The following is a 72,089-nucleotide window of genomic DNA, read 5'->3' as shown; positions in this document are numbered from 1 at the left end:
TGTGTAGGGGTCATGTCCCACTATGGTTACACCGCCCATCCTTGTCACTTGCACCATTCCTGTTGAGTCCATGGGTTATGACGAGTTGTCCTGTAACTGTGTCAGTTGTGCTGTTGGTAACTGTTGGGGCAACTGTGCTGTGATTTGTTGTGTTGTTTGTTGGGGTACCGGCATTTGTGGTGACATTGGCATTATCTGTTGTTGGGTCTGTGCTGGATGCATGGTTTGGTGTGGCATAGTTTGTTGTTGCCGTTTCTGAAGGTTCTGAGTGTAGTAGCCTGTCTGCCCACCCTGGTAGCTCTGTTGCCCTTGTTCACCCCACCCTTGTTGCATACCTCTGGTCCTACATGTGCGGGAAATGTGGCCTAGCTGCCCGCAGATCCAGCGCTGGGGTGGCTCACATGCTTGCCATGGGAATCCTGCTCCTTCCTCACCCTGTCCTGGTTGCATCTGCTGTGAGAATCCCCTAAATCCACTTCCTGGATGATTTCATTGGGGTCCGAAGCCCTGCTCTCTTTGGAACCCTCCCCTTCCTCTACTGTTATTCTGGTAACCACCCATTCCCATATACCCTCCTCCCATTTGTGGTTCGTAATGCTGCATAGTGTTGTATTGCTGCGGTGGTTGGAGTTGAGGGTGGGTTTGTGATACTGCCATCTGTGCTTGTGGGGCTGGGCTTGTTATAAGCACGCCTTCTAGTGCATATTTGGATAATTTCTTTTGGACCAATTTTGCTTCCTCTGCCTTCCTGTCCTCTGCCTTTTGCTTCATCTTTTCTTGCCATAGTCTACAATGGTGTACTACAGTGAGTTGTATTTCTGACCACGCCTTAGTCTCCATCCCTACCAATTTTTTTATTTTTAAATGTCTCTCTACTGGCTCTGGTAACCCTTGTAGCAAGATGTGATAAAAGATAACGGTATTTTTATCCCACAGCTCTCTAGTTTTGAGGCACCAAAGCTCTTGAATCTCTTGGATGTAATTAACAGGATCTTCATTGTCACGCATCTTGCGTGACTTAATCGCTCCAATATCTGATATGTCAGGGTATTGTGTCCGCAATGCCTGCCATAATGCGTGTCTGCAATTTACAAAGAGTGATCTATCATGTGCTGTGTTTTGGGTGGTCCCTGCTGGGAACCCCGCCCTCTTCCAAATGTCATCTGCTGTGTCACCCAATATGGAGACCAGGAGACCATTGACATCACCTATTGCCAATCTGTATCCCGCCGTTAACTTCTCCAGCTCGTAAATCCATTTCCCTGCTCTGCCACTCAAGAATGGCAATCTGCATTTAATGTTTTCTTTGTCTGTGTGCTTCCAAGGCACATACTGTGGTCTTGCCCCTCCTCTTTCTAATAAGGGCAACTGCAAGTACGCTGCCCTGTCTTCGAGTGTCCGTCTATACAGTTGTATCTGAATAGGCCCCCTTTTATCCTCAAATTCTGCACATATGTGTGTTATTCCTATTGCGTGGGACGGATGTGGTGTGCCCTGTGCCCCGGTTAACCCTCTCCTCGGGCATGAGTGTCCTCTGTTTTGTATGATCGCTGCGCCATCCCTCCTACACGCTGGGAGGTCTCGGAGCCTGTTGTTGTAAGGTGTTCGGGGGCCACCCCTTCTGTTATGCCTTGAGTTTTGTTGTCAATGTCATGTCCCCCACACCTCTCTTTTTGTGTTCTGCACTCCCATGACATCCTGCCATCCGTTCGTGTTATATACAGTTTACCAGGCCCCTCCCTTTATTCGACACTGATTTAACTGTCCCCATCTATCTGCTCCTCCGCATCGCTACAGAATCCGTTAGAGAAGGTCAATTTGTGTGGAAGGGGATAGCGTACTGTTACTGTGTCAAGATCAATGTTCGTGAATCCACATGTATCCTCCACCCCCTCTGCCTCCGAGTGTGTGACCTCACTCCCTGCCCTATGCACCTTAGGCGTACTCGCGCTGCTCACTGTGCATCCGTTAGGGGTGTTTCCATTCTGTTTTCCTCTCCGTTGCGTCTTTTACTGTCTAGCTCTTCCTTTATTGCTTCGCTCACCCTTTTGAGTGCCCGCTCGTCCTCATCCCTCTGAACACGTTCTCTTACCTTCTTTGCCAACCTTACCTCCTTCAACCTCCCCTCTTCATACTTGCGCGTTTGTTGCAATAGTATTTTCTTTCTCCAAAATGCCATTTCCCTCTCTGTCTCTTCCTCTCCCTTTTTCACTATTTCCTTCCTTCTTTCTCCATCTCCGCAGCTTGCTTTGCTCCCTTTGTGTTTCTCTATATTACGTCTCTCTGCTCCCTTTCAGATAATGCCAAACGTTCCTTCCGTTCCTGCTCCTGCAGCTCCAGTTCCCTTGCTAACTCTCTCTTCCTCTCCCTGACCTACTCTTCCAATTTCGCTTCTTCATCTCCCAGAAGTTGCTCTTCCCTTGCTACATACATAGCCCTTCCGCTACACTCCTGTCCCAGCTCTAACTCCTCTATTGCCTTCGTCCCACCTTCTGTCTTCCCTGTTGTGACCCCTTCTAATTTTAAAGGTACCTGTGCCGTTACCCATTCGTCTAGACCAATCACTGCAAACTCATTTTTTGCATGCCGCAGCCCTTCCTCATCGAGGCCTGGGCTGTCAGCCTCCTTCCCCATCCCTTGTTGTTGGACGGTTGGGGCATAAACCTTTGGGGCGTATGGTGGCGTTTTATATGTGGGGTTTGAATATCTTACTGCGGCTTTTAATTCTCATGATTCCCCTGATTACTTTAGCTCCTGTAATGGGTATAAACCCTGCTCCTCCTCCTCCTCTACGTCAACGGAGGTGACACTGGGTGGTGCAGGAGGCAGAGTGCAGGAGTCCGCTCCCTCCTCCTTCACCCCCTGCAGACTCATCATCCATGGCCTATCCTCCTGGAACATACGCCACAGTTCAAATAGCTCCATACAATTGACTAATTCCTTCCCTTTGTATGTGCTCTGCAAGTGGGTCAGTGGTGATTGCAGCACATCTTTGGAGAAACTGCCATTAGGCAGCCATGGTCTTGCTATCTTTCCTTCTGTACTTCTGGACCATTGTATGCTATATTGTACGATTTTGTCTTTATAGGGAGGCAATGTTTTGCAGAGGTGCTGGATGGGAGTTACTACTCTTGTACCTCCCTGCCTTCACCAGAGCTGCCATAGTCTGGCACACCACCTCAATCATGCGCAGGTGCAGTCCATGCACAGCCGCTCATTCACCTATCTAGCAATCTCAATGCCGTACTACTAATCCTTCACCATTTACAACACAATGTCCTATGCAATGGCCTATGGGTGATGTCACTAAACTAAAGTTCACATGAAAGTAACACTTTTTGAGCGCACAGAACAACAACGTGTTATTTTGACCCCACACCAAAAACCCACAATGCCCCACAGCAGTCTTCCCATCTCCCAGGAGTGGAGTATGCTCATCAACTCTATATCAACTCTATGTGATTAAACTGAACTGCACCCGTTGCGTCGCCTGACGTGTGATAAGCTTCTCGCAGAGGAAACTTAACCAGTTAATGCACCTTACGCAATCTAAGATAATGCCATCTAAGTCTTACAGGAATATGTTATCTATTCATCGAAATAGAACGTCCGACTTATAGGAATCCACCACATCTACATCTACATTTACAATCCAGGCCTATCGAGCGACCAATCCTTAACACAGGAGCCTGTTGCCTCGCAACCTAAACACTCACTAAACATAAAAAAGGACTTCTACCTCCGCTCCGATCCCTACCACCATACACGTGCTACCAACACTCCAATGCCAAAAAAGATCACAAATTACATTCACCTCCTTCTATTTACACATTCCCCCACCCACACAAGAATGAGTTGCTTATTGCGTGGACCACACTTACTTTTGTTCCACCTCTGCCAGCGCTGCTCGGCCACTGAATACCCGCTCTGTTCGTCTTGCCCCCTCTGGCCTACGTGTACACCTCGCAGACCGCGGGTGGGATCATTTTGAAGTCAGCTCCCGAAGATCAATCTCTGGTTGCGCTGTCTGGTTGTCTCGCAATTCCTGCGAGGTTCCTGCAGTCCTCTGAAGTCCGACGGCCGAGGAGGCAGCACCTGGCTGGGCTGACGTCACAAATGATCTCGCTGGGGCCTCCAACTGGTTAGGGGAATTTCTGGGCATGCAAAGCCGTGCCAAGGGTCTGCGGACTCCCAGCTCATGGAAGGCCCTAACTCCTTCCTTTGTTGCAAAGAAGTCGAGGTCCACGCAAAGGTTACTGTGGTTTTATTATAGACAACAAAACACACAGGGGTCATATGCACAGAGGGAAGTCCAGGCACATCTCACTGCATTCTGGCTCGCAGGCCAGTTTTGTAGACATGTGACATCATAGTATGCATCACCCAGCAGATTCCCTCCGCAAACCTAACAGCACTCAGGATTGGCCACTGAGTGGTAGTTCCAGTATAGGAACCTATAGGGAAAGGAAATTATTGGATGCAGCTGTGTCATGGGGTGTACTTGGATCATCCCCAAAATTGCTACTATAAAAAGTGTTACATTGGGTAAGCCCTGTGATTGGTCGCTAGCCCCCGCCATCTGCCCCAGACCCCAGTGTCCTGATTGGTCAGGCCGCGGGCCCTCAAGCCTGCCGAAAAGGAAGAGCTAGCTCATTAAGAAATTAGATGCTTGAGTGCCGATTGATTATGCATGCTCATATTTGTTGTTTTAAAGGCATTGAAAACATTGTGATTTAAGCAAAAGCATAAAGGTTCTTTCATACGTCTGGTAAGTATTGACAGTCAATTGAGACTTGTCATTATGGGAGATACTCCTCTAATGCACTTATGTAAAACGTTAACAAAGCATATGCCCAAGCTCCAACAGTATAGTGCAGAATGGGTGAAAGGAACAGCAGATAAAATGTTCATGTCATGGCCACAAGGGGGATCGTTAACAGAGCGGTATTTCAACACATGACTACATACTTGCATGCTGCGTACACTGGGAAGAAATTAGAGAAAAGATTAGTGATTTTAGAGCTCTGGGAAATGTACCAGAAAGAAAGGGACGATCCACCACCTGAGGAGTGGATGCTTAGTCAGCGTAAGGAGGGAGGTGGTGAGCCCTCCGCTCCCCTTACCTCACACAAAGTAAAAGGTGCTAGTATGGAAGAAATAGGGTAATACCCTTTAAAGGAGTTGAAAGTGGCAAAGGGGTGTATTAATGTTTTTTTTTAAAAAAAATGTATTGATATAGTTGAATTAAGTGTCAACTTTTCAATTTCTTTATACAATGAAAGGTAAACATAAGCCAAAAAGATCTATTAAGATGACATACATGATCAGGAATCAAGCAAAAACAAAAAGGAAGAACAAACAAAATCATTCTCTCCAACAAAACAATTTTAACACAGTTATATTAATTCATATAATAAAGAAAAAAGCAGTTTAAAATACATCAATTCAAACGTGCTGGTTAATATTCGGTGAAATTAAAAATTTAACAATTGCAATTCTAATTGAAGTTCGAGTTGCACAGAACATGCGCTGCCATAATACATCTATACCGGTAACTCTAAAATGTTTAAAAAATGTTTCAAATACATATTGCAAGCAGTTACTAGACTAGAACAGTCACTTAACAGATGCCTTAGATTTCAGATTGATCATTCTCATGACAGACAAAAATGACAAATATTGGCAGCTTGATCAATTACTTTTTTGTCTAGCTAGTACCTAATTGTTCAGCCATAGGTTCAGTCTGAACCGCAGAAAGGCATGTCTGGAGCTGGAAATATAATAATATAAGATTCCGGAGTCTGAAATCTTTTGTGCAAAAACAGATAATTTTTTAAGTCTACATACGCAAGGCATGCCTGCAGAGTATTAATCCAATCCTACTGCCAAATCTTTTGTTTAGATCTCACAGAATTACACAATAAAAGTTCTATAGAGATGCCAGCTGCCTCTGATCTATTTGTGATTTAATTTTTCCAGGTGGTAAGGAATTGTGACTTGTTGACTGCACGTACTGAGATAAAATGTATAGCACTGAATCTTTTTTTATTAGGCAATACAAATTTCCTGTATAGGGAGCAAAGCTTCCAGACATAGGCTCCATAAAGTGATAAATACCCTAATTCATGCCTGATAATGGCCATAGGTTGACTAGCTTGTAATGATAGAACCCGCTTCCAAAATCGACCCTCTCTCTATCTTGAGCCAAAAAGCCTCTGGCATCCAAAATGTAGTCTCCACTTCATATAATATTATAGGAACAACTTTTTGCCTATAAAATTAAGTATTGGGGTAGTCAAAAACTTGCTGTATTTTGCATTTATAATGCGCGCTTCAGGTTTTGTATTGTTCCGGAACCAATGGATTAGACTTCGATCCTTCTTGGGTATCCCACATCGTAAAATCTTGGTTTTATTGGGATTTATTGCTAGCTGGTTATGTTGAACATATTCATTTACTGCTTTTAGCTGGTTTTGCAGGCCTTTAGGTGTCTTTGTAAATAAAACCATATCATCCACTTATAGGAGCAGGAGAACAGTATTGGAGCCCAATTTTGGAGAATCTGATGTAACTTTGCTAAGTTTGGGCCTCATTACACGGTAGGCGGTAAATCCTTACCGCCTTACTACGAAGTCCTTTTGCGGGTTGGGGAATTTAACGCCTGCTTTTTGCAGGCGTTAAAAACCAACCTGCAAAGGGACCAGTGGAGCTAATTACGGTACCGCAATTTGTGGTACCGTAATTAGCGCCTTCCCCATTCCCATAGAGCCCTATGGGGCAAAAACGGGAATGGGGAAGGGCAATGGTGGAAGGGAGAATTACCGCCCCGCCAACCTTGGAATGGGGCGGTAACTCCCCTTTCCACCAAGGCGTTGGCGGTATTTTACCGGCATGAACCATGGCGCTAATAGCGCCATGATTCTCTGCCTACCGTGTAATGAGGCCCTTTGTCTTTTACGTCTGAAATAAAAAAGTTGAACCGGTCTGAAGCTAATATACAGTCCTGTTTCAGGCTTCTGTGTGTATGAATTGAAGAGGACAAGTCTCCACCTATTGATAGGCGAATCTGAATAGACATGTTAGTGTGAAGGAGACCAATTAGAGCAACCATAGAAACTGAGAAACTGGGTAAACTGGGTACTTTGCTTTGTACAGTTTCTGCAATAACAAGCTTTGCAAGACTGAGTCGAACGCCGCTCTGAAGTCAATAAACGCCATGTACACTTGATGATTCATAAGCTGTAAGTGTGCTTTGATGGTGCTTATCGATAAAAGATTGTCAGTTGTACCCATCCCCGGAAGAAAACCAGTTTGGTATGGATCTCAGTGATTGCATTCAGTGGCCCAGGTGTTAAAGTCTTGTAGAATTAAGCATGCAAATAGGTTTCCCTGGGCATCAAGTAGGGCGACCGGCCTATAGTTGGTTGGAGGTTGCCGATTGCCCTTCTTGAAGATTGGACTAATGATTGAATGGAGCCAGGAAGATGGTAACACTTTTATTTCTAGAACTTTGTCTAAAGATGGTAAAAATTATTTTGGCCCATAGCTCTGGATGTTGCTTGAACATAAAGTTATGTAAGCCGTCAGGACTGCATGCTCTAGAGGAGCACAGCTGGTGGATACAGTATATTATATTCATTCAGTAAGAGATATATGCAAGGTATTTGTCATGGAGATGGATGTTATGGAAAGATGATTCTTGGGTGTCGCATATAATGCAGTAAAATGTTTTAACTATTGATGTTCCATCACAGCATTAATTTGTAGGGAGACCTGAGATGAGCAATGGGCATGGTTAAGCAGCTTCCATATTTGTGCCGAGTTTTTATTGGCAATCTGGAGTAACATTTGTTCTCCATCGTGTTGACACATTAGAGCCTGACGAGCTTTGAGCCAGTTTTTAGACTGGGTGTTCAGATGTTTAATTGCCAGAGCCATATCTGCCAAAGGGAGATTAGCAGTTGCACACTTTTCTCTATGAAAGGCTGACTTTTTAATTTGCAGAGCCGAATCAGAAACATGTTTATGTTTGAAGATTCTTTTGTTAGTCATAGAGTGTTGTTCGTTAAAAATATGCACAGCAACCACATAGTTGTGTCGCCTGAGGTGTTAATGTATTCATTTAATTGTGTTAGTTTTATCAGACCACTTAAAGCGATTGTGTCCACCAGAGATTACAAGATGGTTATGGTGGCGATGTTGAGCAATTTGAGTAGCATGACTTGACCATGTCCATGAAAGAGAGAGCAGTTCATGGTCGCTGTGAAGCTGGGAGTTGATTGAAAATGAGACAGTGAGTACAAAAAGACTATGGTCTACACAAATGTAATCAATAACGGCTTGATGCTGTCCTCGTCGCCACATACTCTGAGGCGGAACGTCACCATGTAGGGCTCCATTAGCCATCATGAGCAGTCTCCGCCATTATTGTGTGTCACTGACCTTTCAGTGCGCGCTCGTTATTTTTATCATTGAAAAGATTAAGATTTACATCACGACCAAGGTTGTGTGGGCTATAGATGGATCAGTTGCCACTAAATCTAAGACCATCATGAGATCATCAAAGAACTGGTTGGAGGAAATGCCCTTAGTGGTTCCAGTAGATTTTAATAATTGCGACAGTTTTTATTATCACCTTGAGTTTAACTAGTTGGATGTATAAATTGGGCACTGCGCATTGTTGGAGGGTGAGTCCAGATGATGTTTAAATGGCAACTAACAGACCCGATGTTGGTCTACCTGTGAATGGTGACTTAGCTGGGACATCTAGTACTAAATACCCAACCCATGAGGGGGATTCAGTTAGCCATGTCTCCTGAAGGGGGACTATATCGTAAGCTTCTAGTTCAGTGAAAGTGGGATCTAAAAGGTGCATGAAACCACACGTATTCCAACAAGCGAGAGACCAGGAGGACTCAATGGAAGTATTTTGCTGTCATGCTCCAGATATTTGTCGCCTTTGATGTTGGGAGGAAGGAGGCTGGGAATTAAAAGACACCTCACAATCTGACATTGAGCAAGCGATTTGCAGCGAGGGTGCTAACTGCTTGCTATTAATACTCATGGGCGTATTAATGGTTGTGCTTTCGGTGATTGTATCTTGCAAGGTGTCTTGATATAAAGAAAATCTAAGAGTGAAAAGCTCAGCTCTAGCTTCCCATATTGTGTTTAACACGACACATGAGCTAATCCATAGTTTTACAACAGACAAGTCAGTGTCTTTAAGAAACATGATTTGATTGATGTCAGTTGACGTGATATCTTCCAAGCTCGGGATATCGTTAAACAGATTCAGAAGGCTTGACCTATTGGAGTTTGGACCCAAGTGATTGACTGATGAAGATGTCAGAAAATACATAGAGGCCAGCATCGTAGCACCTAGAGGAGCGAAGTTCCTGTATCCAAAGAATCATAAGATGTATGTGGCACGATAGGTCTATTGTAATCCGAATGGACAGTGTAACTACATGGCCTGGAATGTAGATCAGCATGTGAAACCAGCCGGCACCCTGAGGGGGGTGATGAAGATCTAGACTCCAAAGAAGCACTTCTTCAAAAGAAGATATCAAGATGTGGAGACAATTGAGGTGGTGGTCGAGGACTCGGCCAAAGGAAGGAATGTAGAGTAGCAGCTGCATGCATCTGCAGGAAATCCTGCCCCCTACCTCCGATATGTTGGAAGCCTGAGATTGTGCCATGCTTAACACCAGAAGTTGTGACCATACCACAACGAGTATTCGAAAGAACGTATCCTCCTTGAAAACCCTATCAAATGTATCCCAGAAGAGACGATAATATGAGGAACTCCCTGAAGAAATATGAAAAGGAGCAAAAGGAGGAGCTAGTGATGTCTCGAAAGAAGAGCATGACACCCTAAGGATACTGGCTGAAGAGAATCCATCAATCTCACAGAAACTGATGACAAAGTTAGGAATCGAATGAACTTTCATATGCGAAGAGAAGAGTCATTCAATAACTGTACAAATACTGTAACGCAAGTAGATTAAGTAATATCAGAAGCTGGCGATATGTAGTGAATAGACTGCAGATGAAGCCGCCATTCTATAGAAACTAGACATCAGTGTCATGAATTTAGTAAGCCAGGTCCCATGGAGAGAAAAGGCGAGAACTGTGTCGCAGCAAGAATACGCTGAGATCGTGGAAATGAATGTCGAGGCTGTCTGGCCTGGTACCAAAGTTAAAGCAGCCAAGGTTGGTTATCTGTTCTTGAAGGCAGTGAATGTTAGAAGCTGAATCATCCCTTTTTAAGGTGCAAAGAAAGAACACCAAGCATGGCAAGTTTTATTCATTTAAGACATTTCATTGCTGCAAAATGGACCAAATCATGGTCTCCTCTCACGTGAGCCAAGAATGGAAAATAGAGTTGAGCGTGGAGTACTAGAACAATGATAGTGAGTGCTTGCACGCCCATATATTCCCATAGGCAAGAATACTTTGCAAGGCCAAGTTCCTAGACAATCTTCATAGTCAAAGGCATGGGTGATGAGAGATGATGGGCTAATTGGGTGGGGAGGTAAAGTCAAATCCACCTCCTGGCACCTGGGTCTGAGCTGACGTGCTGCTAAGTGAACCGAATGTTCCAGACATGGCACCAGCGAGCCAACCAATTATAGAGGGCTGTATAATGAAGAGCCTTATAGTTTGAGAGCCAATGATATACCGTGTACTTAATAGTGTTAAAGATTACATGTTTTAGAGGTAGGCATATGTTGTCCACCTGACAGTAGACGTCCAATCAAATCCCAGTCTGTATAGAAAGTATACTTAGATGTTCCCCTTGAATGTATCACAATCCCTCATAGGTTTTTCTTATTTGCCACATAGTATGACATCACTGCAGACGTATCTTTTGCATATAAGGATGTTTTTAAGAGAAATGCACTGAGAGCTCGAATGAATGTCTGTTGATGTCCATTGTGACTCCCTGTTTTAGGCAATTGTTAATGAAACAGCACCTTTGCCATATTCCTGAGTTGTTTCAATTATTTGGTGTCAGAGTTATTCTGCATCCCCATCCATTGCATGCTCAATACCCAAAGGGCCATATGCTCAAACTGATCTCCATTTCTCTTCCCAATAGTTATAAAAGGCAGGGCACGAAAGCACAACGTAAGCAGGGTGAGACAAATGAGAAAGGTGAGAAAGGCAAACAGAATTGTATGCAGAGCAGCAGGAGAACTGAGTGGAACTGAAGCAACCCTGGAAGCAGAACAGGAGGGGCCAAGAGGCAAGGGAAAGGATGTGGTCCTACCAGCTGCAGAATGAAGGTTTTTGCAGATTTGAAAGGAAAACCTTCTCACTAATGCACAAGGTTAAGGCGGGCCCTCTTTCGGCTGAAACAACGGAAAAGGAAAGAGGCGAGCCATGCTGTGCCAATAGCCTTGACTTCAAAGGAACTTTTGATAAACTGTATCAAACGCTACCGGTGAGTGGGCTGAGAAACCGGTTTGCATTAATGTGTGAAAGAAACAATAGTGTTTGAAAGGTGAGAAAGGCGAACAGAACCATATGCAGAGCACCAGGAGAGCTGATCCCGTGGAACTGAAGTGACCCTGGAAGCAGAGCAGGAGGAGCCAAGAGGTGAGGGAAAGGCTATGGTCCTACTAGCTGCTGAGTGAAGGTCGCAAGAGACTTTGAAAGGGAAACCTCCTCGCTAATGCACATGGTTAGGGCAGCACCTCTTTCGGGTGAAACAACGGAGTTGGAAGGAGGCGAGCCGTGCTGTGCCGATAACCTTGACTTCAAAGGAACTCTTGATAAACTGTATCGAGCGCTACCAGTGAGTGAGCTGAGAAACCGGTTTGCGTTAACAAGTGAAAGAACCACTAGTGTTTGAAAGGCTTGCTGGGTTTCGTGAAGCCACGAGAGAAAATACATTCTAACTAGAGTGAGAAATGCAGAGGCTGCGCGTGAGATCAAAAGCAGCAAGAGAAGCCTGAAACATTGTGATTGTAATAGCAGAGGGGTCATGTAATTGGGAATTACCTTATCAAAAGGCTCCACACCCAAAGTCAAATTGGTCAAATTGGAAGCAAGATAACTGAAAAAATTACAAATCCCAGAAGGCTTTAAAGGGGCCATTGAAAGTGAAAGAAAGTCAAAGTGGTCATACGAAGGTGTAAGCAAAGTCCTCATACAATCAAAACTCTTTGACAAGTAACAAATCCAGTGAACAACCAAGTTGATAGGCAAATGTGAACCCAGCGGAGGGAGGCCAAAAGAAAACTAAGGGGAATGAATCCCGTATTGTGATAAAGCTGATAGGCAAGTGGGAACCCGACAGAGGGATGCCAAGAGAAATCTTATGCTTAGAAAGCTGCTGAGAGTTTTAACAAGACAGGGTGAGAGAGACATTGATGTGAGAGGCCCTACCTTGTGGAAAGAGACTGTTTTCTGGGGCCTAGAGAATCAAGTGTGCTCCAAGCCGTACATGTGTTCCGCCTTGACCCATGATGTAACATGGGGAAGGGAGCACTCCAGTTCTGCAGTCCTGAACTACCAGAACCCTTTGGACATTTCATGTTGCTATGCACCATTTCTGTTATTCATGTCATTTTCCCACACCTTTTTGTTATTTAGAAGTAGGGATTGGCAATAGATTTATTAGTATAGGCCATCTTTATTTTGACATGACACGACTAGGACAGCATTTTCTTTCTTTTGATGGTTGTAGCTTGCTCGCTTTGTTAGAAGGTAGGTTAGAAAGCCATTATTCCAACCCATGCAAAGTTCAATAAACACCCTTGAAGTGTGGTCAGTTGTGTTTGTCTTAATGTTGACACCATGCCTTCCTTACACTTCTTCTGGAATAGCTTGGGTACTGGAAATTTCCTCCATAATTTTCCACCTGGAATCTCCCTTTTCCTGGGTTTAGGGATCTATTTTCATGGAATTGGGGAGGGAGAGGAGGATTATTTTGGAGGTTCTGAAGAAGGGGCCTTTGATTTTCTCCTGCAAATGCGAAGTAAAGGCTGCTTTTCAGTTCAACCTTTCCCATTGTAATGAAAGATAGGCCTTTTGATTTTCACTGCTTGGCCATCCACATATCCTTTCCATTATATCACAGCTCTTTACTTGCAGAAAAAAGCAGAGTCTGAATTAATATGCCTGTTTTTCATGTGGAAGATTTTGAAGGGTAGAAAGTCATTTTTCCAGTGGGCCTTCCAGTTATATTTGTTTGGGCTGTGATTAAACCCCACAGTGCTGGCCAACAAGAGTGAAATAACAGCATTTGCAGAGCCAAACGATAACACTTGCCGATGCCTGCCACTGAAAAAGTGAGCAGCAGTGAAGAGACAGTGAGGCCTCCACATTGCAAGGAGTGCTGGATCCCCGAACCACCAGCAGTAAGCCTGGAGGAACCAGGGGTGCACCTCTCTTAAGAACCCCAACTGCTGGAACTAAGCCACAAGAGGAGAGTTCCATTGAGATAGAGGAGGGGTGACAAAACTGTCCTAAGTTAAGACCTTAGCCTCTGCACATCAGATGGAGAGAAGCATCACATCTGGTCAAGAATGAGAGACGTAGAGAGGGAATTCCCATGCCAGACAGAGAAAGCAGGTGGTGAATGAAAGGACCGACAAGAAACTGAATTCTGAGCTATTACACCAATGAGAGAAAGATGAAGAAAGCTAGATTAGACACAAATCACTATCTGTTTAGATTGTCAATATCAGAAACTGTGTTGACAAAGTGTTGATTGATACCGTGAAATTAATCACAATATACTGGGAGTTGAATTCCAATTCCCTCACCAACTGAAGAAAGTCCAGGCTTTGGAAACTAAGATCCAAGTTCCCAATTAACAGGCATCAAGGCATTACAGTGGCCGGGCTAGTTAACAAGGCTCACATCACAAAACCTTGTATTAACTAAACCTTTAAATTGTGTGATTGGTCTAATGCCATAATTTGAAATAATTACCACCTTATGGATGGAACAGAAAGAGAGATGTTGCTAATTAGTGGGCAATCTAATTTCTCTTTACCTTTTGACTAGCCTCACCTAAAGGATGCAGCTTTTTTCCCAGTGCAGTAAGTCTAAATAAATTGGTGTTCAGTTGGATGCACAGATGTCATCCTTCCACAGATAAATGCGCCTTGAAACATTTGTGTATAGGCGCATAATAAATAACAAATCAATCAATCAATCAATCAATATATGCGGTGGCGAAAGAACAAGCTTCTTACTTATCATGCCATGGATGATTTAGTGGCAGTTGGTAAGTATTGTTTTACACAACTCAAGTAAAGTAACCAAGGACATGCCCAATAGCCACACTGGCAATCTGAGTGGAGGCCAATGGACAGAATGCATGATTTTAGATGCAATCTTCTCTTCGCATATGAAAGTTTACTCAATTCTTAACTTTGTCATCAGATTTCTGTAAAATCCATGCATTCTCTTCAGCCAGTATCCTTAGGGCGTCACGCTCTTCTTTCGAGAAGTCACCAGCTCCTCCTTTTGCTAGTTTTCATATTCCATCAGATTATCGTTTCTTCGGGGATACATTCGATATGGTTTTCTCAGAGGATACCTTCTTTCGAATACTCGCTGTGGCATGGTCACAACTGCTGGTGTTAAGCATAGCACAATCTCAGGCTTCCTAAATATAGGAGGTAGGGGGCAGGATTTCCTGCAGAGGCATGCAGCTGCTCCTCTACATTCCTCCCTCTGCCCGGGTCCTCAGCCACCTGCTCAATTGTCTCTACATCTTGATATTTTCTTTTGAAGATGTGCTTCTTTGGAAACTAGATCTTCATCAACCTCCTCAGGGTGCCGGCTGATTTTACATGCTCATCTACACTCCAGGTCAGGTAGCTCCACTGTCGATTCGGATTACAATAGACCCATCGTCCCACATACATCTTATGATTCTTTGGAGACAGGAACTTGGCTCTTCAGGTGCTCCGATGCTGGCCTCTATGTATTTATTTTCAGACATCTTCACCAGTCAATTCCTTGGGTCCAAACTCAGATTCAACATCGATCATGATCTTCATTCTTACTGCTTTCCTTGCTGTCCTCTTGCATTGGGCGATCACTATCATGATTACACATAATCCAAACATCACCATCACCAATATTGCTCCAAAGAACTTAAAGATGTTTGCCATCCATTGCGGAATCCATGAGAATATGGAAGCAACCAAACTGTCATTCGTAATGTCCTCTGTCTCGTCCTCCATCTTGTTATGCAGGTTCGTTAGCAACGTTATGGCCTCTGTCAAGGTCCCATTCTGGAGCATTGTGAGAAGGTATGAACGTCCAACATGATGATATGATTTTGGTGCAAACGCCACCTTCCATTGCTCTGATCATATTAAGGACATATATGTTCTGCAGGGTCATTAGTCGTATGCCTATAGCTCTTTCTTGATAGCATTGAATCCCTTTATGATGGTGTTGATTATCTGCAGAAGCTCCCATCTCGTAATCTGAAACCACTTGGCATTGGCCATCATCTGGATCCCAGGCATGAACATAGTCGTAAATATTGAAGCAGTCTTGCTGAACAACCTGTGTTCATAAGGAATGTTTCTATTGACTTGGCTGAGAAGTCATTCTCTCTTCTGGTTTGATTGAGAAATTCAAGCGATCCTCTTTTTCTCAAATGGGCATCTACTTTTGGAAATTCTCCAATGTTCAGGTCACTCTGAGGAATCACTAATGCTGGAACATGAATAAGCACCAATGACCATGTTCCTCCCCAATCCTTGGGCAGCTTCATGTAGGCCCTAGGCCCACAAGGCCAATATCGATCCATGAGGACGGCTGTCCCTGCTCCCATCCTAGAAACGTCAACTGTAGTTTTGCAGCCTTTGTTATTTCCCACATGCTTCTTTCCATCTCTTCGGAAGCACAATGTCACATTCGCCAATGGGATCACAATCATTGGACCTGACTCATCTTCTAACCATGTCAGTAGTTTGGCATGTTTATCCCATGACTTCAAACACCCATTGTTCACTCTCTGCACCTCTTGTACATATCCTGGCTTCAGTAGAGGAGCTGCACAGGACATCAATCCTCCTTCCCATCCCTTCTTGGACTTCCCACGTCCATAGACCAAGACTTGTGTTTTTTCCCAACATCCAGGCGATCCAGCTATTTCTGTTATATCAGGGCAATCCATTCTCTTCATGCCTTCAATTACTTCCTCTTACTGTCCTGCTGCAGGATGCACAATCATCTTGCTCTCCCATCCAGATTACTTTTCCATATGTGTAGTCTTGATATAATCATCCTGGAATGGAAACAACCATTTCGATATCTCCATCGTAAAGTGGCCCAACTTCCCTGAAATTGTCCTCTGGTCATACATGCTGCAAGATGAATGAGGCACCTGGCATCGTGTTCTGGGACTTCTCTGGAGATAAAAATGTGCACTGTATTCATAGCAAAGGGGATGCGATCGCAGACGTAACAACTCTCTTAAGATGTTTTTTCCCCTACTTCTCTCATGTGCTGGTACCACATGTTATTACCCAAGTGTGCTGCATTATCTAGGTAGGTATCCATCCCCTCATAATCTTCTTCTGCATCTCCCCAGTGTATTTTAGAAGCCTTGTACCATTCATGAATTATATCAAAGGATGCTCCCATAGTGGGAAGAATCATAGGGACCTCTACCTCAGTGGACGTACTAACATGACAGAGACTGTGAAAAATGAGAAACAGAAAAGCAAAGAGAATGATCGTACAGGCATATATTATGCACAAAAACATAGGCATCCATTTCTCGCTCCATCCCGGTACTTGTTGCACTTGTTCATTCTCTAGAACAGTGCCAGCTTCTACATTTCTCATCTTTAATACAATCATCAAATTTCTTTACACTTGCAACTGTAAAATCTGCGATGACCATCCTCTTATCACTGGGCCATTTTTCGGACCCTGTAAAAAAGTGTGAATATCAACATCTTTTCTGACAAGAGCAGGATAAGCTTGAAGTATAAACACAAAGACAGCAAGCAAAAGTCAATGAACATCACTGTCAGTAAGTACCATACGTTTAACTGCTTAGACATATGACGATTTTGACCCATCCTATAATGTACTTGTTCTGCAACTTCAGCCTTGAGAGCAAAGATGGTCAGTAGCCAGGGCCTCAACATCATCCGAGCTCTCAAGAATCTGCAGCCATGGCTGGTTGAAATACTTTATGTAGTGCAGATTTACCAACATTCTCTGATATCCCTGAAGTCTCTGGGACATTCTACACCATCATCGGTGGTCTTGCAAGTGCACTAGTTAACAATGGAAAATCGAACATGGCAGCAAAGTTGCCAAGTGAATGCCCTACCAGAATTTCTATTTGGGAGCCTTGGAGGCAAGTGTAGATTGTTTCTGCCTCAGCAGGCATTTCAATGGCCCGTGTCATAGGGTTGCTATCTCTATGCCTTTGCGTCTATATGTATGTACCTGGAATGCATGTAGGATGCCTGAGGACAACGGTTGCTAAGGTGGCCCAGAGACTCTGGGGCAGATCCTGGCAAGAGGAGGGATAAGGTTGCTTTATTGCTTAGTTGGGCAGACAGGTGTGTATGGTGCGCAGTGCCACGTACAGGTGTTCAGGTTCTGGTTTGCATTTGTTCATATCAGCCAGATCTACATCTTTCTGCTCTGGATTCATCTTCCCAATCTAAAGGAATCCGGTTTATTTCATGTCTTGTTGCTGTCACCTTGTCAGCCAATGACAAAGTACGTGTTATGTCAAGTCAGAAGAGTCCAAGCTTGAGACTTCTTTTCCAGTCGGCCACTTGGGTGAACAGTTTATCATGAGGCTTCTCTTGGTGGCAGACCTGGCAGGGCAAGGTGACTGCCCTCTGCCCTATCCCTTGGCTCATCCCCTGCTCCCAAACAATACCTTCTCTAGGTGTCTTAGTCATTACCCTCTGTGTTCCTAATGCCCTTCCCTCCTCCCCTATTACAGACACCTGATTCCGTCCCACATCCTTCAACCCAGTACTATATTGCCAGACAGTCTATATCAGCAAGCCTGAACACATTAAACACTAAAGAATTGTTACATTCCTGAGATAATCTCCCCAAAGATGCTTTGATAGCTTGATTTTCTGAATATGAAGTTGTCAGATTGCATTCAGGTGGCCACAAGGCAATATGTGTGGCCACAAGAGAAAACCTCAAATAAAAAGGGACCGATTCATGGAAAAGGGCGCATTGATCCTGCAAATTCTGCATGCCGAAAATGACTATGCACGGCCCGTCGCGCAGAGTGAAATCTGCGCACCCGACGTATTCATGGAAATATCCAAGCAGAACCACCTCATGCGCAGGCTGCTTGAGGAACCCACGCCACGTCCACACGCAAAGCCATTCCAGCCATGGAGAGGGACTACTGCGCACTCCTCCGATGCAAATCAATACACCCCGACAAGACTGCCTGTGAACCCCCACAACCAAGACAGCACCCGAGTGGGGCTGCGTGGGGTCCCCCGGAAACACACGCAGCGCCCCATCAACATGCAGAGAACTGAACGCAAAAGTCGTCATTTGCCAGTAAATATGCATGTGAACCCTCGCAAAGCACTCCTGCACCCTGATACAATGCTTATGCAGACCCCTAAGTGCGATTGGAACCCTGATGTGTGCATGCACCCCATAATCTGACTAGCAATCTTACCTTTGTGTGGTGAATCCCATGCCCAAGTGCCTGTATGCCTGCCTTCGGGGGGCGGATAGTATGAGGGCTTTGAGTGGCCTTTTCACTGCTGAGAAGTTGCGCGGTTGGGTCCATGAATATGCATCATTCCGAGCAAATGTGGGTGTGCGATGGACTGCTTGCCGGTCGTAACCCCCACATTTACGCAAGTTCTTCCCCATTTCCTCTGTTACGCCCCCTTCCCAGCACTATGCGAAAGCCACGCCCATGTCCTGCGTGGTGTCTCACGCAAGGCAATCGGCCGCTCGCAGAGATGTGCTGGGCTGGCGCGATAACCACACAAGTCCAGGAAGAGTCCCGCGCAGTCAATTCCATGAATCAACGAATGGAGATTTGCACACAGAATGGCAGGCAAATCCCTGATTTTCCACGCAAATGATTTCATGAATGAGGGCCATAATGTCTAAGTTATGTCAGTTTGCATTATAAGATCCTGCAGCAAACGCTTTCTAAAAGACAGTATGGTACCCTGTGGATAACAAATTGTGCAACCTATCTTCATGAATGCTTATCTCAGGCCCCACAGACCACAGTGGTCACTCCCAGATGGACTCCATGCAATAGAGCAGGTTACCCTGTAATGTGTATGCTGTGCCTTTGTGCACTGAGCATACCTGCCTGCTATCCCCTGTCCTGCCTGGCCAGTGCTGCGTGTCACTGTGCTGGAATCTCAATGTCCTCCATTTTCAAAAAGGGACCCAGGGACTATATTGGTGGAAAGGTCTTTTCCTCTACTTTTTTGTCAGAAAACGTCCAAGTACAGAATGCAGAACCTTGTGGACCTGATCTCTCTGAGGTAAAAATGGAAGCAAACATAAAAGACACAGCACCTATACTCTCACCAGTATAATGTCCCACCTAGAGGGTCAGAATGTCCAAAATGTGTGTTTGAGACCGACAGAAAGGGTCCAGATAGCTCTAGCGTCCATCTGGCTGACTGCGGCGGAACCTGAGTCCAGTCATAAGAAGCTCCATCAGGGAAGGCATTTTAACCATCTTGCAGTTTGCCTCAATCTCTTCTGCCACGCCCCTCTCTACAATCTTTCCCCTAAATAACTTTCAATGGTCCTAGTCTAGGCTTACTTGTGTTGCTTATGTTTCGCAAGAGTTTGGGGGCTTTCATTCAGCAACAGGTTTGCTTTTAAGATTTTTTTTACTGTTCCTTGACTTTGGAATATCCCTGTTTGGAACATAACGAATATCTCCATTTATTATAAATGAGGAGATTGTATGTGCCATTACTGTTTTTTACAGGACAGCTGCATTGGTTATATGCCATCATGAAGAATGCCCCCATTGATGCCTTTGTCAAATTTTATTTGTTCACGTTTCTTTTTTATTTTGTTTTTAATGGAGATTTCCACCATTATCTCCACCCTAATCCCTTCCCGTGCCATTCTCTTTCAATCTTTTTTTTTTAGAGCCCTGTCCTGTTCTGTTTTCTTTTTTCCCTGTGTTTAGTCTAATCTTCTCCCCAATATCGTCTATTCCTGTTCAGCACAGAAAACTATTCAATTAAAACTAGTGTGAGACCAGCATCGAAAGCTCAATTATGCACCTACTAGCAGCAATTCAGACGCAACGGACGTACTATGAACCCACAAACAACACCACAACAAAAGACTATTGGAGAATGGACCCATTCAGGCTGGACTCCAGGCGACCTAAACTAAATTGAATGAACACTTCCATAAATATCCAACAGACCAACCCCTGCCACCTCCCAATCATTTCCTCGAATGGGACAATTGCTCTGCTCCCGGATGGCCCAGACACGTTTTCCCTAAGTACATGGACACCTTGTTGGTCTACTCTCCTCTTCTTTCAGGCTAACCAACTCCCCTCTAGAGGTCCGTGTTCATCATGCATGTTGCCTATTAGTGCAGGAAGGAACTTGTTTCCCTTCGAACTGCAACCAGGAATCCTGGAGTACAGGTTAGATGGATATTTGAGGTATCCTGCACTATGCTCTCTGCTCGCCATGGTTGATGATGGATTGGGAGGGGATAGCCCTTGGTGAAGAGCAGAAGAATTAGTGCCAGATAAGCAGTGTTGCCAAGAGCAGTTTGTTTCTTTTATCAACACTTCTCTCTCTCTCTCCCAAACAGTGGCTAACCCCTTGATTCTAAGAACACTGCATTTTCCCTTTGTCTACATGACACAGTCACGCAGGTGTTGGCCTTAAGGTATCCCAGAAAATCTCATTTCTAGTCAGGATCCTGGTGCTGGGAGAGGCGACATGGAATCCAGGTCCTCAAACCAGAAACTCCCTTAAAAAAGAAAACACCAGGCCTAGGCTAAGCACCACTGTGGTGATTATCCAGAGCCCAGAAACCCCAGGGCTATGACAGTACTGAGGCCGTCTATGACAGAGCTGTGACAGGCACATAAGGGGCCCTCTGGCCTGGTGGATGACCACAGTAAGTCTAAGGGAGCCACAGTCTTGGAGGTTCTGGATCCATTACCCAGAAAACTGGATTAAGGCTCCCTTCCCATTCAGGTCGGGGATGAAGGTAAAGGGGATGTTCGTCTCTGGATTTGCAAATGTATCCAGTTACCCCCCAAAACAGACCCTTCTGCCCTCCAAGAGGATCTAGGGAAACATATAAATCACCCCCGTTGCATTGTTGACTTTGATTTTAGGGAAAGGAGTCCCTCGCGGGCAGCTGGTGATTATGCAGGTGCACGTATGTGCCAAAGAAGGACACTGCTGCATAGGGCAAGGCGAGCGTGGAATGCCCTAGGCCCTCTTTGCCATCGAAAGCCTCAGTCAGCCAAACTGTACACCCTCAAAAAATACCTTCTTTTCCAGATATGGGTGTGAGATCACGTAGGGAGTGAGCAGTGCATGACAATCCAGTTATGTTAAGCTCCATAATCTATCTTCAGAAGTCCCCCCACTTTTTTCAGAGGGCATCTTGCTATGCTAATTTCTGGTGATACCACATTCAATTGGTATGTTAATGAGTCCTCACACTTTATTTAGGACTTGCCCCCTGGGCACTCATGATTCCAAAGATAAAGTGAGAAGAAAGGGCATTCTGCTGGCCATTAGTTCTAAAGTTGGAGGCTTGCTAGAGGCAAAGGGGTCTGAGGATGCCGGGTCACTCCTGTTCGAGGATGAGTTGTTTCAAGGAGATCGGCAAATATGTTAATGCATTTACCTTACTAGAGAAAGCTCAGTCATTCTTGCGTAAGATCTTTTTGCTCTCTTCCAGGGCCGACCGTAGCATAGGTGGTTGGTCTAGCCACAGCAACTGTTTATGATCAAAGACAGGTTGAATGCCAGCCTGCTCCCCAGTGCCCTAGGCAGTCCTTCATTCTTCAAATAGTTTGAGGCAGGAGATCATGAGGTTTCAAAGGCAGAGGCGATAGAGGTGGATTTAACCAATGCAGGTGGTTTTACGCAAATTCTTCTGGAGGGACCAGTAGGTGACAGATTAAGGTATTTGATCAAAACTGGTGTCTTCGTTCTAATGACCTTAGGGTGCTGCGGACAACTCAGGATTTCAGACGGAAGTTGGTGTCCAGCCCTTGCCAGCAGCTTCTGAGGCAGGTGTTTTTTTTCCTCTAGGCAAAATCAAGATAAGGGTTATCACCTAGTCATCAGTCTGTGAAACTAACTTCTTTGTGATTCATCATTATTTCAAGTTAGAGATGAATTCCACATTGAAAGTCGTATTGAGGCCTGCAGATTGACTCTGAGACTCAGTCTCAAGCATATCTACCTCACAGTTTCTATTTTCAAGCCTCACATACGGTTCCTGCAGTTTCCCTGGGAAGGAACCTGCTGCCAGCTCACTGATCTTCCCTTCTGGGTTTTCATTAGCTCCTTGGTGCCTCACGAAGTTGCTATGGCTGGTGGCAGCATTTTACAGGTCCAGAGGCAAAGGGCTCCTGATTTATCTGGAAAATATCTTGATAATGAGTGAATCAGCCCAGATCTTCCGGATGCATGCCCATCTCGCATTACATGCCCTCCATCTCCAGGGGTTTTTCATAGCTTTCGAGAAATCTGATCTGGCCCCTTCCCAGAACATGCAATTCCTCGGGTTCCTGATAAACTGCAGGACCGCATCCATCAGTTTGCCTCATAGAAAGGTGCTAGCCACCAGGAAGGAGTTAACAAGAGCTCTTTGGTAACATGTAATATCCTGTATGCCCCTGGCCAGACTGGTAAGCTTGCTCTCCTCCAACCCAAGACATCTTTCCAGGACCCCTCTAGTAGAGGGTACTCCAAAGGTTAAACAAAGCTCCTCGTTGAGGTTTCCACTATTAAACCTAGACTGGATTTCCACAAAAGCAAAAAACAGTTGCTTTAGTGGGTATCTCACCTGGTGGTGTGGAACAGAAGAGCCATCTTTGTGGTCTCGCTTATCTTCAATGGGAGGCCAGGTCTGGCAAAACCTTGACTGGAGGGCTATGGCTGCCCAGACATCGTGTTGACACATACATTGTTTGGAGATGTTTGCGAGTTCTTTTGTGATCAGATTCTTCAAAAACTGTGCTTTTTCACAGACAAGAGTACAGCGGTCAGGGGCATAAACAACCTGGGGGGGGACTCATTGGCATTCCATGGCAGACCTGGCTAAGAATGTTTAGGATTTCTACCTTTGAACCACATCAAGGTCCAAGCAGAATACATGCCAGGTTCACTGAATCTGGTAGCTGATTGGTGCTCCGGTCAATGGGCTACCACAAGGAACTAAAGATTATTGGTCTTTGTTCCTCAGACGCCAAGATCTATGGGGTCCCTTTCAGTTGCCTTTTTCGGCGACCCCTTTGAACACTCATCCAGCTTTTTCAGCTGGATACCGGATCCTTTCGCCATGGCGATACATATATTCATCCAAGTCTGGGGGCCAGGGAGGCACTAAGTGTTTGTCCTCTTCTTCATGATAGCACACACACTTCTTCAAGATGAGTTGCAGAGCACAACTCTGGTACATGTGACGCCCTTCTGGCATTTTAAAGAGCGCTTTGCCACTCATCAGGTTGACCTGGCCAAGGTACGCATTCTTTGGTGCACACAAAGGTGTGTGTATCCATGCCATGCCAGATTAACACAGGTGGTTGTTTTTTGGAAAATGTAACCATACCATTTTCTTATCAAGCAGTCAATACTTACCGGTCATCAATTTCTTCTAGGCATGTTCCGGTTAGTGGATTTCCTCTTGGAGAACATCTTCCACTGAGTAGACTGGGCCATCAGGATCTCTAACCCTCCTACTTCTTTGAAGCATGCCTGTCTCTCAGATGTCAACTGCGTTTTATCGTTATTCATGGAGTGGCCGGATAACTCGGATCTGTCTCTTCAGGAGCAAAGTTTGTAATGTTGATGTGTTTGGTTTCCTTCAGAAGGGTGGTTAATGTTGGGGAATTCCAGCTTCCAGGAAGATGTTTATCCCTGGAAGGTGTCAAGTTCAATGATCACCATAGGACCAAAACAGCATCTACAGTTATTAAGTTTCCTTGCCATGTGGATTTCCCTAAGCTTTCCATTGTTCGATGTTGATGAGCATACAACGCCCAGAGCCGACCTGCAATTGTCAGCAGACTAGCTTTCCATTGCTTTCTCAACCCCTTCCTTCCACTGTGTTCACCCACCTTGAGTGCGTAGATCCCTTGCATTATGGTCCAGTTGGGATTGATGTTTCTCTTTTCGGTGCCCATTTGGGTAGAGTCACCATGGCTTTCCATCTGTTTTGGTCAGGAGCCAGGCTTGAGGACATTCTTAGGTTGGACGACTGGTCCAGTGACAAAGCATTTCATGAATTGTTTTGTAAGCACATTGTGAGTACTTCTAGCGCTGTCCTGGATGGGCTTTGTACGTGCATAATAGGAAGCCTGCGTGCTATGCCATAGACTGTCAATTAAACGTAAAGCCATGCGCCTGAGAGTTGGGATATTATCAATGGCAAGGCAGTGAGTATTATCCCATCCATTCAGATGTGGATGGATTCAACGCTCGCCAGACGTTCTCCTGACAATTTGGACAACAGTTCCCGCTTCTCACATTGCTCATGGTTGGTCGCAGCACACCTTCTCTTCTTGCCAAAAGGAGAAGCAGATAGATCGTGAGCGTTCGTACTGGAAAAGAGGAAGGACTTTGGCACTATACTAGGAATGCAGGGCATGGCATTGGCCAGGGAGATATACCCAACATTGGAGGTGGAATTTTGGGATAGTAGTTTTTTGTTTCTTATCACTGCTTGTAAATTAGAGATGATGCATAATGCTCGCCTTGTGGCATTAATAGAACCGTGACTCTCCATCACAAATGCTCGGACTAATCGACATTGCACATCTGGAATTGTGTTTGCCTTTTATGATCTATATTACCCACCTTCCTGTCTGTCAAGATAAGACATTCTATCGGATAATAAAACCAGATGCAGGAAAGAACTTGTTTAGAAACCTGTAAATTGAGCCGGAAAAGTAAGGTTGCGGCCTGGTTAGCCGAAATGTCAAAGCTGGCATTGCTGGAAGGAGATTTCGTAATTTGAGTGGCCGAGAAGGAAGATATCAAAATGTTCCCCGGGACATTTTGGGATATCATTTAGTAAAACATGGAGCTATAGGCGAAGATCGCAGGCAGAATTCTGATTTTAACTTCTGAATATTTGGTGTTTTTTATGCAATTTAAGAAATAAATCTAAGCATTATATAGCCGTATGTATTTTTAGAAAATATGATTTACGAATAGTTTTGCCTGATTTAGGGATCGCATTAAAAATATTCTAATACAAAAAGAATAGAAGTCAAAGGTGGAACCTTCACCCAGCACCGCTTTTCCTTTGAAACTACCCTGATGTAAATCTGGAAGTATCCTGTCCCCCCTCAACTCCTCCCCCCCTAAGATTTCACCACTGGTGACTTCCAGAAGTTACATCTGCACAGATGTGTACATCTGCAAGCATTTTCCAGTTTTAAAAGTACATTGCCTCGTAAAGGAAAAAGTCATTCATTAGAGTGCGCCGCTCCACTAGGAAGCACTGCGCGGACGCAGCGATTCAGTTTTTCATTAGTCCATGGAGGATGCAATTCAAAGGGGGGTGGATTACAGGAGCTCATTTCCTTGACTCCAAGAAAAACTTCACCAGTCAATAAACCCGGACCAAGAACCGCGAGGCAACAGAGACCTCCGGGCCAATGGAAGACAATGGACGAGGCCTTTGACAGGCCTCTGCTCGGATCTATATGATTATTGCGAAGGCCAAAGATCCAGATTTTTTTTAACCCTTTACACCAAATATATTTGAGGGGGGAGACCCCCACAGCCCCCCCATATTAAACTCTAACCCCCCCCCCCACATATATATGTGGTGTAAGGAGGTTGGGGGTTAAAAAAAAGTCGGCATTTTCGGCCGTTGCAATTCCCAGGACGACATTTTTGTACGATTCCCCTCTGTGTGCTCCAACCACGTGCCCATCTATGGCGCTGCCTAGAGAGGAGGTGAGCAATGAGGACATGTGTAGAATGTATGGCAGGGCTGCTGGCTGGGTGAGAGTCAGTCACAGCACAAGTCCAAGAGCAGGTTTAACGAGCACTGCAATAGATCACGATAGAGTACGTCGGGATCAACACGCAGTTAACCGTTTGATCTCTCTGGTCAAAATTAATGAGAGGTGTTCTGCGCATACAAGAAATGAATGCTAAAAGCCTATTTAAGTTAACGCAAGACATCCCCTGCAAACATCGGGCTTGAATTGGAGGTGATTTCCTGCCGTGCAGCTGGTATTAGTTTGTCAGTCTGCGGGTGGCAGTGCGCGGTAATCGTAAACAGACGGTCTGGGAAAGAAACAGCAGCTTTAAATAGAAGATGTGACCCGCTGGTCCAGAGAGCGTGCATGACATCAACTGAACGCGTTTAGAGCACATTTTATTCCTGGCACTATTGGGAGTTTTCCCCTGTGGATGCTGGCCCCTTAATTCCAAGGGAGTCTTCGCGTATTCACGACTGGGCGCTGCGGTAAAATGGCATAGCCACGAGTAGCCACCAGCAGCCTCCGTCCTCACTCTGAGGGCCCCAAATGTGTGTTGTCATTTCAAAACAACTCCCACTTTCTGCAGCGACTAACCGACACGTTCTGGAGTTAAACCTTTGCATTGCGGGTGGTGGTCCTGGGTAAAGCGGGGCCGCTGGAAGACCTGGGTACTTGGAGGCATGATTGGTCAAACACGTTTACACACCTGTTACGAGCGCCTATAACTCGTGGAATCGGAATCCATGTTGGCACTCAAGCAACACCTCCCTTGCAACCAATTGACTTGCCCTTGAGAGTGAAGTATGATTTTCGAATGAGAGGCCTGTTTAAGTGAAAGTGGGTGAGATAGGTCTTGGCTGTGGAGATGCTCTCCTGGATGGTGATCCCAGTGAAGTCTATGGGGGCATGTAGGCCTGATGATTTCAAGCAGGGTGAAACTCTCCCTTGAATGGTACGTGAACAGAGACACCTTGTGCTTGAGGCTCCCTATTGCTACCTCGAGTGATAGTCATTTGTATTTAAGACAATGCAAGCCTGTATTTAGCTTATACCGGCGTCACAGGCCCAAAAAGTGTATATAATTGAATTGGGAATTTGTAACGTTCACCAAGTAAACCCAAGTGTCCCTAAATACATGCGCATCCCGTTTGCGAGCGCGGTCTGCAGACGTCAGGCCGAAGAGTGACATAGCAAAGAGCGACGCACCAAAGAGCGACACACCAACGCGGAGCAACACAACAAAGAGCGACGCACCAAAGAGCGACACACCAACCCGGAGCAACACAACAAAGAGCGACGCACCAAAGAGCGACACACCAACCCGGAGCAACACAACAAAGAGCGACGCTCCAAAGAGCGACACACCAACGCGGAGCAACACAACAAAGAACGACGCTCCAAAGAGCGACACACCAACGCGGAGCAACACAACAAAGAGCGACTCTCCAAAGAGCGACACACCAACGCGGAGCAACACAACAAAGAGCGACGCACCAAAGAGCGACACACCAACGCGTAGCAACACAACAAAGAGCGACGCACCAATGAGCGACACACCAACGCGGAGCAACACAACAAAAGCGACGCACCAAAGAGCGACACACCAACGAAGAGCGACACAACAAAGAGCGACGCACCAAAGAGCGACAGACCAACGAAGAGCGACACAACAAAGAGCGATACACCAAAGAGCGACACAACAAAGAGCGATACACCAAAGAGCGACGCACCAAAGAGCGACACACCAACAAAGAGTGACACAACAAAGAGCACTGTAGAGCACCGGACGTAGGTCAATGCTAGGGCAGTGGGATCGCAAATCTGCTGTGTTTATGGCAGCCGGTTGTATATTTGCAGACTGTGTTGCGGTGGGGTTGCAAAGAGGAGAGAAAGGGGATATATAGGAAAGCCATACAATCATACGATTCAAAAGGGGCAACCGAGACCCTGCGTGAAATGACCGCAGACACAGGTTATTTAGTTGGAAAACCATGTTTGTGGTCACAGATGTATGACAGTAAAAATATCTACAGATTATGTTAAATCATGATCATGAAAAACAGTAACATGTATTGTCTCACTTCTTCATAAACCCAACAGGAGCAGCACCAACTGGGCCCGATACCAACTATGGTAAGGCAGCCCCAGGGACTGAGTAAACATTTCCCCCAAATCTCTTTGTGACTCTCCCAAGCATTAGGGGTCCGGGCCAGATTATCGGGATGCGCCAATACCTCAAGTAAGGCCGACTCGTGCACCCTCTATCTTTCCCGGCCATGCCACCACCTCGCGTCAGTAGACCGTAGTGCTGAGTATTAGTGAGTGCCGACCTCCCACCCCACAAGAGGGAAAATGATGTAACAATAGTAATGGAGAGCAACTCAAATTCGAGTGGCACTACAGGCAACAGTGCTGGTGACTGGCGCCAACCAGTGCCAATCACACATCTATAAATATCTCTGTATCCATCATGAGCGTATACATCATGCAAACGTTTATCACAAGCCTTCACTATGATGGTAGGGCTTGTGATAAATGTTTGCATTTTTGATGGATGAATCGTAATATTCCCCTGCAGCCAATGATTTCATTAACATAGTATTAGCTGAGCTGGTAATTTCGTTCTTACTGACCTGTGCACCCCACCTTCACTTTGGCATTATCGCCAACCATACCACTGTCGTCTGTGCAAAGAAATATGCAAACCCCACCACTTCTCATAATAGGCATTAACAAACTGTGTGCCTCCCCTGGCTCACCAGGTATATGCACTCCGGGGGCACCACCACACCACTGGGGCTTGGTAACCAACCTAGCACCCTGGGAACCATTGCCTGTAATTGGTGTACTCACAAACCGGCAATGCCAATTCAGTATATATCCAAGTGCCCTTACCGGCGACCAGCTTCTTCAATACGCAACCATAACTCTGGGATAATAATCCTGCTCTTCTTACAAAGAAACACACTTGATTGGATGCAATGTTCCTTTTGGTCAAGAGGAAGAAACAACATACATGCAAATGTGAGGCACGCACAGGTAAATCACTAAGCGCAAACGAGGGTGAATATAATATTCAAAACAATCAGACTTCCACCTGCCAATCCTCTTCACCTCTGATGATCTTAACTCTACACATTACACGGGCTTGTTTTCCTTTTCCCCTACAGTGCACCTCTTCAGCCCTCTCCCATCCCCTTCTGTCCCCCACAGCCTGCCGGTAGCTACAACTATTCAAGAATAAAGGGGTCCTTTCATCCTCCGCACATTGACCACAGCACCCCACTGCATACGCTCATCTGGGGAAAGCAGCTCAAACCACAAAGATGTATTACCCCTCTCCTGCTGCAATGGAGATGCCAGCAGAAACAGAGTAAGTATCCTAGATACCCTTCCACGGCCATCAGACCTTCTGCTACACGAAGGAGGTCATGTTAGAAACAGAGTGAGTATCCTAGCCACCCTTCCACGGCCATCAGACCTTCTGCTACACGAAGGAGGTCATGTTAGAAACAGAGTGAGTATTCTAGCCATACTTCCACAGCCATCAGATCTGCTGCTACAAGTAGGAGGTCGTGTTAGAAACAGAGTGAGTATCCTAGCCATCCTTCTACAGCGATCAGATCTTCTGCTATGAGTAGGAGGTCATGTTAGAAAGAGAGTGGGTGTCCTATTCACCCTTCCACTGCCATCAAATCCTCTGCTGTACGTAGGAGGTCATGTTAGAAACAGAGTGAGTATCCTAGCCACCCTTCCACTGCCATCAGACCTTCTGCTACACGAAGGAGGTCATGTTAGAAACAGAGTGAGTATTCTAGCCATCCTTCCACAGCGATCAGATCTGCTGCTACAAGTAAGAGGTCATGCTAGAAACAGAGTGAGTATGCTAGCCACCCTTCCACTGCCATCAGACCTTCTGCTACAGGAAGGAGGTCATGTTAGAAACAGAGTGGGTATCCTAGTCACCCTTCCACTGCCATCAGCCCTTCTGCTACACGAAGGAGGTCATGTTAGAAACAGAGTGAGTATCCTAGCCACCCTTCCACTGCCATCAGATCTTCTGCTACAAGTAGAAGGTCATGTTAGAAACAGAGTGAGTATCCTAGCCACCCTTCCACTGCCATCAGATCTTCTGCTACAAGTAGGAGGTCATGTTAGAAACAGAGTGAGTATCCTAGCCATCCTTCCACAGCGATCAGATCTGTTGCTACAAGTAGGAGGTCATGTTAGAAACAGAGTGAGTATCCTAGCCATCCTTCTACAGCCATCAGATCTTCTGCTATGCAGAGTGGGTATCCTAGCCACCCTTCCACTGCCATCAGACCTTCTGCTACACGAAGGAGGTCATGTTAGAAACAGAGTGGGTATCCTAGCCACCCTTTCATTGCCATCAGACCGGTGTCCGCTCATTTGGTCAGAAAAAAAAGATCGAATGACCATTTGGTCGAAACCAAATGGTCGAAAAAAAAATGGTCGAAATTTTTTTAAAATGTATTTATATATTTTTTTTCGTTTTGTTTGGTTAAAAAAAAATATATATAAAAAGGGTGGTTGGGGGGGAACCCCCCAAAAAAAAAAAATGTAAAAAAAAATAAATAAATAAAAAAGACCATTTGGATTTCAACCATTTGGTGTCTTTGGTTGTCGACCAAATGACTAGTAACCCATCAGACCTTCTGCTACACGAACGAGGTAATGTTAGAAACAGAGTGGGTATCCCAGTCACCCTTCCACTGCCATCAGATCTTCTGCTACAAGTAGGAGGTCATGTTATAAACAGAGTGGGTATTCTAGCTATCCTTCCACTGCCATCAGATCTTCTGCAACAAGTAGGAGGCCATGGGCCTCATTACGACCCTGGCGATTGGACCATGGTGCTAATAGCACCATGGTCCATGCCGGTAACTCTCCGACTTCGCCATGGCGGAATGGGGAATTACCACCCCATTCCGAGGTTGGCAGAGTGGTAATTCCCCCTTCCGCCATGGCCCTTCCCCATTCCCATTTTTGCCCCATAGGGCATAATGGGAATGGGGAAGGCGCTAAGTACGGTGCTGCAAATTGCGGCACCGTACTTAGCACCAAGGTCCCTTTGTGGCATGGTTTTTAACGCCTGCAAAAAGCAGGCGTTAAAATCACCATCCCGCAAAGGGACCTTGTAATCAGGCGTTAAGGGTCGGCGCCGTTTACGGCGCCGTAAAACCCTTAACGCCTGACTCGTAATGAGGCCCCATGTCTTTCCACTTTTGGAAGTAGATACCCTTGAACTGATGCGTATACGTGTTTAAGAAACTGCATGTGGGACTAGATATGGAAGTAGGAACCATTGCTTTCATTTGCAAAGGTACTATAAAGGATGCCTGACTGGTATGTCCAACAATGAGTATATCTGGGTGAATCTGAACATCTTGTACTGGTCCAGCTTATCCTAAACGGGACAGTGAGGCTTTGGTGAAGTGTCCTCTATAGTCCTCTATATATTAGTGGTTAGAATTACTCTGACAAATGCATTTGAGGGTTCTAGCGGGAGACTCCTGTTTAGCCACATGCCCTGAAACTGGGCTTTGGGGTATCCTGGATATTGTAGAGGAAAGTGGTCTTGTTATGTTGCAATATGTTAAGTTTATGCTAGCCCAAGGCCATCAGCTTCCTACCGTCGTCATCCTTCCGATTAGATTGTCATATTTGTCAAACATACTGAAATCGAGTGTCTGCCAACAGTGTAAGAGTTTAGGATGCTACAGTGCTGTCTCAAGATACCGAGAAGGAATGAGAGGTAAAGGCTGAGCAGTCCCTGGGGAACAGAGAATGACCCTGTGGGCCACTATTACTATCAGGCATGTGAACATCTCGGAACTGGCCCTTTTGCTCTTTTTCTATCTTTTGTTTTTACACATTTCACTGCAAAGGTAAACGGGGGTTTTGGTATTTATTAAGGTGGGGGATATAGGGGGTTGCGGGGGTCTCCCCCCACTTTATTTGTGGTGAAATGTGTAAAAATAAAAATGGGCACCGAACAGATTATCTCTAGAGCAACAATCATAGAATCACAATCTCTATCCATACTCTCTGGCAGGTTTGGCTTAAGAAGCTCTGTATCCATTGTAGGGCTTTTGTGGAAGTGAGTTATTGCCATCAGTCTGCATATTGCCCCGTGTCTGCATATTGCAATCAGTCTACATATTGGCCCGTGTCTGCATACTGCCATCCGTCTGCATACTGCCACGGGCCAGTCTGTGAAAGGTTTTGTAGCACAAATGAACAGTTTCGAGCTGTTTTGTGATTGGCCTTCTCAAACAAGAGCACTCTCTGAAGCATCATCAAACTACAAAACGAGCAGTTCAAAAACCCAAGTTAACTAATGCAGAATTAGAAACGCCCTTGTTTTTTCCCAGAATCTTAGGGAGCGATATGTGGCTGACTGAAAGCATCCTACAAATCCCCCCTATTAGAAAGATCTGGATGCTACGTGCTTTCCATGATGCTACCGATTGTTTTTGCTATTTCTCAGGCAATCATTAATGCATGTATCTTTATTTAATAATGGGGCATTATTGAGAAATGGATCAACATATCCTTTGGGCGCAATCAGCTCATTCCATGGCAGAATACTGTCTAAACAGATTCAGAACATAATCCACGAGGCTCCAAATCACGATACAGACTTACATCACGCCCAGTTTATTTTATTTATTTATTTATTTGCATGTTTAAAGCCCGGGCATCGTGGCGCTGTTACAGGAATATGTCATAGTTGCGTATTTATAACGCGCTTAATACCCAGAGGTTTCAAAGCGCGGATCAGACCCGGGGATCGAACCTATGTTGCTTCGTATCGTTTTGTTTCCAAGGCGAGCATGTGGCCGCTGAGCTATCCTCCCGGGAAGAGTTAAGCAGGCAACAAAAGACATCCAAAATATGGAAAACTACGTCCTCTGCACACTTTCTATAAGGCCATAAACGCCTAATGGAGGTAAAGCCAATTTTACTAAAAATGTATTCTAATGCTTAAAACAGATTGTGATGGAAGATTAAAGAAAACCAATAACAAGCTATGTCAATAATTAGCATAAATAAATTCAATGATTCCTTTGTGTTAAAAGAAACCATTTTTTCTTTTTATTTGTTTCTGGTTGGCCCAACGCATTTCGAGTTAGATACACTCTTCATCAGGGGCAGCATATTCAACAAGTTTAATCTACAAAAATGAACATTTTATTCAACATTTAGATTTCCAATGTATGAAATAGACAAAAGGTACTTGAATAACAAAACCTTAATCTTTAGCAAAAGTCAAAGAATCATGATGACATCCTGTCCCATATGTAGATTAGACGTGAATTCAATAAAAGTTAAGCAGGGAACAGGCCAGGATGTGTTATCATTGATGCGCAGACCTTCCAGAGATAATGCTCTCAGGTGACGTTATGTTATGTTATGTTACTTTGCATTTATATAGCGCCTTATGTACCATTGGTATGGTCTCAAGGCGCTGGTAGGTTGAACGCCCGCGGGACACGAAGTTCAAGTCAGTAGAGGGAATAGAGAGAGTCATAAGGTGCATGCGAGCACCGGAGATGTGTGCAGCTGGTGGGGTATTCGTATGATAGCTGCTTCTTAGAGGTAGGTGTGGTGGTTGGGAGATCATGAGTATGTGTTCGTTCTGGCAGGGTGTTATCCAGACCGATTCTGGCTGCGTTAGGCCTGAGGAGAACGCCTAGGCTGGAGGGTGTGTAGCCAGCAGTGTTTAGTTAGGGTGATGGGGAGTATGAGGCACATTATGGTATGAGAACAGCTATACCGAATGGTGTCCTAGTATCGCTGTGTTCTAGTTGAGTGGTGGTGTTAAGAAGAGAGTAAGCGTGGAGATGTGATATGGTGGTTTACCGTAGGTGTTTGAGATCGACCCCACTCCATTGGTTCCATGTACTCCATCCGTTCCGTGTACTCCGAACTGTTCCATGTGTTACAGGCGATTCAAGCACTCAGAGTCGTTCTTTTCAATGCTCTTTCAAACATTCCATGCACTCCAAACCGTTTCGAATGACCTACATTCTTTCCCATCCCTGAATCCTCTGTTTGTTTGGTCCCTCCCCTCCTGTCTCTGTTTTCCTTCCATGGATCCCTTGTTGGTCTTTTCCCCACTCCCTGCTTTGGAGGGGGTGGTTGAAATGGCTGCCACTCCTTCTACACCTCCCACTTATTCGGCCATGGCCACCCCGCTCCCTTGATCCCCACATCATTGGGTATGCTGGTGCTTTCCTTACCTCCCATAAACTCCATCCATGCATCCACATCCTTGTGATCCCACCTCATCTCCGGTTCCCGGGCCGTCCTTCTTCTAAAGGCCCTATCGTAGTCTATGCAGCCCGTGGTCCCATATTTTCTATGCTCAGTAGTTATTCCCTTTTTATATGTCATCAAGGCCTGACCATCGTTTGGGAATTTCTCCAACCAGACTGCTGCCAACAGATCAAATGCCAACTCCCAATTCTGTATGTTCTCCTCTGGTCTTACCCTCTTCTGCCTTTTTCTGTCCTCTCCCTGCTAATGTTAAAATCAGGTCCTGCGTTTTCCGTCTCCAGAATGCACAGTATGCCACATTGCTCCCTTGCCCATATTCTTTCTTTAAAATCCTTAGGCACGTGCCAAGCAACCCCAAGAGTGGAAGTTATTAAGGGTGCGTGTGCAACCCAATGAATGACAGGCTCTCCTGTCCCAATGGCCGGTGTGACGGTTGCGGGTGTGACGGTTGTGGCCATATTGACTGCCGTGACGGTTTTGGCCATGCTGACTGTCACCCCAAGTTGCTGGGCCGTCACCTGTGTGGGTGTGGTCATTGTGGGTGCTGAGACCACCGCTGCTAACACTGGTGTTGTGATACTTGCCGTGCTACACCCCGTACCTACCTGCAATTTTCCCGCAACCTCAGACCCTGGTGAGACATTGCTTTTTCCCGCCAGGATTTGAAGGGCAGTGCCCCCAAATACTGCCCGGCTCTGTAGAGGCTGGGGTCCTTGTTGTGTGCTCCCCCCCACAATGCCCCCAGTTGTTAGCTGTGGTGTGGCTCCCCACGCTTCCCATAACCCATTACTAGGTGTCCCTGCAGATGGAGCAATGGGTCACTGCAATCATTTCAACATTTCTCCCAGTGTTTCGTTCAATTTAGCGCTCATCCCTGCCATCACCGCCGGTAATGAACTCAATAAATCATTAACTGGGGCAGTTGGGATGTGCTCACCCACCCTTTAAGCAATAGTTGGCAACTGTCCTCCTACGTGGGCCGGCTGCACCTCTGATCTTTGTGGAGGGGAGATCAAAGGCTGTGTCACCCTGCTTTCTCTAGTAGCCCGTTTCCTTGGGGTCAGTTTAACAGTTTAACCCAAACCCCCAAACCTGCTCCAGGCTGCTCTATCACAGGCGCCACCAATTGCCCCTTATCTTGCCTGGTGCTTGGTGCCCTCTTAGGAGCCTGGACTCTTGCCGGCGGTATTCCCGTGAGCGGGGGGGGTGTCTGGAACAGCGTGAATTTGTGCTTGCACCGTGCTCTGATGAGGAAGTGGCCCTTGTATTTAGCTCAGCATTTTTTCTGCCCAGTCCTTTCCTCTCGCCTGCATTTGTTCTTGGAATCGTGCGAACAACCTGGCTTCCTCATCAAATTAATTGGCTGATGTGTCCAAACTATCTCTACCCCCGAAAACAGGTCCGGTGACCCCATCTGAGACATTGCTACGAGAACCTAGAGCTGGATGACGTATAAAAAGGTTTTTTTAGCTTCAGTTACCACGTCAATGCATTTTGCAAAGGGAGAATGCAATTCTAATAATTAATTACCGTTTCTAAATTGTTGATATTTTGCCACCGGCTATTTAACATTCCCAGTGAACATAGATGATGTGTTGTTTTTTAAACAACTGCAAAGGTGACACCAGAGAAACAAACTATGTAAACACAATCTATGTGATCATATTTAGAATTATACAATTCTGCAATAGCCAGACTATTGAATAGGTTTTACCTTTATCACAGACATACATACTCTATAGGCAGTGGAGAATGGTAACTACTAAGGTCATATGAAAACTGAAAGTCCTATGTATTTCACGGGATACGAATGCACGCATATACAGTTTATGTCACTGAAGAGCGACTATGGAGGATGCCACTCTTTTCTGCACACCTGAAACAAGCCATTTCATCAACACATATGGCCCCTATTTTGTCTCCAATAGCTCCCAGAGAAGTAGCTGATCCAGCTGCATAACATACTGGGTATGCTGTTGTCACTAGGTGTCTCCATGATACTTAGCCGAGCTTCTTGTATGGACATATATGTTCTGTACACCATCCATGTAACGAAAGTGTGCTCATAGGCATTCAGCCATACGTTATTGCCAGGACATTGGCTGCGCAGATGTTAAGACAGCTGCCTGGAAATCAAGCAGCCTCGGGAGCTGAGGGGGGGCACCCCTCCCCAATAATCACGTATTCATTAATAATATTCATGTTCCTCTGGCCATTAGCGCTATATGTGTACTGCACTAGATAGACTACCTATGAACACACAGCACCCATCCTGTAAAATGTGGACAGCGTCCAAACTGAGGCTTGCCAACTGCCTAGTCTTTCTTTCAGCATGACTGAGTTAGATGATTGGCCAAGATCTGTATTTGCTTTCTGGGACTTGTAGTGCTGGATTTATTATGAGCAAATCAGGATTATTCTATGTTGCTGTCCGAGCATCCCCAAATGGAATGGCGCATGTTGGCATGTATATAACTGTAAGGTGCAACTTGCAAGTGAGTCGAGTGGAGACACTTTATTGTGACTCCAGCACAGTAACTGAGCCCATCTCTTGATTGTATTTCATACTGTACCCCATATTACAGTGCTCCCGGCAGTAGTGTGCCCACATTCTGCCCCTCTGCTCCCACAGCCACCATCAAGGGTACTTTGCTCTTGTGTTCTAGCCCAAGAGGACAGCGATGGCGTCCCTGCAAAGTGTTAATCCACACCTATTAAGAGAGACTCGATGCATGCTGTCACTTCAGCATGCAGTTGCCAGGTAAAGCCTGACGCACAGGTTTGGGCAAGCAGTGGGTAGTCCATGGGAACTGACCAAGACTGTGGAATGCCATCACGAACTGAAACGCGTTAATGTACCCCGTCGAGCCCCCAATAGAGGCCATGGTGAAGGGAGGCACGGTAATTTGTATTTAGTTTATTTGTAAAGCGCAGCCAGGCCCGAGGGCATCCGGGCGCATAGTCTTGCATGCACAGTTACAGTACATTACAGTAAGGGTCAGTGACAAGAAATTCAAGCTCCCCCAGTTTACAAGAAGATACGGGGGAACAGAATTCTCGTAGAGGAATCATGAATACAATAATGTACAGACAAAAGCAATAAAGATAAGCAGGTAACTATACAAAATATATAGACATAATCAATAAAGTAAACAGGTAAATAAACAAAATATACAAGAAAGCAGAGCGACCCTGGGGTTAAGGCCAGACCTTGTATGAAGTGCATCATGTGTTCTGCTGAGGAGCCAAGTAATCTCTCCACTGGTCTCACATCTTCCTACCTCTCCCCTTACAACACCAATGCGTTTTCCCTTAGTTTGGCAACCATACTGGCCATTGCAGAAAAGTCTTATTTCTGGCGCGTATATATACGATTACCTGCTATTAAATGATTGCCTATCCTTTTTAATCGGATTGTTTATCATGTAAAAAAAATCACAATCACCACTTGCCACTGCTTTTTGCACCCCCCCCCCCGTGTCCCCCTACTTCCTTTTTGCTGTTTGCCGAGCAGCACCCTCAGAACAATCTGTTGCTCATCCTTCTCTGCCTGGATTGGAACACAGCTTGCACTTGCGTAACACAGCTATCAGGGCCATGAATGGTAGTTTGCACTCGCGTAACACAGCTATCAGGGCCTTGAATGGTAGTTTGCACTCGCGTAACACAGCTACCAGGGCCATGAATGGTAGTTTGCACTCGCGTAACACAGCTATCAGGGCCTTGAATGGTAGTTTGCACTCGCGTAACACAGCTACCAGGGCCATGAATGGTAGTTTGCACTCGCGTAACACAGCTATCAGGGCCATGAATGGTAGCTTGCACTCGCGTAACCCAGCTATCAGGGCCATGAATGGTAGCTTGCACTCGCGTAACACAGCTATCAGGGCCATGAATGGTAGTTTGCACTCGCGTAACACAGCTATCAGGGCCATGAATGGTAGTTTGCACTTGCGTAGGATCCCAAGTACACACCAACAGCTTTCTCACACGGTGTTAACTCATGCCTTAAAGGTGAACCCACAAATAAATAATAAACAGCCCTGGCATATCATCACTCCAACCAGCCAAATGTGCAGTATAGAATATATGCCATCATGGCAATGGTTCGTATAGCACCTAAACATGAGAAGGGTACCCAACAACCCCATTAATTCAGCTGTGCACAATATTTACCAAGACAAGTGACCGCGGTATAAGAACTTTTAACATAACATAACATTCAGTTCTCAGCTCCAATATCTAAATGGGGGCAAAAAGGTTCTACACTTGGTGGGCCGGGGCTCGTAAACAGTTGATGGTCATGAATATACTGCTTTGGGAAATCAAGTAAGTGCCATCTTCGAAAAACAAAAGACTTGCAGGCCAACCAATGTTCAAGTCCTCCAAAGAAGATCAAGGTCCTCTTCATGCTGAAGCCCTGTGTTGGTGCTTTACAGAATGTCTTCTTTCGATCTCTTCCAAGCTCCGCTGGACACCACTGAAAACGAGTACATATTATGTGCGCTTTAGGAAGGCTTTCTTGTGGGGTATCTCCTAAATGTGTTCGTTACCCAGAGGCATTTTGAGACAAAGGGAAGACGCAGAGCAATTTACTTACAATTGCATGAACCCATTTTATTTTTGCTTTATCCACCAAGCACCATATTTTGCAAGTCACACATATTTGCAGGATATCGAATGGCGTTTGCCTCCTTTCTTTTCTTCCATCAAGCCCCATGCCTTTGTGTGAAAACAGCCCCAGGAAAACGACATTAACATCCAAAGGAATGTTCACCTCTATTAAATTAAATTCGGGAGGATAGCTCAGGTGCAACGTGCTCGCTTTGGAAGCAGGATGGCACAAAACAACACAGGTTCTGTGCTTAGAAACCTCTGGGTATTAAGCACCCTTTACCTAACTAATCATGTCATATCATATCCCTGTCTAAAACCATTTGATTCGACCTGTTTCACTTTATCTGAATATTTTGGCAACTGTAATGTCATGTCCATGAAACAAGTGCTGGATGTCTTGGAGGAGGCCCTATTGATCAAACCACTGGACTGAATTATTGGATGGGCAAAAGAACAGGAACCACAGTGATCTGCAAATGTGCAGCCATTGCAGAAAGTGCAGGAGGCTGCCAAAATTGATAGCGGCAGACAGGGACATCATTTCACCAAAATATCAGGGGTAGCGGACATGACATTACATGACCCTTGACCACAGATGACATCACAGGAAGTGATGTCATTTGATCCCCACCCCCCAAGTGACATCATGGAAAGTGATGTCACATGACCTTTCACCCCTTGACAAAACAGGGAGTGGCATCACATAGCATTGTTCCTCACTACACTAAGAAAAATATGGCTATGATATCATTGTAATATGATACACATGTCATGCAAGAATGGATCACCATATGTAGCGTTACTATCAGTGTGTATAGGCCGATATTACCAAATTACTATGAATGTAAGCAGATGCCCAACACAACAATCTGGATTATTGTATGTCACTTGGGAAAATTTTAAACAGAGAATCTTGAAGAGGCCTAAACCCCAAAGCGTAGACATCCAGTGCCTGCCGTGTCTGGTCACACTGGAAACAGCAACTGACCAACACAAGTCCAACCAGACGACAATCAGAGGCTGTATCACTTCATGCTTTTAAACTTGTACAGTAAATACAGGGACTTTCTTGTCAATAGTGCACTTTAAACTATTGCACAGCAACCCATTCCCACCAGTCACCCAGAGCCTGAATATCCCCCAACCGTTTTCACCATGGGCACTAGACCATCCACGGTGAGTCGCTAAGGGCCCTCCATCAACAGCTTTAAATGTCTGGCACCCACTCCCGCCTTCCAACACCCTACACCTCCAACGCCTTGCTCCAACACCGTCAGGTTCTCAAAGTGCCACCCTCCAGCAACTTAGGTTTCCAGCATTCTCCAACACCATTAACCTCAAGCACACTAGCAATTTAAGCCTCAAATTCCCCCCTAAAACATCTTATATCTGCATTCAATGAATTTCAACCCTCTTACAACATGTTACGTCTCAAACACTCATTCCCAACATCTGTAAATCACTGGCACAACATCTCAAGCCCCCAGTAGCAGCCTCCATAACACTGAACCTCAAGCAAACCCAGAGCTGTGCAGTGGTTATGAATGATTTCAAACCTTCCAGCAATCACCTTTCTGTTTTGCTTATTTGGTAAATAGTCCACAGTTTTTTTGCTAGGTGGGAGATAGAGGGGAAGGATCTGTTGCAGGTCACAGTTATTGCAGGTTTTTTTGTAGAATGTAAACAGCAGCGTAGCTCCATGACATCACCCCTAGAAAAGGCACATTTGATTATTTTCTTTGGTCCTTTATGTGTAGCGTAATGCCAGCCTCCTCCAGCGTCTAAGCACTGAAACAGGAATTGAACCCATGTTGCACTGCATCCTCTTGTTCCCAATGCAAGTGCATTGCCCTTGAGCAATCCTTCCAAATATACATTTTATTGTGCTTGAGGAAGCAACAGATGGTTTACTTCAAAGGCGGAGGGCAACTTCATGTAAATAAATTATCTCACCGTGCATCTATCTACAGTGTGCTTGTGATGCAGATCTTGCAGATATGGAACAGGTCACACAGTACCCAGGCAGGATTGGTGGCGGAGGCCACTGGGGGACACCCCTCTCATCACAGGCCCAGTGGCTCACTGGATGTGCAAATTAGACAGCGAGAAACACTGATTGTTAAGTGGTGGGGGCTAGGCCAGGGCCACCACCGGCATTCATACGCAGCTGCGCCCACGCATACAAGAGAAACACTGATGAGATTTGCATTCATGCTGTGCTGTAACTGAGTACTGCAGGCTGCTCTTAGCTAGAACTGCTCCCATACTCTTCCTGTTGCTACAGTACTGGCTATGAGCTGCTCAGACAGCCCCGCCTCTGACCCCAACCATTCAGGCATTCTTCACTAATGGACTGCCAACCTGTTCGTGATGGCGGCTTCATAGTTTTTCCTGCATCCCTGCTATTTCTTCAGCTAACGAGATCTAGATTCCAGGTGGAAAAGGCTGTGGCACATTCAGCTGCTTTTGTCAGGTGCAGCTGACAAGGTGCAGCTTTCCAGTGGCCGAGGGGTCACAAGCAGGTCTAGGGGCAGCAGAGGGGGAAACAGGGGGAAGCCAGGGGTCGCAACCGCTACCCCTGGCAACTCACAAATGACATCCCTGGTGGCAGACACCTGCAGAGTGCTTCCAATGCAGAAGGGGTAATTATGGGTGCCTGTGAAAGAGCTCAGAACCTGCAGGGATTCCACCACCGCCCTCGATGCTCACTGCACAGAGAATGTGCAAGGAATTGTGCAAAAGAACTGTGGCGTGAAGCCAAAATTAAGGATCTAGGCAAAACCTGGGCTCGCTTGCAGCAGATTCTTCTTTGGACATCTGTTGTACCATTGAACAAGAAATGGATGAGGGACTGCTCACTACTCTACCCCAGACTTCTATACATTCAGATCCAGCAGGATAGGACCCTCATAAATCAATGCCACTGCCTTCTCCTCCGCTTCCTCGTCTGCCATCCCTAAAGTGCTCTTCCAGAGCAGCCCTTCTCCCCTCGACTTCCACCACACCAGGCATTAGGTTTGGCTCGCTTCAACCAACTATCACAGATGCAATAGTCCTGACACCTCCCACCTGGGCAGCTGCACCCCTGACAGGAGGGTTCCAAGAAAGAAGAGCATTGCCTCATTATCTATTGAGAGGCACTGCTGTGGAGGATGAGGATGTAATTGCTAGCATTTGAAAATACTCTGGGAGAGATGGTCAGTTCAAACATTTGGAGAAGTTAAAACATTGTAACCAAAGGATGCAAAAAGTTAACTTCAGCGTGTCATGTCATGCATCAGATTATCACTACCTCTTAATTAAAGAACAGCAATACTGCCCTTTGTCCAACCAAGTTTCATTGGTGATCACAACCGGTACTGCAAGAGTCATATAAATGACACAATCCATGTTCACACGGCTCCAACACTCTCAGTGAAAGCTCTGCGTCATCAACCTTCGTTTCACACAAAGACCTTCAACCTGCAACACCTCCTCCTGACATTACTGCTGACATTACTGCTGCGGCACACACAACACCCCCCCCATCATCCGCTGTGATTGAAACTACTGCACATAAGAGCCAATGTGTTGTAGTTTATTGTGAAATGCATGTCTAGTCAATACGTTTAATGTGATATCAAAGTGATATACTGCACATTTTCTGTAACCATGAATACTGGTGCTTAGACCTGTCACTGTGACCCTCAAAAGGCATATGGTAGTGTGAGCTGTGCAGTGCTCCCTCCCTGCACCCCCATGACACATACAGGACATCAGCGAATGCCTCTGATATCCTCTCGTAGGCTCATGCCCACTTTTTGTGGAATAAAGAGAACGATTAAATACCTGCTGCCTAAGCACTAGCTGTCTGCAGTGGCAACATAAGGGCATTGCTTACCTTGATATGGAGAACTCATTGCAGGAGTTGTGTTTATCTGTCTAAAATGAGGAAGGCTATCATATTTCACATAGGGAGGTTTATGTGTAAGAAGCTGCACATGCCACCAGTAGGCATGTACAGCACAGACCGCATGGCAGTGCCTATTGTAATGTGATCTCACGTGGACCTCCTCACGCTCTGTGGTCGGACTCACTCATACAGGCCAAAGAAAAGGGCCGACACAGAGCTGGGGTGCAACACGTCTTTATTCTTGTGTGTCCGAACTCCAACTGCCTTGCGAGCGGTAACCCCGCCCCTTCACACACACGCGGGTCGCAGCCTGTGAAACAAACACAAACATAAACAGAGGACTTGCGTCCAAAAGGAGAGAGTGAGGACATCACATCTATCAACAACTAAACCAGTGGACTGTGGTGTCCCTCAAGGAGCTAGTTTCTCCCCACTGTTGTTTAACCTGTACCTTCAATGCCTTTGTAGATTACTAACCCAATTTGGGATATTTTTCACGAACTTTGCTGATGACACACAGCTGGTGTTTCAACTCAGTGGTGACTACAACAAAGAGAGTCATACGTTAACATCCATCTACAACACCATTGAAGCCGGGATGAAGGTAAATTGGATGTGCATAAACTGCACTAAAACTGAGCTCATGATTTTTGGCTCACCTTTAGCCAGAAAAAGACTAAACTCGGATTACGCAACTTTTTACATCAAGGAGACGCCAATCATGGTGGCGGAAAAGGTCAAAACATTAGGAATTTACATGCAAGTATCTCTTGGGGCTGAAGCCCAGGTGGCATACTTAAAAAGAAACTGCCAATACTACCAAAAACTACTAAAGAAAATTAAACCTCTTTTAAATAAACAAAACAGCACAACCGTAGCTAGAGCCACGATCCTCTCAAGATTGGACTATGGAAATGCACTTATGCTGGGAGCTAGCAAAAAATGCATAAATCAGTGCCAAGTGATCCAAAACAACGCGGTTAGGACCATCACAGGCAAAACCAAAAGGGACCACATTACAGGAGAAAGGAGAGACCTGCACTGGCTAGCCATAGAGGAAAGAATTACATTTAAATCACTGATTCTAGTTCACCGCTCCACAAATGGAAATGGCCCAACATACCTCCAAAAACAATTTAAGAAATACGAACCCACACGAAATCTAAGATCTATGAACAAAGGGCTACTAGAGGCCAAGTTATCAACAAAAAAAATTGATTAGGCAGAGCATTGCAAAATGGAATACACTACCTGAAACCCTAAGAACTGAAACAAACCTGCAAAGCTTTGAAGCCCTAAGAACTGAAACAAACCAGCAAAGCTTTAAAAAGAAACTGAAAACTTTCCTATTCAAATAATCACACACTAATATGACCACCTCAAACTGAGTAACCCACATCTTTGTGTTGCCCCGCCACCACGGTCCTTGTCTCTATGGAAAGCGCTCTGATGCCTGCGGGCTGCAGAGCTATAGAAATAAATACATATTTTTTTTAAAACAATATCTGGAAAAGGCCAAAAGCTGCCACAGTGGGCAATTGAAGGGTGTTCAATAACTTTCACATAGAAGTGGAATGTGCGACGTCGTTCACAGTTGAAGATGGGAGTGTTGTCATTGCAGGGTTTGCTGTTTCAAACTCATAAAATATCAGGGTTCATCCCCTACAGCATGATCCCATGTGGCCCAGTTCACACCTGAGAACAAAAGTAAGTGACCTCATCTGTCAGTGCCGCAATTTCTACACCTGAAGACTGTGTATAAGTGTGTGTGTGTGTGTGGGAGGGGTTAGGGGGGGTCACAGCAGCATGCACATGTTTAAAACTGATGGTCTAGGGAATCAACAAAGCCATCATGATTTGCTTTGCTTAGCGCCTGAGCCAGAAAAGCTCAATAAAGCAGCTGTTACGGTGTCTAAGAACACGGAATGTACATGGTTATCAAGTGCTGCATATGCTAGGGGTGCCCGAGTGTGTGCGTGTATGAATAGTTGTGTGTTTGTTTTTATGTATGTGTTCTTGTCTAAATGCTGTATGAATGCGCGGGTGAGCCAGAGCGTGTATGGTGCGCTTGGATGTGGGGGTGAAGGAATGAGAGAGAGCATTCTTTTATGTATGCCGAGCAGGTAAGTCAAATGTTAAAGTAATGTAAATGTGTTTGTATGCATGCGTGCATGCAATGGGTGCAAGGTGGTTGTCCGAGTTCATGTCCGTATGCATGTTTGTCTGTTTGTTTTTATGTATTGGTGCTTGCCTAAATGCTACATGAATGCGCAGGTGAATGAGAGTGTGTATGCTCTATGAATGCACAGGTGAATGCACGAGAGGCCCAATTTACAAAGCATTTTTCAATGGGGTTTTCCCATTGAAAACACGTTTGTAAATCAGGCCTGGTGTGTTTTTATGTATGCGCATTGTATTTGTGAATGAGTTGACTGTGCCGTTGGAGTGAATGTGTGTGTCTGTGTAGGTGTGGGTGAAGGAATTAGTTTTGGGAAGTGTACTACTGGCAACATTGATTTTTTTTAATGGCCATCAATGGTAAAGCCATTGGATGTGGTGCAGCCACTCTGGCCATGTATCCCAACTGGCATGGAATCTGTTACTGGGCATGAAGGGTAAAGCAAACATTCTTTGCTTATTATGTGGCTAGACTGGCCCATATTGATGGTGCAGAAAGTCTGGCCATGTTTTGTAACTATGGCATGGTATTTGTTACTGAGCATGAAGAGAAAAATAAAGATGATAAGTGTTATTACTTGGCAAGACTGGCCCACATTGGTGGTACAGCCAGTCCGGTCATGTTTTATAACTGTGGCATGGCATTTGGTACTGGGCATAAAGGGTAAAGCAAACATGATAAGTGCTATTACATGTCTAGACTGGCCTACACTGGTACAGCAAGCCTGGATATGTTTTTGTACTGTGGCATGTCATTTTATACTGGCAAAGCCAACAGGAGTAAGTTCTTGTATGGTAATACTGGAATATATTGGTACAGCCTACATGGGCTCAGTCTGCATGAACATGTTTTTTATACTGGCATATATTGTGGGCAAAGGCATCATGAAAATTCTCCTGTGCCCTGTTGGTGGCTTTCACCTATGGTATTTTTACATGTGCTACCACACAAACCCCATTTCAAACTGTGTGGCATTTTACCCAATTGTTCATAGAAAATGTGCTACAAAAAGGTGCCTTTTAAATGCATTATTTAAAAAAGATTCATCCCACCGCCCTCCTCCCAAGCACTCTCTTGGCTGGTTCAGGCTCTCTTGCTATGCTCCTCCCGCATAATCAAGGCAATCATTTACACCCTCCACTTAAAAATGTCAACAGCCACCACTGCCAAGGCGACTGTATGGTATATTCCCAGCCACAACACACTGAGCATGAAAGTACAAGCGAAGGCTAGCCTTAGAAGGCAGTGATGATTAATGACCAAAGGAAGCCCTTTTTGGTGCATTATGCCTGACTGAAGACTCTATATCAAGTTGTATTCATTATCCCATTGTTCTTTGGTTGGTTAATAAACCACAAATAACTCTTGAGCTGTAGCTAGACCATCTTGATTGAACCTAAGCCCAGAGCCTCAGTTAGCACCCTCAGTCAATGGGGTCCCTGACTATCCATATATGACATTTCATATATACTCATTAGGTTATTGTAAACGCAGACTCTTTATATGATGTGTTTTTTATGTGAAAGCAGCTTTTAGACGAAGAATGTTGATGAAGATTGCTTAATCCTTATATAGGCATATACAGTGTTTTAAGAATGGGCAGAGGCAATAGTGGACAGGGGTGAAATTTCATATGTACTCATTTTTACACTTTATGCGTTAATGGTTAAAAACCAAATACTATTTTTTTTCTTTTCTCCATAAAAGACCTAGCTAATGAATGTTTTGGGGCATTGTTTATAATTATCCAGAGTTTTCAGGTGTCCAGGGCATGAACATGCAGCACCCTATAGACAGTGCTCCCATTCAAGAAGGGTGTGTCCATGCTTGTTGATGCATCCCAGCAATGGACTTTCACTGGACGTTTTGTATTTATTAACTAATTTATTTATGCATGTATTTATTTCTATAGCGCTAAAGCCCATAGACGTCAAAGCGCTGCAACATAAAAGAAAACACAAGCAAGGTATTTCAGTTGCTACAAACGTTCTGGAGGCACCCATGGCTTGGGCGATTAGTGAGCAGACATAGCCGCTCTCCCATGTGGTTTGTTTACCTATTTAGTCATGTGCTTGCACCACATGTTATTGGATACTCGGGCAGTATCAGTGAGATAGAGATACACCCCTCCCATGTCAGCATTGGCACTGCGCCTACAGCCCCTTACTGTACTCACACTGCTTACCTTTCCAACTGACATGGCCGTTCCACCTGCTGGAGTTGGGGTTGTGTTAGTAGAGGTTACAGCGGTATTTCTTGTAACATCCGGCATTTGCCAAAAAATGAGTGTGAAGATACCACATGAAAATAAGACACATGACACAATAAGCATTCTTTTAATAATGCTCCCCACCACTTACAGCGCCTCGTATTCCTGTGTAGTCTTGAAGAGGTTTGTTGGCTGCCTGAAATGCACTAAAAAAGGCATTATTGTATTAGTATTTTATTACTTCAAGCACCACAAACTTGGTGTTGGGTAATTGCAAGAAGGAATAGTTGTTCCCAAACTGTGTGTATACTACTATCACAAAGTACTGCAAGCACAGATGAGTTTCCTATCTCTAGGTGTGGGTATACTTGGGCCAGATAAGCTATGAAAACACAGAAAAACACATTAGGATAGCGCCTTCTTGCACTGTTGGATCTCCTAACAAATTGGACAAATTGGCCTTGGAAGGTTTCGGGGTGAGGATCAAGGGGAAGCACGGGACAATTCAATAATAACAGTCGCACTTTCACGATGAATGCTGTCAGTGTGCGGAAAGAAAAATAATAAACGGACATGTGCCCTCACTCTGGATGTGTAGGAAGTCCTTTGCCTATTTAGGTTGGTCTCTGCTAGGTTGTGATGGTTCGAGGCAATTGTTTTCTTCTTTTGCTTGTGGATTGTTGGCCCTTTCGTTGTTGGTGCTAGGAAAGGCCACCGCTTTGAAGGGCTTGATGTCCCCCAGGTAGTTCCAATTTTTTTTCCTTTCTAGTTTAACTGCTCGATATGTGACCTGCTCCACTGTATAAGGTCCTATAAAACACAGTTTAAACCACTGCCTGTTGATGTCCCTTAACAACACCTGATCCTCTGAATACAGTTGTGGTTGCTTCGAAAGGTCCTTATTTGCTTCTGGGTCATTGTTGTTTCCTCTTTCCTCAGGACTCTCCCGTTGCCCCTGCAGTTGATGAAAAATAAAAGAGGCACTAGCCATCAATTATGTGGTGTACTTGTACATTTCAGATCCAATACACCCGACATTTGTTTCTGCCTCTTTTAGAGCCCTATTGGGAGGAACCAGGGGAAGTCTCATGCGCCATCCTGTCACCACCTAATGTGGGGTTAAATGGTGGTTGAACCCTGGTTTATTTTACAATGCAAATAATGCTAATGGAAGACAGTGCAGCCAGCTTTTATTAAGGGTTTTTTTTACATTTTAGTGATGCCTTCTTTGAGCAGCCCGTTGAGGTGCTCACACACCCTGTGTGGTTTGTTTACCTACTAGAGTCATGTGCTTGTACCACATTTTATTAGATACTCGAGCAGTATCAGTGAGATAGAGATCCATCCCTCCCATGTCGGCATCAGCACTGTGTCTATCACTGTTTACTGTACTTAAAGTGCTTACTTTTCCACCTGACATGGTTGCTCCACCTGCTGGAGTTGAGGTTGTGTTAGTAGAGTTTATAGTGGTATTACTTGCAACTTGAAGGTTAGTCTGCTGTCAGTCAGCAGTAGCGAAAACGCTGATTTGCAGCGCATGCCATACTTGTGGTACCTGTTGTGTTACTATTGACATCACCAGACGCCAAATTGAATGTAACTAAACTCCACAATTGGCTATTTAACTTGCAAAACACAGCAAGATTGAATTTGCTATGCTAAGTACTGAATACTGACGGAACTTGTGATTACTCTGAACCAAATTTGTGAATACTGTGAAGTCGTAACTTTCTTGTCACCTTTATATACATACTTTTGGGCTCATATTGATGTATGCTGGAGGAGATTTAAACTCCAGCATACCATGTTCAATCTTTGCTCTACTTACTTCCATTGCGCATTGTAGTGAACATCCAGCCTGCTTAGGCTTGCATGCGCATTACCAAACGGGAACTACAGTTCCGAGAGGTCTTCACGTCACATTTAGGGAAACATCAGGCGCTTCAGCGCCGGCACTTCCGCGACAAAGCCAGTCTACGTCGGTCCCGGCGGAACCTGATATATAGTCTGAAAACCTGTTAGAACACAAGGTTAGTATGCTGTCAGTCAGCAGTAGCGAAAACGCTGATTTGCAGCACGCGCCATATTTAAGGTACCTGTTGTGTTACTATTGACATCACCAGACGCCAAATTGAATGTATCTGAATTCCACAATTGGCTATTTAACTTGCAAAACACAACGAGATTGAATTTGCTATACTAAATACTCAATACTGACAGAACTTGTGATTACTGTGAACCAAATTTGTGAATACTGTGAAATCGTAACTTTATTGTCACCTTGTTGATCAGATTCGATTTTTTTGCACATAACTTTGGGCTCATATTGGCGGAAAATGCTGCTCTGCTCTCCACAGCCCTGAAACACATTATCAGGTATGGGTTTCCCTAAAATTTGTCAATTGTTGGCACAGATAACACTTTTACAAAACCAACAAATAGTTAAAACCTATTTAGACACCAGATATGATGCCACCAACACTACTACTATAGGATACACTCCAACACCCATTGAAGACTCGACTCCACAAAAATCAAATGCTCATCCAAGTAATATTGATCTGAACCATGCACACATAGAAAATGTCAATTTTAAAAGAAATAATCCAGCTCCCAGTCCCACTGACTTGCCACATCTAAAAATATGACTACTTAACACAAAATCATTAAACAAACATGCGCAGGAAATACATGACTACATAGTTGACGATACACTTGACATCCTTTGCCTTAGGATCCTATGGGACCCACCATTGATATTGCAGTACCACCAGAATACACCATTTTGTTTCAGAAATAGAGAAACAGGAAAAGGAGGAGGAGTGCCGATAATCGCCAAACAAAATCTTAACCTCTTTCCCTCACCAATACAATATACTGGATGTGAAATCCTGATTCTCAAACTGACCACCAACCTACAACAGCTTCCTTAACATTATAGTCATTTATAGACCACCCTAATTGGTCTCAGACTTTAATGATGAAATTATGCAAATCTTAAACAATTTCAAAGCACCTAATAGAGGAACTATACTCCTTGGTGACATTAACAGATGGCGAGGAAACATTAAAGACCCAGAAGTATCAATCTAGAAGAGGATCTATGAAACTGCTCTTACTCTATAATAAACAACGAACCTACCTCTATCTCAGGAAACCAACTTGACTGGATAGTTAGTAACAATGTTGAGACAACAGCCTCAACCACTGACCCATGTATTTGGTCAGACCATTACAAAATCGAAAACTACATTAACACCCAAACAAAAAATGGACAAACCAAATAATACCCCAAACGAAGTCAAAAGGAGGAACTTAAACAAAATCACGACCTCCATTCTTTCTCAAGGAATAAATCACATCATGAACACTTCATCAGACAATGATACATGTGACAAAATTATACAAACTTATAATAACCACTTTCAGGAGCTGTTAGATCTTCATGCTCCAGTAAATTACAAACAAGTTAGGCCTAACATAAACCACCAAAAATGGTTCAATGACAAATCTATAGCGCTTAAACAAGACAAAAGGAAGCTTGAAAGAAAATGGTTAAAAGAACCCACCGAGGCCAATAAAACCAACTGGAAAAATGCAGACATCAAATATAAGACCAAGCTTAACAAACTACAAATAAAACATTATAACGAACAAATTACCTCTGTTTCCAATTCCACAGGGAAACTCTTTCAAATATTGAAAGCCATAGAGAAGCCAAAAGCCCTTTCCTCACCATTCCAACCCACATACATACACTGCGAAAGGGTATAAATGGCTTTTCAAAACAAAATTCTTAAAGCTAAGGAAACAATAACAAAATGCAAGACAACTAGCCTCCCTCAACTTACCCTCACCAAAGAAAAATCACAGTCCTAAATTCCAGTTTACACCAATCACAATGGACAACTTGAGGAAAACACTCACTAACATAAACTGTACATCCTGTACTGAAAACATACTGCCACCAAAACTGATACTAGACAATCCAAAAACATTAATTCCATTCCTGACACAAATGGTAAATGCCTCTTTTAGGGACCATACTGTACCTGCATCTATAACAACAGTCACAATTACACCATTGCCCAAAAAGCCAGAACTAAGCCAACAAGACCCCTCTAATTTCAGACCCATCACCAACTGTAACATTTTACTGAAAATATTAGACAAGATCGCCACAGGACAATTACAAGAATGCATGGACAGTAACAACCTACTCCACCCACAACAGTCAGGATTTAGACAAGCCCATAGCACGTAGTCATCATTAATAGATCTACAGACTGAGATGCTAGGACTACTGGACCAGGGCAAGGCAGGCCCGCTAATCCTTTTAGACCTCTCGGCAGCTTTCGATTGGTTGGATCATCGGAAGCTCCATGAGGCCCTAGATCTAGCTGGAAACTGCGCCCAAGGAGCCATTGATTGGGTGTCTTCTTTCCTTCAAGATTGACAATCCAAAATAATCTGGGGAAATCACGCATCTTCATCCAAACCAGTGGATTGCGGCGACCCTCAGGGAGCTAGTTTTTCCCCACTGTTGTTCAACTTATACTTGCGGTGCTTATGCACCCGGCTGACCCATCTCGGCATATTCTTCACCAACTTCGCCGATGATACTCAACTGATATTTGAACTCAGTGGAGATTATAACCAAGACAGTAATAGATTAACATCTATATATAACACCATTGAATCCTGGATGAAGGCAAATTGGATGTGCCTTAATGGCTCCAAAACTGAGCTTATGATCTTCGGCTCATCACATGCCAGAAAAAAACTCAGCCCTACCTATTCCAAATTTAAGATCAAAGAAACACCTATTATAGTATCGGAAAAAGTCAAAACGCTAGGCATCTATTTGCAGGCATCTCTGGGAGCTGAAGCCCAAGTAGCTTATCTCCAAAGAAACTGCCAATACCACCAGAAACTACTGAGGAAAATCAAAACTTTGCTAGACAAACAAAACAGTACAGCAATTGCCAGGGCTACCATACTCTCAAGGTTAGATTATGGAAATGCTCTGCTGTTGGATGCTAGTAATAAATGCCTAAAACAGTGCCAAACAAGAACCATAACTGGCAGAACAAAGAGAGAGCACATCACAGGAGAGAGGAGAGACCTTCACTGGCTAGCCATGGAGGAACGCATAACATTCAAATCATTGACACTAGTCAATCGCTGCCTATATGGAAATGCTCCAACATACCTAAAGAAACAATTCAACAGATATGAACCCAATCGAATTGTCAGATCTACAAATAAAGATCTGTTACAAGGCGTGTCAACCAAAAGGACAAAGGGCCTAGGTAGGGCCTTCCCGGCTAAAGCAACAGCCAAATGGAATAAACTATCAGTGACACTAAGAACTACAAAACTCCTTTGTTTTAAAAAAAAACTGAAGACCCTGCTTTTCAAATAAATCACAGCTAACATTAACCGCTAAATCACCCACTCCACTTTATGGTTGTCCCGTCACTATGTCCTTGTCTATATGGAATGCGCTCTGATGCCTGCGGACTGCAGTGCTATACTAACACATAAATAAAACAAAACATATGGCATTCGCCAAAAGATGAGGGTGAAAATACCACATGAAAATAAGACACAGGACACAATAAGCGTTCTTTTAATAATGCCCCCCACCACTTACACCTCCTTGAATTCCTGCGTAGTCTTGAAAATGTTTGTTGCCCACCTGAAATGCAGTAAAATAGGTGTTATTGTACTAGTATTTTATTAATTCATGCACTGCGAACTTGGTGTTGGGTCATTGCAAGAAGGTATAATGGTTCCCAAACTGTTTGTATTCTAGTATCACGAAATACTGGAAGTACAGATGGGTTTCCTAACTCTAGGTGCCAATATACTTGGGCCAGATAAGCCATAAAACACGGAAAAATAAATTAGGATGGCCTAACAAATTGGACAAATTGACCTTGGAATGTTTTGGGGTGAGGATCAAGGGGAAGCATGGGACAATGCAATAATAACAGTCACACTTTCATGATGAATGCTGTCAGTGTGTGAAAAGAAACATAATAAACAGACAGTGTGCCCTCACTCTGGATGTGCAGGAAGTCCTTTCCCTATTTCTCTTGCTCCTGAGCGCGTAATCATAGGTTGGTCTCTGCTGGGTTGTGATGCTTCGATGCAATTGTTTTCTTCTTCTGCTTGTGGATCGTTGGCCCTTTTGTTGTTGGTGCTAGGAAAGGCCACCACTTTGTAGGGCTTGATGTCCCCCAGGTAGTTCCAAGTCTTCTTTCTTTCTAGTTTTACTGCTCGATCAGTGACCTTCTCCTCGGTATAAGGTCCTGTAAAACGTGGTTTAAACCACTGCCTGGTGAAGTCCCATAACAACACCTGAACCTCCAAATACAGTTGTGGTTGCTTCAGAAGGTCTTTATTTGCTTCTGTGTCATTGTTGTTTCCTCTTTCCTCAGGCCTCTCCCGTTGTACCTGCAGTTGACGAGAAATAAAAGAGGCACTAGCCATCAATTAAGTGGTGTACTCATACATTTCCAGATCCAATACATCAGATATTGTTTTTGCATCTTTTAGAGCCCTAGTGGGAGGAACTAGGTTAAGGCTCATGCGCCATCTTGTCACCACCTCATGTGGGGTTAAATGGTGGTTGAACCCTGGTTTATTGTGCAAAACCAATAATGCTAATGGAAGACAGTGCAGCCAGCTTTTATTAAGGGTCTTTTTAATTTTAGTGATGCCTTCTTTGAGCAGCCGTTGAGGTGCTCGCACACTCCATTCGCTTGCGGTGATAGGCACAAGATAATTTGTGTTGTATTCTCAACAAGGTTGTGATGTGGTGGAACCTCTTATTGGCGAAGTGAGGGCCATTGTCAGACCACAGGACCTCGCACACGCCCCATCATGGGAAGATTTCACAAACCTGGAATTTCACCACTCTAAGGGCATCAGGATGAGAACAGGGACTTGCTTTGGTCCATCAGGAAAACGGGCAAACAACCACTATCATGAAGTGGTAGCCCTGGCATACTTGGAGCATGTGGACATAGTCGACATGAAGGTGTTGGAATGGACCCATTGGGCGACGGATGACTCCACTGACTACCCTTAGTGTATGACCTACTGTAAATTGTTTACAAACTAGACACTTAGTAATGTATTCTGCCTCATGCTCTGCCAAATTAGGCAGAACCAACCTTCTTCAATATGAGCAACAAGAACCTCCTTCCCTATATGGTTAGGAATGTGTGTAACTGTTTCAGTGCAGTAGGCAATAATGAGAATGGCATTACCACTTTTCCTATGTTATTTTGCCACCATAAGGAGTATGTATGAGACACTGTACATCCCATCTTTATCCATAACTCCCTTTCCCCGCTGGGTGCAGCTCCCTGCAATTCCATAATCTGTGTCACTGGTAATATGTTATGTCCTTCCTTTAGTATCATTGTTTGTGCATAATTGCACACAGAGAATGAAGCATCCATTTCTAAAATGTCCCTAAAATAGGTGGCACGTTTTGCTTCCACCTCTGCTGCTTTGTTGCCCTTAGAGATGGGGTCCTCCCCCCGTGTTGGCTTGACACTTTGCCACTGCCATGCGCAGTGGATACTGGAGTGCCTCTATCAGTCTGCCCAATAGAAGTGCGTGCTGCACTGGTAACCCATCAGCCCATCTGAAGACCCTCTTCAGCACACGTGACAGCCCAGAATAGACTGTGGATGTCTTGTAGGCTGAATATAAATGTGATGGTAAACATGCGCTTGTCATCACCTTGCTCCTCTGCCGTCCTCTTTTAATCTCACTACTGCTGTCCCAGTATGTCTTTCTCCAGTCGTTTGGTCAAACGTTGACAACTCGTCAATATAAGGCACATCTCCCCCCTCAAGTGTGTTCTCCTGTACCTTTGGGGTGTCGCTGAATTGTTCTAGGTTGGCTGTGCAGTCGTGCACATAGCCGCCCTCCCCTATGGGTTCGGCGATGAATGTCACTGGGTTGACAAGCCGGCTCCTCACTATCTTGAGAGCCGGGTTTGAAGCTCTCTGTGTTGTTAATGTACTTTTGGGGCTTTTTATTATTGCGAAGAGAGCATGCTCCACATATAGAGTGGTGCTGCATCCCATGGTAATACTCGCTGATTTGTCTACTGCGAATAGGGAAGCAGCCAATCCCTGTTTGCATGCATAGTCTCCTCTCATTACTGGGTCTAATTTACCACTGTAATATGCAAGAGGTTTTAGCCCCATGATTGTTTTTTGTGTTGGTGCTGCAGTCATAACCACTCCTTGGAGGGTGAAAATAAGAATAATTCACTTTGATAGTCTGGGATCCCTAACACGGGAGCTGCGCATATTGCTTTTTCAGCTCATTAAATGCCTCAGTCATTTATTTTGTCCATTGTAACGTACCCTCCCCTTTTTGTGCTTCCTTCAATACACTCAGTAAGGGCCTAGTGTAAGTGCTGTAGTCAAATACTCATTCTCTGCAATAATTACATAGTCCTACAAACTGTTGCATTTGTCTTATGGTTGTGGACTTTGCTGTCTTGCGTATCGCTTCTGCTCTTTCTGGTGTCACTCTTCGCTGTCTTTGGTTATTTGCTGTCCAATATACAATACTTCTTTCTAGCAATATTGTAATTTAGCCTTGTCTACCTTGTACCCCTTTTCTGCTAGGACAGTCAAAATATGCACAGAGTCATATCTACACTGAGTCTCTGTCTAGATGCAAATCACTATGTCATCTACGTACTGTATAACAACGCTCTCGAATTTAACATTTGCTAAGTCCATTTGAAGTACTCTGTTGAATATTGAAGGTGATTTGCAGTATCCTTGAGGAAGTCTTGTATGTTTCCACATCTTATTTCTATATAGAAACGAAGTTAAGTCTTGTGAGTCTGGGTGTAGTGGTATAGAGAAGAAAGCATTCTTTAAATCTATGACCATGAAGTAGGTAGCTTCCGTGGGAATGATACACCAAACTGTCACTGGATTCGGAACTAAAGGAAATTCTGCTTCTACAATATGGTTCAGAGGGTGCAAGTCCTGTATAAAACACCATGACCCCCCATTGCCTTTCTGATGGTATTAGGATGCCTTGCTTCACTAGTGCTGCAGTTGTTTCATAGATACCCTTGTCTGCCTCCCTGGACAGGGGATATTGCCTAGCTCATGGTGAAATGGCTCATGGATTCAGTTTTATTTTTGCCGAACGTATTCCTTTCAGAAGCCCCACATCATAGGGACATGTGGTCCATAAGATGCTGGGGACCTTCGCCAAGTCTGCCTCGAGAACTGTTGGCAGTGCTTGTAGCATCATCACAATTCTCTGCTGTACCTCTTTGTAGGGTATGTCAGCCAGTATGTGATGCTAATTTCCAAAACTACCTCATGTTCTGATCAATTGGCTTTGAAAAGTTCTTCACCTGTAACAGTAGTCAATCTGTACCCTTCTGCCACGGCAATCACTGATCAACATGCTTGCCCTGTGTCATTTGTCCCATGTACTGCTATCCAGTCGTCCCCCACTATTACTGCCTCTAATTCTAGTGGCACCATAATCCCTTCCTTCTCGTCTAATGGTCATTCTGGCCTGAACATGTACTCATTTGGAAGGAGCCACATTTTTCCCTAAATCCCTCGGAGCCATGCTATTATTATTTCCGTCCCATATCAAAATAGTTCCTCATCTGCTGGTACCCCCCTCTGTACCTTGCGTCCACAATAAGCTTGAATAATTTTCCCCATATTTAGAAGGTGTATCCAGGTGTAGAACACACTATCCCCTTGTTAGTGACTGAGATGTTCATGTTAAGTTTGCTCATGATGTCTCTCCCCATTATGTTTACCGGTGTCTGTCAGGAATACAGTAAGGGCAGACCTAGGTTGTGTTCTCCTATAGAAAGTGCAATATTGTCTGTAAATGGAACCAATTCCGTCACCCCACAGAATCCCTGATTATTCATGGCATCGCCTGCCATTCTATACTTCTCTTCCCATATGCATGATCTAGTCACCCCTGTGTCTGCAAAAAAGGAGAATGTGTTGTCACCTAATGTTGCCCCTATGCATGGTTCCTCAACCGGGTTGGGTGTAATTGATAGGATGGAACACATCAGGTCCATCTGTGGGCTGTCCTATTGAGGGTATACTGACATTCTGTTTCCTACAAATGTGTTGCCCCCCCATAGTTTCCTAATGGGAGTCATTGCCATGGAGTCTGTGAGTGCCAGTGTCCCGTTATTTGGCTGTGCCGTGTTTGATGGCTGCATGTTATTCCTCATCTGCGGTATCTGTGGTGCCTGTGAATACTGTTGTGCTGGCGCCTACATTTCTGGTGTCTGTGGATATACATTTGCATTCCCCCATTCTGTGGCATCCCCGCTCTGCTTCTGCATACCCTAGAGATATGTCCTACCTATCCACACACCCAACACTGGGGCGATTCTCTTATTTGCCTCTGGTACCTTCCAGAAAACCCTTCTGGACCCTGCTGCATTTGTTGCCCATACCCACAATACCCTTCCAAAAATACACCTTGGCTTTGTTGCATTTGATGCCCATACCCACTTCCCCTTGGTGGGCCCCTCTTCCTCTGAACCCATGCTGGGCATCCCTCCCCCCATGAACCAACCTCCCACGGGCGGCAGTGCGTACTGTTTCTGTGGTGCGTTCTGTACTCCCACGCTTGTTAACACTGCCCCTTCCATGGCGTATTTAGAACGTTGTTTCTGCTCTAACTTCTCCTCCTCCTGCTTTCTTTCCTCACACTTTTTCCTTACGCTTTACTTCATTAACCTGCAGTAATGTACTATTGTAAGTTGTATTTCTGATCATGGTTTTTCCTCATTCCCCATCAACTTCTTTAGTTGCCTTTTCCCCTGCTCTGGCAAACCTCGACATAGTAGATGATACAATAATGCCACTGTTTTGTCCCACGGTTTTCATGGTTCAATGCTCCATAACTCTTGAATAGCCTGAATATATTGTAGCCGGTCTGATAGCACTGCGAGTAGAGCACTCGCTTTGACATCTATGCAGAGCCTGCTGACGCAAGTTCAAATCCCGGCAGGGCCAAGCTCATCCTTTCATCCTTCTGAGGTCAATAAATGAGCACCACACGCTGTGGGTAATAATAAGCAGCACTCAGATGCCTCAGGGTTTGTAGCGCTATATAAATGCTACAGGCTAAATGTAGGGGGTCTTTGTCTTCCCCCATTCTATGTGCCATAATCACACTAATATCTGATGTGTCTGGGTACTGTGCCCGTAGAGCTTGCCATAAGGCCGCTTGGCCATTGCAAAGACGAGCCATCATACCATCATGTGCCATGTTCTGGGTGGTTACTCCTGGGTACCCTGCCCTTTTCCATATATCATCGGCAGCCCCTCCGAGGGTCGCCACTAGAAAACCTGTTATGTCCCCTAGGGCTAATTTTTGGCTTGCTGTCATCCTCTATGTCATATATACATTTACCTGCACCCGCGGTCAACGAGGGTAGCCTACAACTCAAATAACACCTCAAATTTTCCTAGTCAGTATGTATCATGGTATGTATTGAGGTCAGACCCCTCCCTTTACCAGTAAGGGGAACTGTATCAGCCTTACCTCCCCATCCAGTCTCCGGGTGTCTTTGGTGGCAGTAAATGCCCTTACTACTTCTCCCCTCCATCGTGCTGGAAGGTCTCTAAGTCTCTGTGCCTACAGGGTTATGTCATCTATGCTGCGAAATATAGCCCTGGACCGTCATGGTCTCTTGTCCTTGTCACCTCGCAATCTTCCTGTATCTTTTTCTGCTCCCCATGTGGAGCTCCGATCGGTGTGTTTCCCTGTCGATCGACGAACAGGTCACCCTACCCCTCATCCTCAATCCCCACCAAGTCAACCTCTGACTCAGTGATTCCCAAGTCATTTCCAAAATTGTGATGGAAGTTCAGTCTCTTCAGTACTGCACCTCCCTGTGGTTCTCCTTCTAGGTCAATCAAGTACTTGCAGTCCGCCCTCATGAAGGACCCTGTGTTCGCTTTGTCTGGCAGCGTAGCTGTACTATCATATTTCTTGCTCGGCTTGTCTATCCCTTCCCTCGTTGTCGTTGTTGACAAAAGTTGTTGATCCCAATCTTAGTCTTATGTCTCTCACTGCGTGCTCCTCCTCGCATTTGCACTCTCTTACGAGCCACTCTATCTCCCACTTCCTCCTTTCCCTTCCTTCTCGTTTCTTCCCTTTTCCTCTTTATCTCTTCAAGCTCTCTCTTTCTCCTCATCTCTCGCTGCTAGCACTCTTTCTCTTCTGCCTTTTGCTTTTCTCGTTGCACTCTCTCCTGTTCCTCCTTTTCCTCCTTTTCTTGTCTTCCCACCTCTTCCATTATCTTTGGCCACTCTCATGCTTCACTGCTCTCCTTGCATCCAGCTACCTCCTTACTCACCCCTCCTGTTTCTCCCACTGTATTCCCAGCTAATTTCAGGAGTATTTGTCCTCCCACTGAATTTTTCGATGCTATATTATTCAGCCCCTCCCTTGTGCTTGTTTTGGTCTCGCTGTGCACCCCTTTCCACCTCCTACACTTGTTGCTCCCCCTCCTGCTGGCACAACCCCTTTCTGCCCCTCCTCATTGGTATATGATGGAGGTGTGAATGTTGGAGTTCTGTACCCCTACGCTGCTCTCAGTTCTCATATAGGGTGAAGCCCTGGGCTCCTTCTGCAGCTCATTTGTTTCCATGTTCAGGAGGAGGTGGGGAAGCGGGGGTTGAGAGCTTTCGCTCAGGGTCTCCTGTTGGCTCAGCATCCATTGATGCCTCACCTCATCCCCTCCGTCATCCTGAAACATTTTCCAGACCTCAAATATCGCCATACTATTGCTCACCTTTTCCCCCTTATAAACCTCTTGTATATGTGTGTGTAACGGTTGCTGCACATATTTGGCCATGGCTTAGACAATTTACCTTCTGTGCTTTTCGTCTATTCCACGGTATATTTACAAATCTTGTCATTATATCATGGAAGGGCCTTATATATGTGCTGTGGGGGCGTGTTCCCCGCACCTTTACCACAATACATTACTTTTTAATACTTACTTGACCTCAAGTCAAGGTTTTCCACACTTCCATTGTTTTTCAGACACAAAAATACTGTTAATCTTGTTTTTCTCTAATTTTACAGATAATAGTTCTTTTCAACATATCACAAGCCTCTCTGGCTCTCAAACAACTTCACAGGTGTGCTCCACGCACCGCCCTTCTGCAACTCTCTGCCTCCTCAGGCACACCCACCAATCTCGTGCATGCGCCTTCCGCGCACCATCACAGAGCAGATTACACCATCATTTTTTGATTGCCAAAACCGAATTCTGCACCTCCTCATGCTCTCAGAGTCCTATAAACAGACCTCACTGGTGACATCACCTCTTCAGTAAGTAAGGCAATGATAGAAATCACTAACAGAGTTCACAACAATATTGTCCAATTAGACAAACATTTTCAAAAATCCAACCAACATATATCCACGGCCATTGTCCTGCCTCCTAACGGGAGATACCAATATTTCATGTGCTCGATCTGCACCTAGAGCGTCGCCTTGTAGATAAAATGACTATGCAAGACTTAACCAGAAGAACACCTTCTGCTGTTCGAGCTAGCCTCCCTCGCTAAGCCCTATTCACAGGGATACCATCATCCATGACCCGAGCTAAAACGCCTCATCCGTAGGAAATCCAATATTGACATAATGTCTGTCATCCGTACCCGTAAATCAATAGTCTAGGCTAACCATCTGAACCTTTTACCTCAAGATCGAATGTTCCTAAACCACGAACAAATGACATCTACCCCCGCTACTTTCTCCACTATACTTTACAATACTCATCAATACTTCAATGATACTCAACAATACTCATCATCACCCTACACCCAACATTTCTTTACCACCCCCTCTATTGCTGTGCGGCTATGTCAATACTTACACTCTGTGATCCACTGATGCTGCTCGGCCACCAGATCTCCCCAAAGCTGCAACACTACCCTTCTGGTCAGCTTGTTGGAATTGAAATGATATTATGCCTCCTATCGCAGTATTTGAATGTGTATTGGCCTACGCCAAGTTGTCTAAAATATCATGTAAATAGACTCCGCGGCAAGGTTTTGACCTTAACGAAAATATATGTAAGTCGCCATCTTGGATTTAGCCGCCATTTTAGGTTCTCTAGTAAAGTGGAAGTCACCCTGAACATCAAAATGGAGGCCGACTGATATTTTGAGTGAGATTCTGGCCGTTGTGACCTCCACACACACAAAACAATTAATATGCCTGCAGGCCACTTGTCAGGGTCGCGAACTGAGACCTTGTCCTATCCCTGACCTATGTGTAAATGAACAACTGTATCAGCGGAACTGATCAAAATGCATACACTATGGGATTGACCTGGCAAGGAACCCTAGGCCTGGTCCCAAGAATGGATAACCCGCGAGGGGGTTGGCCAAGCACTGGATAAAGGATATAAAAGCCCAAGTATTCCAATGTACGGTCTCTCTCTACTAATGCATCGAACCCTCGTTGAAGTTCGTTACGTTACTCTGAGAGCCGAATAGCTATCCGTTTGTCAATTGACTTTGGTAACTGTTGTAGCTTTTAAATAAAGCACTTTGTATGTCCTTTGTAACCTGTGTTGGTGTGTTTCCTTTGGGCTTCCCAGCCTCATATCAATTTTTATGTTTTCACAAGCTGGGCTCCTATTAGCACCATGGCTGCCTCCAAACCCATGTCCGGGTCCGGGTAGTCGGAATGGGGACTTACCGAGTGATTCCAACCTTGGAGGACCCGTTAAGTCCCCATTCTGAAAACCATTCCCCATTCCCATTCGAGCCCCCTTAGGGCTCAATGGGAATGGGGAAGGAGCTAATAATGGGCCTGCAAATAGCGGGCCCGTTATTAGCTCCCTTGTCTCTTAGCGGGTCCCGCTAAGGACAGCTGGTAAAACCAGCCAGCCCTAGTGGGACCCGCTAAGGGACCTCGGAATGCGGCAGTAGGGGGTTAACGGCACCGGCATCCTTACCGGTGCCGTGAACCCCCTACCACCGTACTCGTAATGAAGCCCTATGTGTTCCTATTGTTGCCACCAGTATAGATACTTGTATCAGTTATTATCTGCCCCGCTGGGAACTACTCCTCTTCCCATCGTGGGTAAATGGCTATTGTTTGGCTCGGCAGGACCACGTGGGTGAAGACTGCAAAATCAAGCTTTTCTGTCTACAATTAGTGAGGATTTATTCTGTTATTTTACAGGTGGCTCCTTGTCTGTATGGCCAGGAATGTCCTGTTCATCTCTGACCTTGGCTGTGAGCACCAGCCCTGGACAGTGTGCTGCAAAATCTGTTTTCCTTCGTCTCATATTCTGAGGCCTGTGGCTCCATGTAATTTTACTATAGTTATGATATGATTTCTATGGCCCTCATTACAACACCGGCGGTAACCAATGGCGCTATTAGCACCATGGTTGCTGCCGGTGTTGTAATGAGTCCGCCATGGTGCAATGGGGAATTGCCACCCCATTCCAATGTTGGCAGGGCGGTAGTCCCCCATGCACCATTTTTGCCCCGTAGGGCTCAATGGGAATGGGGAAGGCGGTAATTATGGTACCGCAAATTGCAATACCGTAATTACCTTCAAGGTCCCTTTGCGGGTCCCTACTTCAACGGCTGGTCCAGACCAACCGTTAAGGTCAGGAGCCACAAAGGGACCTCGTAATTAGACGCTAAGGGGTTAACGGCGCCGCAGCCTTTTACGGCGCCGTTAACCCCATAGCGCCAGGGTCGTAATGAGGCCCTATATGTCTACATTGTATTATTTTACTTATGGATTAGTGGTATTTGGTCCATCCAGGTTCCTTATGCGATCCTGTAGTTACATAGGGTTAGTTGCAAATAGCGGCTGCAAGCTTGCTCTGCATCTCTTGCTTTTCTTGCGTTTCTGAATTTGCCTAATGAGGGAAAATAAGAAAGGCGTTCGACAGTATGTATATGTATCTATCCTCTATCTACAGAACTGTGTAAGCATGGTTATGTGTGCACGCATGTGTCCATGTAACTTTGTGCATGGGTGCAAGTTTTCTTTGTGGCTAACGTTACTATGTTGTGGTGCCTCTAATGATGTCAGCACAGCAGGATAGTTGTCATTAGTCGATCAGGTCCAGTGAGGCACATGCATCCATGATCAGTGTTGAGGCACCTGTATCCATGAAGATATCAGCTGGATAAGGTTTGAATGGTTGTCTGAGAGAATATCTGTTTGCATATGTAGATATCACTGGCCCTACTGAGGGCTGGCCAAACAGTGACTGGCATCTTGCATGTCTGGCTTTTCGGGCTATCATGCTTATGGGGTCAAGATGGGCATTCTAGGGACCCTCTCTTCACACGCTTATAGATGCCAAAAGGGAAACATGTCAGAAGCGAGAGATGGAAAAGCGAGCATTACTACACTCTAGGCGAACAGCCTTCATCGCAAGGACATGCCCAGTAAATCCTAAAACCTCATCGCAAACAGGACAAAAACAGTTGTTTAAACATGGCATTTTGCAGTATCTACTCATCAATTCCAGACTTTCGCCCACAATTCCCTGCTATGAGACCGTCACTGCAGTCTCATTCCATACATCTTTAGGGGAACAGACATCACATCAGGGATATCATAACATAGTATTTCTTCAGTAGCATGACAATAAAGCATGTGGACAGTCTGAGAGACTTCAGAGCAGGTGGCACATGCTCGATAATAGAAACACTTACAAGCCATCTATAAACAGGACAGGCTCAGAATTATGACTAGCGCTATGAGTATAATCTGACCAATAGATCTTCAATCCAAGACCCAAATTTCCAGGAAGCCTCCAGACTAGTGTAAAGAAGGCTTACAGTGTGGCGAATGTGAGAGACAATGTCAGTAATAGGGCTTTCACTGAGCATGGCCTTCAATGACCCATCAACCCGAGCCCAGGTACGCCAGAGTGAAGCGAGGGCCTCTGTAGGAATGTGGGCAATTGAAGGCCATGTCTGCCCCCCACAGTAGGGGTGAAAGCCATTTGCACCGTGGGGTTTATCCGGGGTGCAAATGTTTTTTTTTTCCTCAGGAGATTGGTAAGTGGGGAGGGAGCAAGCGGTTGGGGAATGGGTATGGTTTGTTTTAAGGAGGCAGGCGGGGTGCGGAGGCAACTGGGAAAGGCCTCTTGTTGCCCCCCTCCCTTCACAGTCAAGCTTGGAATGTGTTACCGGGGAGGGGCAGTTATTATTGATTAGGGATTGGGAAAGACAGGTTCTTATTGGTTAAACTATCTTCCCCGGGTGTGAATATTATTTGAGTAACTGGATGTGAAAGTACAACATTCAGTCTTTCAGTCTTCTCGATTGCACAGATGCCGCCTTGCGAGGCTATAACGATGTCCAAAGCTATACGGTTCTGAAGCACCATGGTTTGGATGGCTATTTGTTCTCAGGATAATAGACTCAAGTAGGACACCCTGGCATTTACAATATCCACTACTAACAGTGACAATTGGGTCAGACGGTTTCTGTTCATCTTGATCCCAAGGGCTGGTGTGAGGTATCCTATCCCGGCAACAAAATATACCCAGGCATTGCTTCTCCTGGGGTTGGACTGAGCTGGGAATGTGGGAGTATGATGCACTGCAGGCAGGATATACCCCATGTAACAACTCCCTCCCCAATTAATGGCAGCCATGGACAAGCTTTGTCCCCACAAATGAAACGTTTCCATAATACGTGGCATACCCGGATTGTGAAAATGAAAAATTAGGATCAAAGGCAAATGGGACGTTATTGATCACTACAAAGGAATTGGTGGACAAGTAATAATGACAATAATGACATTTGCTTGTTCCCATAAACAGAGGACCTGGGTTGGTGTAACATACAAGGCCAGTTTTCTGGGAGGAAAGGTGGAGTGCTGCAGGTTTGGTGCATACTTGGTCTGGAGTGAAGAAATAATTCAGAGGACCAGTAAAACCAAAATGGGAATGAGCATTCCTACAGAGTCCTGGGCCTTGGGACTGGGTGACCAACTTAAGATCCAAACAGACATATACCGACTGGAAGCGGGTGGGTGCGCTAGGGAACTTGGAGTATAAGCAATGAGGCAGATGAGCACAATCCCAGCAGTCAGTACGATCAAAAATGCAGGTATGGTGCCAGGAGAGATGTAGGTAAGTGTTTTCACTGTGAGTCCAGGGATGTGTAGAAGGACCACCATTTTCGTAATAGCATGTACAAAATGCAGCAGTCACAGTGAAATGATAATACATCAATATTCTGACAATCATGATGATAACAGAAATAGAGCCAGACATAGTTTATCCAGGTTCGAGGATCAGGTCTTGGCACCAGCACAAAGGTTTGTGACTAGGAGACAACATTTTGTTCAGTTTATCTGAGCAGTTGGTGTGCGGGGCACAAGTGATAAAAGCCAGGTCAGAGCTTTCAGTTCCAAGGATCCATGAAGTTACAGCAAGGTAAATGTCACTGTTCAAAAGTTCCAACAGAAATCAGGTACTGAGCGAAGGGAATGCCAATCCAGTTTGAAATAAATACTTTTTGACAGTGCGATAACCTGAAGGCTGAGAAAACTGAATGAAAGGGTTTTGTGAATACCAAACTGTGAACAAGATGAAATTGATAAGGCAAAGGAAGGGCCAGTGAAACAGAGGTTTTTGAACTTGTGAAAACGCCAATGAAGAGGGTGCAAATTCCCAGCAGGAGAGTAAACTAGGGATTTGATGCTTCTTTATTCAATGTGACTGAATGGAACGAAAACAAACCTTTTGTTATGAACACTGAACCCAAAGAAAGCATGTGTGATTAAATACAAATTGGATTGAAAGCAGTTGGTGGAATTTACTGATATAAGGAACTGTGAATTGTGTAAACTGAAGAAAACAATCATTGGTAAGTGCTATGATAATATCAGGAACTGTGTAAACTGAAATGATAGCAGTGACACAAGCTGAGAGAATATTTGAAAGTATAACAAGTGAATGGTGGCAAAGGAAGTATTGAGAAAGCTCCAATACAATAAGTCTAATACCACTATGAAGCTGAACCAGTGGCAGTGTAACTGTGAGGAAGAAGCAAGTAAGGTGTGTCAGTTGCATAACCTGTAATGGGTGGACCGTATGGCCCGACAACTGCGCCTAGACTGAGTACACCCACCTAAAAGAAAAGCCACTTAACTCACCTCTAAACGTGTGATTGAAGATCAAGGAAAACATGTGTGATCTAATATTAATGAACTGATCTCTGTGATATTGATGAAATTGGTGAAAGGCAACTCTGCCAGAAAAGCTGGGAAGTATCCCAAGGAACTGTGTTGTTTTTGGAACATTGGGACATGAAACCTTGGGGAAGGTAACGCCTCTTTTTGATAAAGTAAACTATCCTGAATCTTGGGGAAAGAAAACCCCTTTCCAACCACCAGCTGGAAGAAGCTCTGAGATTTTATTTGAACACTTTGCATTTTGATGCTGACATCCCTACACATTATATACAAAAAGATGTGAGGGTAAGTATAGGTTTTGGACACAGACAGACATTTGCTTTGGACTTCCTGACACAGACTATCATTAGTTTCAGCAAGGTAGGGAAATCCCACCTTAGCATGGGGCACATTCGGCCTTTTTCCAATCTTCTCTTTTATTTTAATAAAAGTTTGTAAATCAACCTTTACTCAGTTGTCTGTATTTACTTCCTAATGCCTTCACAGTTCCCGCTGGATATTATGCTCTTCAGTGCATACAATAAAACCAATCTGCAGGAGTTCAAAATAAGTCTCTATTAATGTTGGGCTATCTGTGAACCCTAAATGTTGCAGACAATCAAGGAAACAGAAGCCAAAACCAACAAATTGGTGGGACACATTGTCTTCTGTGTTTTGTCAGCTTGGTTCTTCCGCCTGCGCAGAATGCAAAACCACACAGTGTAAATCCTGCAACTCTGGAGTGCACATACAAATGTGTGATCAGACCTTGATTCATTCACAAAGAACACCAGAAAAAGACTGGTAACTACCAACCCGAAAACAAAGTAATGAAATGTATAAGAGGCCACAGCACAGGATGCTTCAAAACATTTTAGTCACTCTAATATGATAGCATCTTTAAACAGTACATAATACACAGGTCTTTTGCTTTCCAAATATTGTCAAAAACTGCTATTTTCAGGGAACTGTTGCAAGCCCCTTTTCTCTTGGAAATATGGTGCTAAGGTTTGCAAGTGTGTGTATCATTTAAATTAAACTCCTAGTGAATAATATGTGACTCCTGTAGGTCTCCAGTTAGGGAAACAGTGTCATTGATTTAGAATGCACACAATTTCAGCTCACCCACCCAACCTGGGAGAATGGTTTTCAACTTGTATTGAATTGAATTGAATTGATCTCTTTACATATGAATCTCACTGTGCATTTTCAGAATGAGGGGTTGCAAGGGATTTACATTTGCACCATTTTTATGGAAGTAGAAATGGCACGGTTAAACTTGTTCTCCTTTCCATTCTTTATTAAATAGCTATATTCCTATATCAGGAATAATCTTTATAAGGCATTGGCATGGATGTCTTCATAGCACAGGCTAATGATAACTATTTCTTTGAAAACACCTTGGGCATAATTTAATAAGATTATGATTTTTAGAAAGCTGCACTTCAAATGCAAAGAAGTGCAATCTCTATCATTGAGCACCCAACCCAGGAATGTATTTTAAGCTGGATTGAATTGACATCTCGCTTAATTTTACATTCAGCAAGGTTGCACGGTTTATTTCACATTCTCATCAATGAGTTTTGATAACACCTTGCTAAATGACCTCCTTTCTGGGACTTAGCAAGAAGCAAAGTTGAACTAAAATATCTGCAGTGAGCATGTATAATTTCTTATTGGGGAAAGCTCATGAGAAAATACTTTTCATTTTAGGAGAAGCCTGGGTCATTTAGGTTGAAAATCTCCCAGTCAGCAGGGCCCCTCCAGATCTGCTTCTATGAAGTTAGAACTTTCTCAATTGCATGTTTGCATTTTCCATTGTGGACAGACCTCATCCCCTGAAACAGTAATCTTCCTTTCTGCCACCCTTAATTTGCTCTCTCTCTAACTCTTCTTGCCTGAACCTTTCCCAAAGTCAAAATGCTATCCCCTCTTTTTAAAGTGACATATATTCTCATACTCAGGCCATATTTATGTCACACTGTGCGACTGGCCTGTTCTTTTCATTGGTGTGCTTCAAAGGCAGACAGTCCTGTTGAATACACACCACCAATCTTCATTGTATGTTTATAATCTCTATACTTGTGACAAGAAAAAGGTGGGGGCAATCTGCTCCTAATATTCTTGACTGCAGAATGTTTATTGTTCCATCATTTCAGGTAGCAACCTGCTACATTAATATACTGATTGCTGCAATCCCCTTTCTGAGATGCACATCTGCATATGCAGCATAAATGTGTGCTATTAATAGTAATAATCTCATGAATTCCAATCATATTATTAAAAAAAATCCTAGAGAATATGAATTTGGTGTAACATTGAAGAGGACACTCATAACTTTGACACACACTGAGTCCGAGGTTTGTACCCGGAATGGTTCCAAAGTTATGAGCCAACATAATTTTCATATGTAACATGTTATTGCAAATGTCATTTCAATTTTGAATGGTGCATGATTTCCTATGTATTCCCAGGTTTAGTTTCGTTTCAGGGGCAATGGAACTCATGATGCTAGGAGGTCTCTCAGCCAATGCTTTATTTGGGTCCTATGACAGGTGCCTTTGTTTTCATACTATTAAAACAACCATATGGTCTATATAATGGAAGGCAGGGTCAAAGGCTGAACACTCTAAGCATGATAATGTTTTCATTGGAGTCTGACCACTGTCCTGAGTCTTTGGTCACTTCAGATCTTAATCTATGTGTACACCATTAATTTAATTTCTGTTGGTATTTTAGTGCGTATCTATTAAATGGACTTCCAAAGGTGGGGGCTGCTCATTAATTACAAGACGTGTTCACAAAGCATTTTGACCTTGTTCATGGGATGGTTTAATTTGTAGAAAATGTTAATGAATGAAATTGTGCATTTGTTTTGTGCCTATATCTTTACATTGAGGCAGTTTACATGTCTTGTATCAGGTGTTGTATCAGGTGTTGTCCATTACAAAAGGCGGCCTATACACTTGCTTAGTCGGCGTAACGTTTCTCCAAACAGGTGAATCATATGTGTCACACTTGAAGAAGTAGTGCAACCTTCAGGGCCTCTCGCTTTGAATCCAGCCCCACAAAAGCTATATATATATCAGAGTTGGGATAAAAAACATGAGGAAGCACTGACTTGAGAGTAGAGGAATCTGCCTGGGTGATTGCAGCAAATTGGCTATCAGAAAGGTGCACAGTAAGCTGGCATTGTGTGTGTGTATGTGTGTGTGTGTGTGTGTGTGTGTGTGTGTGTGTGTGTGTGTGTGTGTGTGTGTGAGTTTGTGTTACTATCCTTGTGGGGACTTGGGTGTGTAAACATGCACACGCTGTGGGGACTTGATTTCACTGTGGGGACCTAAACCCAAGTCCCCACATGGTAATGCCTTCCAAATGACTTAAAACAACTTAAAAGACATCTGTGCCAATTTTTAGAACTTTTAAAAAAATGGCTTTGTGGGGACCTGTGTTTATTTTGGTGTGTTGATTTTTTACTCAGCTCTGCCCCCGCAGGCTGGGTGTGGTATTGCAGTCATCAACACACGGACAGGAATTTAAACACACTTGATAAATCAGATGCCCTACATGCTTAGGCAGCAGACAGCAGATTCATGGGAACCATTTATACACAAATACAATTATGTTTTAAATGGCCTGAACTCTGCGTTTAAATGTAAAATAACGAAATTAAGCTATTTTTTGTGTATTTTGTATGTTTACAGAATTGAATATAATTGATACGCAACATAAGTCTTCCCTCATTGCACAACACACTTCCAGATTAATTTTAAGCATTGGCTACTTTGTAACAAACCAATCACAATGTGACTTACTTTACTTCCTTATTTTTCTGTGATTTTGTTGAAGTCCCCATAGGGGTGGTGTGTGATGATATTGAATTCCACACTGTGAAGACAAGGCATTATGTGCACTGATGTCATCTTGTCTATAGTCTGATATGTGAATTAATTGAATATTGGCATCACAATTTATCTGATTATACAAACAATTCACAGGGTTAATGTTTAATTGATACTAATTTGGTTTCATTACAAGTTCATCTCTAAGAGTCAAAGTGGCAGTAGTGGAATTGCCGCCACTTTGATCAATCTGCTGATATACCGGTTATTGAAAATGGACGCTAATTCCTCTGGTGGAATTAACCCTGAAGAAATTAGCACTGGAGGAATAAGCAATGAAAACCAGTGATAATTCCCCCGGGGCTAAATCCTCCAGTGAAATTAGAGCTGGAAATAAAAATGCTAATTCCATCCTATCTTCAGGTTAAAATACTGAACGAAACACTGCCAAAAATAGTGGTCGATTTAACCAAAAATACGCAAAAGGCGAAGGAAAATGCATTCAGGTGATGCAAATGAAGCCACAGATGCACCCAATTGGCCATACAAAGGTATGTGAATACGAATAGTATGTAATGATGTTGAACTCCCCATAGAGCTGATATGATGGTACTGTGTCCACCAAAAGGATGGTGCGTGGTCATGTTCAGGTCCCCACTGGGATGTTGTTTGATGACAAAGAGGTCCTCACAGGGATGGTGTGTCATGGCATATTAGGCCCCATAAGAATAGTGTGTAATTATGCTCAAGCTCCCATAGAGATGGAATGCAATGATATTGAATCCTCCAACTGGATGGTGTGTGCTGATGTTGAGGTCCCCACAGGGTTGATATGTGATGATATTTAAGTCCTCACATGGATGGTGTGTGCTGATGGTGAGGTCCCCACAAGGATGATCTGTGATGATATTTAAGTCCTCACATGGATGGTGTGGGCTGATGTTGAGGTCCCCACAGGGTTGATATGTGATGATATTTAAGTCCTCACATGGATGGTGTGTGTTGTTGAGGTCCCGACAGGGTTTATATGTGATGATATTTAAGTCCTCACGTGGATGGTGTGTGCTGATGGTGAGGTCCCCACAGGGATGATATGTGATGATATTGAAGTCCTCACGTGGATGGTGTGTGCTGATGTTGAGGTCCCCACAGGGTTGATATGTGATGATATTGAAGTCCTCAACTGGATGGCGTGTGCTGATGTTGAGGTCCCCACAGGGTTGATATGTGATGATATTTAAGTCCTCACATGGATGGTGTGTGCTGATGGTGAGGTCCCCACAGGGATGATATGTGATGATATTGAAGTCCTCACATGGATGGTGTGTGCTGATGGTGAGGTCCCCACAGGGTTGATATGTGATGATATTGAAGTCCTCACATGGATAGTGTGTGATGATGTTGAAGTCTCCTTAATGAAGATGTATAATGATATTAAAGTTTTCATGTGGGCTCTTTGACATTACATGCCTTACAGATATATAATGCTTCAAGGAAGTAAAAGAGAGGTTTTGTGAAGATGTAATAATTTAAGAAAGTATTCATAGGCCTGAGTGTGTTTTATGTTAATTTGAACTCATGTAATGGTAACGTTACATCAAACTCTG

Source organism: Ambystoma mexicanum, chromosome 3p (genome assembly GCF_040938575.1).
Source record: "Ambystoma mexicanum isolate Mex_15411 chromosome 3p, UKY_AmexF1_1, whole genome shotgun sequence".
Lineage (NCBI taxonomy): Eukaryota > Metazoa > Chordata > Amphibia > Caudata > Ambystomatidae > Ambystoma > Ambystoma mexicanum.
Note: the sequence above shows the minus strand (reverse complement) of the source record.